At 48.0% G+C, this 70,925-nt stretch overlaps 5 protein-coding genes and 2 pseudogenes across 5 annotated transcripts; 2 read left to right on the top strand and 5 right to left on the bottom strand.

Annotated features, from left to right (window-relative positions):
* Positions 1-3,670, bottom strand: part of LOC136472917 (F-box/FBD/LRR-repeat protein At1g13570-like) — a 4,375-nt pseudogene extending 705 nt beyond the window's left edge.
* A 20,870-nt stretch (positions 3,671-24,540) lies between these two features.
* Positions 24,541-25,089, bottom strand: LOC136469566 (uncharacterized). The gene has a single exon (XM_066467708.1). It carries the CDS (start codon positions 25,087-25,089, stop codon positions 24,541-24,543), a length of 549 nt encoding a protein of 182 aa, XP_066323805.1.
* A 670-nt stretch (positions 25,090-25,759) lies between these two features.
* LOC136472916 (GDT1-like protein 4) lies at positions 25,760-30,090 on the bottom strand. Its single transcript, XM_066470617.1, has 9 exons — positions 29,848-30,090; positions 29,675-29,740; positions 29,457-29,564; positions 29,132-29,230; positions 28,948-29,020; positions 28,179-28,264; positions 27,758-27,841; positions 26,352-26,411; positions 25,760-26,257 (listed from the first exon to the last, which is right to left on the bottom strand). Exons 1-9 carry the CDS (start codon positions 29,971-29,973, stop codon positions 26,069-26,071), a joined length of 891 nt encoding a protein of 296 aa, XP_066326714.1. The 5' UTR covers positions 29,974-30,090; the 3' UTR covers positions 25,760-26,068.
* Positions 30,091-37,440: 7,350 nt separating this feature from the next.
* Positions 37,441-40,641, bottom strand: LOC136469565 (uncharacterized; annotated as a pseudogene).
* A 3,710-nt stretch (positions 40,642-44,351) lies between these two features.
* LOC136472915 (uncharacterized) lies at positions 44,352-47,703 on the bottom strand. The gene is made up of 2 exons (XM_066470616.1): positions 47,239-47,703; positions 44,352-45,956 (listed from the first exon to the last, which is right to left on the bottom strand). Exons 1-2 carry the CDS (start codon positions 47,541-47,543, stop codon positions 44,639-44,641), a joined length of 1,623 nt encoding a protein of 540 aa, XP_066326713.1. The 5' UTR covers positions 47,544-47,703; the 3' UTR covers positions 44,352-44,638.
* Positions 47,704-49,087: 1,384 nt separating this feature from the next.
* Positions 49,088-53,122, top strand: LOC136476949 (FHA domain-containing protein FHA2-like). The gene is given in 4 exon segments (XM_066474927.1): positions 49,088-49,108; positions 49,111-49,768; positions 50,664-50,821; positions 52,575-53,122. Coding segments are annotated over 4 exon segments (1,047 nt in total). The 3' UTR covers positions 52,785-53,122.
* A 10,043-nt stretch (positions 53,123-63,165) lies between these two features.
* On the top strand, positions 63,166-64,682 carry LOC136472914 (uncharacterized). The gene is made up of 3 exons (XM_066470615.1): positions 63,166-63,803; positions 63,911-64,051; positions 64,171-64,682. The coding sequence occupies exons 1-3, from the start codon at positions 63,591-63,593 to the stop codon at positions 64,330-64,332; spliced, it is 516 nt and encodes a 171-aa protein (XP_066326712.1). The 5' UTR covers positions 63,166-63,590; the 3' UTR covers positions 64,333-64,682.
* The last annotated feature ends 6,243 nt before the right edge of the window (positions 64,683-70,925 follow it).

Here is a 70,925-nt window from a genome sequence, read left to right as displayed (position 1 = left end):
CTATCGATCAAAGGCAACTCATAATTTTACCCAACTGAAATGAAGAAAGCAATCTGTGCAGCAGCCGCAGTAGCGGAGCCAGGATTTCACAGCTGGGTATTCCAAGTACAAAAAATTTCTGATGCATATGCAATAGTAATAAGGGACAAAACCAGTATAAAATTGATCCTGGTGCACAGCTCAAGTAGTATATATATAATTTTCTTAAAATATATGCTAGGTAAATTATTTTTTTACCCTGGTAACAAGGCACCAGGCAAAGTGAACCGGTGTCACCCCTAGTAATAATCAAAGTATAAATTCTTTATCTACGTTACAAGAAAAACAATGCAACATTTCTTTCAAAAAAAAGAACACAATGCAACAAAAAAAATAGAAAACGAAACCTTCAATTCTTACTCTGAAGAATCAAGAATGGATCTAGGGTCTTTTGTGTCCGTCGTGCTGTTGCTTCAAGCCGTAGATGAGAGAGGTGCCGAGGGGAAGGGTCGGACACCTGGACGCCGGAGCCGAGGGGGAGCCTACAAAGACCACTGACCGCCGCCGCCGGAGGAGTGCCGGGCGCAAGGCGCTGCCGCGTTCCCGACTGCCAGAGGGCCAATGGGCGAGGGGCCGACCGGGCGAGGGCTGAAGGGCCAAGGGGGAGAGCCGACCTGCCGTGCCGCCGCTCGCCGGTGCAGCCACCGCCCTTCCGATCGATGCAAGCGACGGACGGGAGTAGGAGACAGGGACGGGAGTAGGGTCGATGGCTTTCTGTCTTTGTGAGTTCGTGGGCTGATGCTACTAGTTGTTCTACTGGGCTTATGGGCTACATATTTGCAACATTCAACAAACTAACATGCTGTATCATTATATATGTATACATATATTTGTGTTTGTCACAAAAATCATGGGTATTCCATGGAATACAGGGGCATACCCCTGGCGCCGCCCATGGCAGCAGGGGTCCAGTTGGATAAACAGGAGTGCTAAATCTTTTTAGCGAATAGCGTCTGGATAATTGTTTCAAATATTCTCCTAATATGGCTTCTTAGAAGCTACCGAAATACAGCAAACGAATGAATCAGCGCACTAATAAACACTTGCATAACAATTGAAAAAACAATTCTGCCTAACTTTTTAGACACATCACCACGGAACTTAAAGAAGAGGAGAATGCATAACTGATAGCTCATCGAGGAACATAGATAAATGAAATAGAATGAGAATAAAAAACAAACTTAAAAATACAATTCTCACTTACATGAACCTCCAAGTCTTCAATAAAAGGTGTGGCCCTCAGAAATGATACCGAATAAAGAATGCTATCAACATTTCTTTCAGATATAGACAGGAACAACTGCAAGTGCTTAAGACGGGAAAACTTCAATGGGTTGTTCCACAACCATTGCTTCTGAAATATAAAACATAAAATGTCATTGAACTGAATTTTTCAAATAAGTTAAAACATACAACCTCAAGCGTCATATAAGGGGGGTTTACCTTTGATAGCTCTAGCCAACGTAAAGTTAGATTTTCCACGTTTGGAAGACCGTTGAGGAGTGATATGAGGGCATCCTGAAAATCTGCCTTGTAGAACATAATATTTGCACTTTGTATCTTCAGTGAGTGGCTGAGTCCAATTGGTATAAACCGTCCATAGTATTCAAAGGTAGTGAGATTCATAGCATGGAATTCTACCTTGGTAAATTTGCAACAGTCAATGTGCAAGTACAGTAGATGGGATAGCGGACCATTCACCACCAGTTCATCATTGAGGTTACATCTGTCTATGCACAGCTACTCAAGATTACAACAATGGGACAGCACATGTCCAAGGTCCTTTTTGGAGGCATGCACTAACTGTAAATAAAGTTTTTTTAGATTTGGGAAACCTCTATGGTGGGAAGGTGGTTTCAAAGATACAAAGCTAAGCTGCATATGTTGTAGGCGAGATATATTTCCACTGTCTAAAAGTTGGAAAGGAAACACATCGACCCAGCTGAGGTTCGCAGTAAAATTCTGCGGGCTTTAGATCCAAAGTAAGGTTCTTTGTCCCTGACGAGGCAGCAAAACTAACCCAATTATTGAGATGGTGAACTAGTAGGCTATCAACAAGATCCATCCTGACTTCAAGTGTTTCAACCACCATGCCATGGTGTTTCTGTAGAACAGCATTGACCTCGTGGATGAATCTTCCAGTGTGCTGGCGCAAATCATACCTAGAGCATTTGCACACTTGAACACCATCAAAAGTCAACCTGGGGCACACAGACCACGTGCATCTCAACTTACTTGACAAAACATTAGCCCTTGCGAACTCTTTTGGCAGGAGTTTGGACATAATTCTGTACACGACGTCCTACAGCAATGATATATACCACATCCATGGATTAGCCTGAAGTTTAGAAGTATCATCTATATGTATATACCAAGAACAAAGCCCCCGATCGAAGAGAAAAGAAGAAAGGGGATGAAGTTGGACATACCATCGGAAGGTCTTCAAACCGAACTCTTGGCACTCCAAACTCATGGATTGCATCTTCACCACGAGCATCATCGCATGTTCTTGTTTTTTGGCACATTAGATTGTTCATCCTTCTTCCAAGAATGTGTTGTTGACTCGAAGAAGGAAAAGCCTATATATCCTATATATCATATAGTATCAGAATTAACATGATGTGGATGGACAGAAAAAAAAAATTGAATAATATCAAACGGGACAAATGCATCTTTCTATGCAATCGTCCCTTGTATATATATTTTGCACATGGAAAATGTTGATATTTTACAAAGAACAATAAAACAGTATACCAATCATCACCTCAAGCAGCACTAACCACTAAACAAGGCAGCAGGAGGCATAATAACTGAGCAGAAACATAAATTATGGATCTTTTATACAAATTAGACTCAGCCACTTGTTGAAGCTACAAAGGTTTGCGAGCAAAAGCTGCAATACACAGGAGAGCTGCGCGCGTGAAAAAAGGGCCAAACTGCAAATGGCCGCAGTTGACCACAACGTCCATGGTTACGGCCAGGACGCACCGTCCGACTGAGTTGACTGATGAGTCTTGGCCAGAGCCCAGAATCAAGCTAACAGTTGACGCACAAAAGAAAAAAGGAGGTTCGATCTCAAATTGGGCGGCGGAAGCCCGGAGATCTTGCTCTTGCGCGACCGAATGAGAGCGCGGGAGAGAGAAAGACGAGTTTGGGAGTTAGGCTCACCTCACGGCTCACATCCACGCGCGGCAGAGGGCGGATCGACGGCGGGGGCGAGGCGTGCTCGGGCAGAACGCAGGCGGCGGCCGACGGACACGAGTTCACTTACCGGAAAAGGACGATGCGGGACCGCTATTGCTAATTTTCTACTCCGTATATATTATATGGAGCCTGATTCGACAGAATCCTCGACGGACGGGCATTGGCGTTCGCAATCCGAGGCGGCGCCGGCGACAGGCACTCCGGCTCGAGCTCGCCTCTGCAGCTGACTCGCGTCTCCAGCAGAGGCTTTGGGCTTTGGCGGTTTGTGGCCTCGGCCCAAACTCAGACGACACAAGGGAGTCCGGGGCTGAGGGAGAAAAGGGGAAAAAAAAATCTATTTATCTTATTGAACTATACTACTAGTCGGATTTGTCTTCCCGAGCTTTTACACTAGACTATAAAAAATAAGTGTTGCTGTAGTATTTATGTCATTATGGTATTGGTGCTGATTAATTTTTTTAAGTTTGATTACGATTGTAGAAAATATTAATAATATTTATATCTTCAAATAATTTTATTATAAAAATAAATTCAATGATCCTATCTAATAATACTAATTTTGTATTATCTATACTTAATCTATACCTAATATTAAAAAGATAAAATTTTTGCCACCCTAAATTTTCGTTCAAGCAGTCCTAAAGGGGCTCGGCTTCGGTAATCACGCAACCGTCATTTTTTTTCTCCAGAGTTGAGCATGTTAACGAATTGTTTTCGTTGTTTCTCCAAATCGGACTCTTACCACCATTGTCGACAGAATATCGTCGGCAGTTCACCGATGGGTATCCCACGATGGTAGATTTGTCGGTGGGGGTGCGTGTAATCAGGAACCGGATGGTGACACAAGGCGCAGAGACAGCGATTTAGACAGGTTCGGACTGTCTGATCGACGTAATACCCTACGTCCTGTATCTTTGGTGTATTGTATTGAGATGTAGTAGATAGATCTTGTCTGCTAGGGGACCCCTGCCTCTCCTTATATAGTCCGGAGGAGCATGGTTACAAGAAAAAGTAGCCTATTTGATACTATATAATGTCTTGCGGTGCACGCCGAGCAGCGCCGTGCACGCCTTGATCTTGTGGGTTGGGCAACCTCTGATGGTGCGGCCCATGTCTTGGGGCCATACCCCCACAGCTAGTCCCCGAGCCTCGAGATGAGAACAAGCACATTCACCGCAAGGTGAAGTGTGTCCACTTAGTCCCCGATCCTACTGAAAGATGAAGAATGAATCTTGTAGCAGGGTCAAAGAAAAAGAAGTCTGAAAGCTTGCCGACATCGTTCGACATGCACGTATCAGGACCCTAGATGTGCCACCCAAGATCAGCACCTTGATCCGAACAGCAAGGAGCAGCTTGATAGCACACCGATAAGACGTAGCAAGATTCAAGCACCGAGGAGTCCCCGGCGTAGCGGGCGATGTCCGAGCACCGAGGAGCGAGGAGTCCCCAGCGTCGCTGGCGATGACCAAGCACCAAGGAGCGAGGAGTCCCCGGCGTCGCTGCCGATGACCAAGCACCGAGGAACGAGGAGTTCCTAGCGTCGCTGCTGATGATCGAGTTCTGAGGAGCGAGGAGTCACCAGCGTCGCTGGCGATGTTCGAGCACCGAGGAGTGAGGAGTCCCCGGCGTCGTTGGCGATGACCGAGCACTGAGGAGCGAGGAGTCCCCGACGTCGCCGGCAATGTTCGAGCATCGAGGAGCGAGGAGTCCCCGACGTCGCTGGCGATGTCCGAGCACCGAGGAGCGAGGAGTCCGCGGCGTCACTGGCGATGACCGAGCACCGAGGAGCGAGGAGTCCCCGGCGTTGCTGGCGATGTTCGAGCATCGAGGAGTGAGGAGTCACCGGCGTCGCTGGCGATGACCGAGCACCGAGGAGCGAGGAGTCCATGGCGTCGCTGGCGATGTCCGAGCACCGAGGAGCGAGGGGTCCCCGGCGTCGCTGGCGATGTCCGAGCACCGAGGAGCGAGGTGTCCCCGGCGTCGTTGGCGATGACCGAGCACCGAGGAGCGAGGGGTCCCCGGCGCCATTGGCGATGACCGAGCACCGAGGAGCGAGGGGTCCCCGGTGTCGTTGGTGATGTCCGAGCACCAAGGAGCGAGGCGTCCCCGGCGTCGTTGGCGATGACCGAGCACCGAGGAGCGAGGAGTCTCCGGCGTCGCTGGCGATGTCCGAGCACCGAGGAGCGAGGAGCCCCCGGGGGTCGCTGGCGATGACTGAGCACCAAGGAGCGAGGAGTCCCCGGCGTCGCTGACGATGTCCGAGCATTGAGGAGTGAGGAGTCCCCGGCGTCACTGGCGATGACCGAGCACCGAGGAGTCCCCGACGTAGGTGGCGATGACCGAGCACCGAGGAGCGAGGAGTCCCCGGCATCGCTGGCGATGACCGAGCACCGAGGAGCGAGGAATCCTCGGCGTCGCTGGCGATGACTGAGCACCGAGAAGCGAGGAATCCCCAGCGTCGCTGGCGATGACTGAGCACTGAGGAGCGAGGAGTCCCCGACGTCGCTGGCGATGTCCGAGCACCGAGGAGCGAGGAGTCCCCGGCGTAGGCGGCGATGTTCGAGCACCGAGGAGTCCCCCGCGCAGCTGGCGACGTTCGTGTGGTGAAGTATGCCCACTTAGTCCTCGAACACGAAGAATCCGAACGCTGAGGAGTAACCGGCGTAGCTGGCGATGAAGCACGAACGGCGAATAATCTAATCACTGGTCGGCGGCGAAGTGAGCATTGAGTAGAAGCGACCGGCGAATAGTCCGATCAACTGGTCGACGATGGAGTCCATGAACCAAGCGGTCTGACCAGTTGATCGATGGAGAAGTCTGAGCACCAGGTGATCCGATCAGCTGGACGATGATCCTACAATACAAATATATAGAACGGATAGTACATGACGCACAAATAAATAAACTCCGGAGAAAAATCAGCAATGGTGATGAAACGACGTATGCAGTTCGACGATCAGTTGGCGTGAAAATATATTTATGTTTAATAGAAACCGCCCAAACAATTAGTGTGTAGCTGAGTCTCCAGCCCTAGCTAGCCCATAGTCCATAATGTCGAGCGCGGAGCCCGTGCACGTGTAGGAGGAACAGGCGTCGCTAAGGAGCTGCTGCCGACCACCCATAATGCAGAGGGCAGACGCTCATGCACGTGTAGGGAGGAGTCGGCGACATGGTCGTCTCTGGAGGCGTCCGGGCATCAATAGGACTGATCGAGGGTTCAGAAAATTGTTTGGAGAGCAAATATGGAGAAATCAGTTCGGAGAAACATCATGGCGATATACGGAGATTAGAGAATATTAAGAAAAATATTAAAGCGTGACTTAGCTTTAGACGGAGCGTCTTGTCGGCGACATATGGCGTTATCTGGTTGGCGTTGACAGCGAGCACCTAGCGGGCGGTGAGTTGTTGGTGAAGACGATCTCGGAGGTAGTTTCGAGATCGGATCTGCTATCGCGGGGGCTAGTGTAGCCAGCGATGAATCATCGTCGTGGACCGGTATGGATCTCCACGAGATTGATAACAAGAATGCGCTGTTGATTTAAGATCCATCTGGCTCGCCATGGATCAAGCGCACAGCCCTACCTGGCTGACAGAATATCGTCGGCAGTCCACCGAAGGGTATCCCGTGATGGTAGATTTGTCGGTGGGGGTGCTCGTAATCAGGAACCGGATGGTGACACAAGGCGCAGAGACATCGATTTAGACAGGTTCGGGCCATCTGATCGACGTAATACTCTACGTCCCGTGTCTTTAGTGTATTGTATTGAGATGTAGTAGATAGATCTTGTCTGCTAGGGGACCCCTGCCTCTCCTTATATAGTCTGGAGGAGCCGGGTTAAAAAAAAAGTAGTCTATTTGGTACTATATAATGTCATACGGTGTACGCCGAGCAGCGCCGTGCACGCTTTGATCTTGTGGACTGGACCACCTCTGATGATGCGCCCCATGTCTTTAGGGCCGTACCCCCACAACCATGAAAATCCAATCCAAGTATAAATCAAACCAAAGGAAAAACATCCCATCAAACAATCAAATTTATCACACAATCAATTGATCCAAGCGAATCAAGAAAAAAACACAAAAATCATGAAACCGTGCACAAGCCTGCTGCGCCGCGCCCGATCAGCTGACATGGCTGTGCTCTAACCATGGCCACGAGCCCGCCATGGGTGGCCATGCCCTCACGTCGTAGCTGTCCGTCGTCCTTGGCCGTGCTCGATGTCTGTGCTCCCCTATCGTCGCCGTCCACACCGCGCCTTTGCTGTGCCGCCGCAGGGCCCGCGAGCTGACGCTAACACTCCTCGGCCTGTGAGTCGCCGCCGCCACCGGTCCATGCCCGGCGAGCCGCAAGCCACAGTCGCAGGGCTGACGAGCAGCTGCCGCCGGATCTCAACTAGCCAGCCACCGCACGCCCGCGAGCAGCAGCCGCCGGTCTTCACCCAGCCATCTGCTGCAGCCAATCCTCGCCCCGCACGTCGCCGCTGTCTCTCTTCATGCCATGCACCGCTGCCGTCGGGCACGCTTGTCTGAGGAAGAGGAAAGAAGCTTTTTTGGACTCGAGGAAAGGAGCATTTGCGGTGCTAGCAAGGGATAACGATGAACGAGTGGATAAAAAATTCTGGATTGGAGCTTAAAAAAATCTGGATTGTATGAATTTGCGCAAAACATTAACCAAATGTTCTTTTTTGTGACTGATGATTTCAACCAACCATGTGAGCTATATATTCTATAGATATTTCTAACCCAATGCCTTTATATAGGTATTAAACTCTCAAATTACCGAAGCAAATGGTACGTTGATATGCTTCCGGCTTTATTGTGGGTAGTGTTTAAGTACTTTTTGGGAATCATCTCTTCACTTGAAACAACCACTGTATTCTTAAGCATTATTATTATATTATAATTATTATTATATATACGTCTAGATCTTTTAGTAGATGGGAAGATTCTTATTTCCTTTGACTGATAATTGTTGAATGAGATTTTATAGAAAACAATAATCATATCAATCTCATCTACGTATCAAATACCTATAAGTGTCATACAAGATAACATCTCAATGACAAGAGACATATATTTTTTTTTCTCCCCGTTGCAATGCACGGGCATATTTTGTAGTAAATATTTGGTCAAAAATAAAAATATTTAATCACTCGAGAACGAGAACGACACCTATTTTAGGACAGAGGGAGTAGAAGACATCTTACCCCCTTGACTCTCGTTCAAATTAACTTCATATCCTGGTTTGGAATTGGTTTAATATGATTTTGTCCTTTCTTTTACTTAAGGAATCATATAAATATTTATTTGATAAGATTTTTAAACCACAGAAAATATCTATACGATTTTAGAATTCTGGAAAAAGTCGAGAGATATGCTGAGATACACCAAATCCAAATATACTATTTACGGCTCATAAAAATATATTTAGATGCTTCAAAAAATATTTAATTCTAGAAAAAATAAAAAAAATCTAAAAAAACTAGAAAATTCCAAATATATTATTATCGGCGTATTAATGTGTTTTAAATATTTTGCATGAAAAATATATGAGATGCAACTAGCATGAATGCAACATACATTAATACAAAATCCAAGACATTAGTGATGCAACATACATGTTTATACATAAACTAGGATGTTTTCAAAATTTTCTAGAAGTTTTCAGATATTTTTTCTATTTTCTTAGAGCTAAATCTATTTGGACTGTGTGTGCGCGCCTTGGTGGGCGTAGCCTCCTCTTTTCAGTTTCTGACCCATCGTTTCTAGGAGCGCGGTCCTAGGCATTTGGTCACGGCCGAGGGACTGGGCGAGACGGAGCCGTCATCCAGGGCGTCGGGAGCGCCGAGGATTCAGACGAGTCAAAGTCGCGGATCTAGGGATCAGGCGAGTCAGAGTTGCCAAACAAGGCGTCGGACGCACCGAGGGATCGGGCGAGTCAGAGTCGTGGATCTGAGCATCGGACACGCTGAGGGATTGGCCGAGTTAGAGTCAGAGTCACGAATCCGGGCATCGGATGTGCCGAGGGATTGGGCGAGTCAGAGTCGCGGATCCAGGTGTCGGACGCGTCGAGGGATCAAGCGAGTCTGAGTCACGGATCCAGGCACCGGGCGCAGCCGGGGCATTGGGTGTCCTGAGCTCTTGAGCCCCGTTGGGCTCAGCAGGGGTCAGTTGAGTTTTGTGCGTTACCCCGTCCATGGTTTCCGCAACCGGAGGGGTTGAGCTAATGTCGCTTGCCTTGATGGCTCGAGTGACGAGCTCGGTGAGCTCGCCAATGGATACGTTCGAGGGGAATTCGGGTCCATAGTTCGTCACGGGGTTGGCATAGCCCTCATGTGGCATTCCACTGCTCCTTAACCCACGTCCAAGCAGATGCCCGGGTCATTCTAAAGACCAACCCAGGTGGCCCGCTGGCCTCCCCTCGATGGAGATTTTGTGGGCATGGCTCGAGGTTAGGATCGAACGAGAAGGTTGAGATGACCCTGTCTGCTTCAGAGCAAACTGGGCGAGGGTCGCTGGGGCTCACCTATGTTTTCTCCCCCAGCTCTATTTGATGCAAGGCGGACTCGAGCCCTTCGTGGGCTGGCCTTTGAACCCCGATCGGTCATCGCTCATGTTGAATAAGGCAACTACCGCTTCGTGACGCAACACATAGTGTTGTGATGCATCAATTGCATATGCGATGCTTCGGATGTATGGATGAATGAATGTGTGAATGTGTGTATGCGAATGGATGAATGAATGATCATGCATCAGAAGAAATAAAGTAAGAGGGATCGGTAGAGTTACCTTTGTTTGACTCGAGTGATAGGTTTTGAGGAGTCTTTATCGGATATGTCCGAACGGGATCCGAGTTCATCATTCATGACACAGTCAGCATGGCCCGCATGGGGCGTCCCTCTGCTCCTTACCTATCTCTCGGCATTTGCCTGAGCCATCCAATCAACTTAGGAAGCCTGTTGGTCTCTCCTGGGCGGACATCCCATTGTTGGGCCCTTCCAAGTCTTGCCTGGGAAGGCGGAGGGCCGCCTGCGCACAGTTGCGCCTTGTTTCCTACGCCTAGTGTGCAGTAGTGGTGGGCCATACCCAGGCCACATCTTGTCTAACCAGGCATCGTCTCGTCGGGCAGGGTGCGTCCCATCAGTCAGGGCGAGTCCCGTCGTATCCTGATCGCATTGAATGGGGGAAGGGAGAGGGTTTCTCATCCCAATCCTTCGCCTTTCCTCAACTGTTGCGCCTCTTCTTAAATAGGGGAAGGGAGAGGGCTTTCATCCCGCTCCTTCACCTATTCCCCAACTGCTGCCTCTCCTCCTTCCTTCTCACCAAGAACGTTTGTCTACCACAGTGATTCCTAGGAGAAAAAAGGGAGAGTGAGGGAGAGGAGAAACTCACATATTCGTTCATGAATCTAGAGCGCAATGTCAAGCTTGAGGTCATCTTGTGTGAGCAAGTTTGTGCTGGCCACCTTCACCGAGAAGGGGGTGCTGCCATCGAAGGAGGCGACGCACTGGAGGGCTCCTGCGGGGGAGGATTTCCCATGGCCTCAAGCCGGTGAGGTCGTCTCCTTCCTCGCCTTCCATGAGCGTGGGCTAGGGTACCTTAACAAGTGGGGCCTAGAGCTACAACACCTCAACTCGACTAGAGTGTTGCATATCACCGGCTTCATCACCGTGTGCAAGGCCTTCCTCGGGATGAAGCCGCACATGGACTTCTTCTAGGAGATCTTCTCTGGGTGAGCTTTGTCAGAGAGGAAGCCACTTAGGATCGCGTCGGTGGGGGGCTTCGCGCTGCAGAAGAAACCAAGCACGTCGGACGCCTACCCCATGTACTACCCCTGTGACTCCAACCAGGGGTGGCAAGGGGAGTGGTTCTACATTAGGAACAAAACGAAGGCGCCATTCCCACTGTTCATCGGTAGAAGGCTAGAGAGGTGGGACAGCTGGTTGTGGGGCCCTTCCAACTGGTAGAACAAACTAGAGGTCATCGAGGCGGAGCTCCAAAAGCTGGTGTGGTAGGGACTCGACGAGGTGCGGGTGTTCCACACTTTCTTCTACCGTCGGGTCGCCCTGCTGGCAGAGAGGACACGGCTGATGTGGATGTACATCGGCCCGACGGACCCCGACCGTGCGTCGTCGAAGGAGTTGGTGAAGGACAAAGTCTAGAGCCGATTAGACTGGGTGTTGCAGCTGAGGGCCCAAGAGACCCTCAAAGGAAAGCCCGGAGCTCTTCATGACTCAAAGTTGTCCAACCTAGTATGTTCTCCTCTCCTTACTTCATGTCCCTTTCGATCCTGCTCTCCTATAACCTTGACTTTGAGTCGTCCGTTTCATAGAGACTTGAACGCTACAAGTCCCAGATGCATCTTCTGAAGGGGCCAGAGGGCGTGGCTCGATAGGTGGCCCTAAAGGAGGCAGCAGATTGCTAGAAGAAGAAGAGAGATGAGAAGGCTCGAAGGAGGCACCAGAAGGAGTAGGATATCGCTCGGCGTGTGTGGGCCAGGGAGAATAGGAGCGACGTCGAGGCAGAGCTCGAGTCGGAGGATCCCACGAAGATGGGTGACGACATGATCTCCTCCGAGGATGAGGGGGACCAGGAGGTCATTGCAACCTTGGTGGAAAGCCATGAGCCTATAGCCATGTCTACCAGTGGCGGGCGGGATGGGGAGAGGCGCGGTGATGTTCCTATGCTAAGGAAGCGCGCCACTAGCTCGGACGCCATCGACGAGCAGGAGGCGAAGCGAACATGGTCGCCGTGCTCTTCGGAGGTATCATCGGCCTTGTCCCCACCTGCTTCGGGCTCGGTGGGGCAGGCCAGGTGGTTGGAAGAGCGAGCTCGCACCCGCGCATCTTTAGGGTAGGCACCGGCGTGCGACCCATAGCAGGAGGATGCCCTGCCAGCTACTCCGGTCAGCATGCCTCGAGCCGGCGGTCGTGGCGATTCACGGGCCGATCGGGAGCCAGCCAGATCGACTCTCCCCTAGTTGAAGTAAGGGGCGTGGCTCGTGGCCTGTGAGCGGCCCTCATCCAGCAGGCCCATTATCGGTGGGTCGAGGCTTTAGAGCCCTGCCGCTTACATCCCAGTATGCTTTCTTTGTTTCTTTTCGATCTTGTAGTTAAGTTTTTTGAAGTGCGACTGACCTGTACTTTTTCAATAGTGGCTAGATGATGCTAGGGTTGAGCATCGCCCTGCCTCCCATGTAGGAGGAGTGGAGGCCTACCTTGCAGTGTTTTGTGATGAGTGGCAGCGAGAGCAGGGTGGAGGCAGTGTGTCCTTCCCCTCCGGGGGTGGTGCCTTCCTCGTCGGTCGCAAGTATGGCGGTGGCAGCAGTAGAGGTGATGGTGGCAATCCTGGTGCTGATGGTGGAGGTTGGGTCAGAGGTGACCCTTGTGGCCCTCCCCCAATAGTCATGGCAGAAGAGAGGAGGGAGACCGGGCTCCCTGCCTCGTCGGTTGGGGGGCGCACGCTTGCCTTCTCGGTCAGAGTAGGAGGTGTCAGGGGGAGACGCGGCCAGGCCGAAGGTGGAACATCCATTGGCGGCCCACAAAATTGAGATAGTGGAGGTCTCCTCCGATGGTGAAGCAGGCGACAGGGTGGAGCCGATGGTGCCGTCGTAGGAGCTGGCGGTGGTTCGATCATCAGCTAGGCCTTCCAGTGGGCTGGGGGCTACCGACCTGGTGTGGCCCTACCCTGAGGACCTATGGAAGGTTCGGTTCATCCTTCGAGGTGAGTAGGACGATCAGCTCTGGGATGTGCTTATGGGAGAGGACTTGCCATGGAGTCCGATGTCGCCCAAACCAAGGTGAAGCTCGAGGAGGCCCTAGAGTGGGTCAAGTTCGTCCAACAGACGGTTACTGTTGACATGCCCCACATCACAGAGGTAGGTTTTCTATGTTCATCCTTGGCTCCTTGGTCTTCCACTGGTTATCTCAGCATGTTTGTCTCTTGTTTTGTAGGGCTTGGAGGAGATGTCGAGCCACAAGTCTCGCTTCCTCCGACAGGAGCATGCCTAGGAGGCTAAGATGTCATGGTAGGTCATGAAACTTGAGTGTGAGCTAGAGTCCACCCACCGTGAGTCTCAAGGCTAGGCTACCGAAGCGATAGAGGCACAGGTGGTAGAGCTGCTCGTGGTAGAGCGGGCGACTGTAGCTGAGCAAGGGCTTGAGGTGGTGAAGGTCCTCCAAGCGGAGACTGAGGTGTCTCTCTAGAAGTCCTTGGTGGAGACCGAGGTGGCATTCTAGGGTTCCCTAGAGGCCCTAGAGTCAGAACGGAAGGCTCGGTGAGAGGTCGATCAGGAAGTGCTCGCACTTCGAGGCTAGGTGCTTGGGACATAGGAGGCGAACGCTTAGCTACGCGTGCAGGTGACTCGGTAGGAGGAAGTGCTCTCCATCCTCGAGAACACCCGCCTCAGTACATACCTTTTCTGTTTTTGGTTGATGTCTTGGTTTTTCCTTTAACTTGCTTCTAAGCTCGCCATCCTTCTTCTAGAACTGGGCAAAAAGGTTGGGTCACTGGAGCAGGAACTGGAGATGGCCAGGGCGATGATTGGCCATAATGCGGAGGCACTGGCCAAGTCCCTTGAAGAGCGTTGTGCTCTCTAGGGGAAGCTCGACCAGCTTTGCAATGTCGCCTAGGTCGTCATCTTGGAGGTCTTCAGGTCAGCGTTGAGCACCAGCGTGCCCGCCATCCGACTAGTGGAGGTCCTGGATGAAGTTTGGGCCCTCATCACCGACAAGATGTTCTACGGGACATCGAGGGTGCTGACTTCGGTGGCGACGCACCACCCAGACCTAGACTTCGGCGCCATCTACAGTGGATACGTCGATGGCTAGAGCCCAAATGCCATCCATGCACTCAGGGAGAGCTTGCTACCACACACACAGTTGGTGGCAGAGCAAGTCTCCGCGCAATGGGTGATGGAGGCTCACCGTGCGAACATAGCCAAAGGCGCATGTGCAGAAGACATCATCCAGCCTATGGATGGAACGAAGCCTAGGTCGGAACCAAATGTCATCCCGCCTCTGATCGAGCCGAACGCCGTCTAGACTAGGGACGAGCAGCCCCTACCTTCACCGATCGCACCAATAGCTGATGCCGTCGGGCAGCCATAATAGCATGTAAAAGTAGAAACAAGTAATTTGTGTAGGGGATAAGTTCATGGGGGAGTCCCCTGTGTGAACATGTTTTGTGTGTTAATGAATACAACAATTTTGTTTTGTGATGAATCACTTCGTTCAGGGAAGTTTATCCCATTCGTTCCTTATTTTTACCCCAGCATAGCTTTGTTTTATATTCTTTCTTTTTTGCACCTACCCATCCGTCCCATAGGCTGCAACCTTTAGAGCCCAGGCGTAGCCCACGAGGCTCAGCTGCTCGTAACCGTAGGTAGTGGCGGGGTGCGATAGGTTGGAATGTTAAAAGCAAAGTTACGTATGGTAATTAAAGGAATGGACTATCCTTTCATTCGGGTAGAAAAGTTTTTACTATAAGATAGTAAAAAGAGAGGTGGTATCGCACCCTCGTGGAGCCCTGAGTGACCTGGGCTAAAAGTGTTCGGGCCAGGGTGCTTTGTAGGAGCAAACATTGATTGAAAGAAAGCGGTAAGACCGAATTTTTAGTGGAAGAAACGACATAATTGTTCGATGTTCCAAGTGTTGGTGAGAACATTGCCGTTGTCGTCCTTTAGTCAGTAGGCACCCAGTCAGATTACTTCAGTCACTGTGTAGGGTCCTTCCCATGGTGGAGAGAGTTTGTGCTTCTCCTTGGTCAATTGGGTCCTTCGAAGCACAAGGTCTCCGACCTCGAGGATTCTCCCTCTGATTTTCCTCTCATGGTACCTGCAGAGAGTCTGCTGGTAGCGAGTGGAGCGGATGACGGTCATCTTGTGGGCCTCCTTGAGTAGGTCAACTATGTCTTGTTGAGCCTCTGTGGCTTAGTCATGGTCGAAGGCCTTCACTCTTGGGGTACCATGATCGAGGTCGGAGGGCAGCACTGCTTTAGCTCCGTAGGCCAGGAAGAAGGGTGTGAACCCTGTGGATTAGTTCGAGGTCATTCCCAGGCTCTAGAGGATCATGGGGACCTCTGCAACCCATCGCCCAGCATACTTGTTCAGTCGGTTGAAGATGCATGGCTTGAGCCCTTGGAGGACCATGCCATTGGCTCGCTCAACCTGATCGTTAGTACGTGGATGTCCGACTGAGGCCCAGTCGATCCGGATGCCGTATCCATCACTGAAGTCTAGGAACTTTTTTTCAGTGAAGTTAGTTCCATGGTCAGTGATGATATAGTTAGGAATGTTGAACCAGTAGATGATGTCGAGGAAGAATTTGACCGCCTCTTTCGAGCGGATGTTGGTGATGGGCTTGGCCTCGATCCACTTGGTGAACTTGTCGACCGCTACGAGTAGGTGAGTGAAACCTCCTGGGCCCTTTCTAAGGGGACCTACCATGTCAAGTCCCCAGACCACGAATGGCCAGGTGATGGGGATAGTTTGGAGCTCTTGTGCTGGCAAATGAGTTTGAAGTAGAACAGACATCCTTCACACCTACGGACAACCTCCTTTGCACCTTGTAGTGCAGTGGGCCAATAAAAACCTTGGTGAAAGGCTTTTTTGACTAGCAACCTTGGGGCTACATGATGTCCACAGATTCTAGCATGGACCTCGAGGAGGAGCTGCTTGCCTTGGTCGGTAGGGACGCACTTCATAAGTACTCCCGATGGACTCTGTTTGTAGAGTTCATTTTCGATCACAATGAATGTCTTGGCGCATCAGGCGATCTATTGTACTTCAGTCCTTTTGGGTGGGAGAACTTCCTCAAGGAGGTCAGCGAGCAGCGGCGCTCGCCAGTCGGTTTGATCGAGCGCCATCATGGCGACGTTAGTGGGTGACATCGTCACGGAGGCACCGGGGTTGGAGCCCTCGAGCATCAGGTCGATGTTTGGGCGTGTCTAGACTGGATCTTCTAGGACATGGGTGGACGTCTCATGAAGTTCATTGATGAAGACCCATCCGAAGTTGGAGCCCGCCTGGTAGCCAATTTTGCGAGAAAATTGGTGGCATCGTCGTCCTTTCAGGGGACATGATGTAGTTTGATCCCCTAGAATTTGTCCTTGAGCTTGCGCACCTCCTAGTAGTATGCTACCATGAGGGGGCTTTTGCAAGAGGACTCCTTCATGACTTGGTCGATGACCAACTCCGAGTCACCGCGGACATAGAGCCACGTAGCGCTGAGCTTGATGGTGATGCACAGTCTGTTGATGAGGGCCTCGTATTTCATGGCATTATTTGAGGCCAAAAAGTGGAGGCGGATTGCATAGTGGAGCCTACTCTTGTCTGAGGAGATCAGAATCACTCTAGCCCCTGAGCCAGGTGCCATTACGGACCCATCAAAGTACATCATCCAGTACTCGTGGGTGATGTTCGGGGTCGGTAGCTGGACCTTCATACATTCAGCGACAAAATCCATGAGAGCTTAAGACTTAATAGTAGTATGGGGGATATAACTAATGTCATGGCCCATGAGTTTGAGTGGCCACTTGGATATCTGTCCCGTGGCGTCATGGTTGCGGATGATGTCTCCGAGCGGGTATGAAGTGACGACCGTGACTTCATGGTTGGTGAAGTAGTGCAGGAGCTTTTGAGTCGCCATTAGCATGGTGTATAGGAGTTTTTGCACCTAAGGGTACTAGACCTTAGGGTCGGTGAGTACCTCCCCGACAAAGTATACGGGTCGTTGGACCTTAAGGTGTTGTCCTGGCTCCTCCCTTTTGACAACTAGGGCAGCGCTCACCACGTGGTTGCTTGCCGCGATGTAGAGGAGGGGTTCTCCCCATTTGGGAGCGACGAGGATTGGGGATGATGTCAGCGACATTTTGAGGCTCTCCAAAGCCTACTATGCTTTCTTAGTCCAGATGAATGTGTCTATCATTTTGAGTAGCTTGTAGAGAGGCATCCCTCGCTCATCGAGTCGAGAGATGAACCGGCTTAGGGCAGCCATACAGCTGGTGAGCCTTTGTATGCCCTTGATGTTGCGTATGGGGCCCATGTTGGAGATGGCCATGATTTTTTTGGGGTTGGCCTCGATGCCACGTTCGGACATGATGTATCCAAGCAGCTTCCCCTTCGAAACCCCGAAAACACACTTTTTGGGATTCAATTTGATGTTGAACCTTCGGAGGTTCATGAACGTCATGCCAAGTTTACGATCAGGTCGCAAGCTTGAGCCATTTTGACCACTATGTCATCAACAAAGACGTCGATTGTTGGTTTTGGCTGCTCGGCTTGATCAGACTAATTGAGTGGGTTGATTTGATTGGTGAAGTATTACTGCATGCACCTTTGGTAGTGGCGCTAGTGTTCTTCAGACCAAAAGGCATGGTCACATAATAATATGAATCATACGGGGTGATGAATGAGGTTGCGAGTTGATCGGACTCTTTCATCGTGATCTGATGATAGCCTAAGTAGACATCTAGAAAGGAGAGGATCTCACATCCCAAGGTGGAGTTGACTATCTGGTCTATGCGTGGCAAAGAAAAGTGATCCTTTGGACATGCTTTGTTGAGGCTAGTATAATCAACGCACATTCTCCATTTCCTAGTCTTCTTTTTCACAAGAACAGGATTGGCAAGCCAGTTAGAGTGATATACCTCTTTGATGAATCTGGCTGCCAGGAGTTTGGTGACCTCCTCGCCTATGGCCCTATGCCTCTCGTCATCAAAGCGACATAGGTGTTGCTTAGAGGGCTTCGATCCTGGGATGAGGCATAGTGCATGCTCGGTGACCTCCTGTGGTATGCCTGGCATGTTGGAAGGTTTCCATGCAAAGACATTATGGTTGGCACATAGAAAGTCAGCGAGCTCGCATTCCTATTTGGCCGAGAGCTAGGTCCCAATCCACACCGTCTTGGTAGGGTTAGTGGGGTCGATCCCCACCACCTTAGTTTCCTCGAGTGGGTGGAAGCTAGTCAAGGAGGTTGGCTTGTTGTAGTCCGGGACTACTGGGGATGACAACTCCCCGAGCCATGGGAGCTTGAAAGAGTTGATGACGGTAGTGGCAAGCTCATAATGCTCATGGTTGCATGTGAAGGCATGCGAAAAGGCGCTACCCATAGTGATGACACCGTTCGGTCCTAGCATCTTCAACTTCAGGTAGGTGTAGTTGAGGACTGCCATGAACTTGGCGTAGCATGGGCGCCCTAAGATGGCATGGTAGGACCCCAGGAAGTCCACCACCTCGAAGGTAAGCACCTCCGAGCGGAAGTTGGCCCGGTCGCCAAACGTGACGGACAGGTCGATCTGCCCGAGCGGGTACGCCTGTGCTCCCGGGATCACATCGTGGAAGGGAGAGTTCACCAGATGGAGCTTCGACCAGGGGATGCGCATGACATCGAGGGTGTCGACGTAGAGGATGTTGAGGCCGCTGCCTCTGTCCATCAGCACTTTGGTGAGGTGCTTCTTGTGGACGATGGGGTCAACGATGAGCGGGTAGCGTCCTGGTCTAGCGACATGGGATGGATGGTCCCTCTAATCAAAAGTGATCGGAGATTCTAACCAGCGAAGGAAGGTGGTGATGGTTGTCTCGACGACGCATGCTTCTCTGTAGCGTACTTTGTGCTAGCGCTTGGAGTAGACAACATCAGATCCCCCAAAGATCATGATGCATTCCTCAAGATCGAGAAAGTCATCCCCATCCTTACCCACCGTGCCTCCTTTCTTGGCTACTGCCTCCTTGCCCTTTCCTTCTTTCAACCCGTTGGCCTATCGTAGGAAGCGCCTGAGGAGCTCATAGTCCTTGTAGAGGTGTTTGATGGGGTAGGCGTGGTTGGTACAGGGGCTATCCATGAGCTTGTCGAAGTGATCAGGTAGGCCCTACTGGGGCTGCTTGCCCATGCGATCAGCTACGGTGACCAACGTGGAGTTAGCCTATTGGCGGTGATCCTTCTTGTTCTTCTTACCCCTCTGCATGGAGGGGCCCTCATGTCGGTCCTCACGCTTGGCCTTGCCCTTGTCCTAGCCTCCGTTGAAGATGGCTATGACCGCCTCCTCATCGGAGGCATGGTTTGTGGTGACGTCGAGTAGGTCATGGGTGGTTTAGGGCTTCAGGCAACCAAGCTTGTGGAATAGGGACTCATAGGTTGTCCCAGAGAGGAATGCGCTGATGATGTCCACATCGACGACATCAGGAAGGGAGTTGCACTGCTTCGAGAACCTACGGATGTAATCCCACAGGGACTCGTTGGGCTCCTGCTGGTAGCTCTTTAGGTCCTAGGAGTTCTCAGGGCGGACATACGTCCCCTAGAAGTTCCCAACGAAGACCCTCTTGAGGTCCGCCTAGTCGCGGATGCTGTCGTGCAGAAGGAATTCGAGCCACGCTCGAATATGTTCCCCCACACAGATGGGGAGGTACTGAATGATGAAGTGGTCATCATCCACTCCTCTAGATCGGCAGGCGAGCCAGAAGTCTTCGAGCCATATACCGGGGTTCGTCTCCCTAGTATACTTAGCGATGTTGGTAGGCGGTCGGAAGCGCTGTGGGAACAACGCTCTCTAGATGCGTCGGCCAAAGGCCCGTGGTCCTAGGCCATTTGGGCTAGGACTCTGGTCGTCCGGTCGATGATGATGCCTAGGGTGCGTCTCACCAGTCCCCTCGATGGTCCGACCGGATCCTGTGCTGCCTACTCTCACCACCACCTAATGGATGTCATCGTCATACCAGGCCTAACACCGATTGTTGATGACGCTGCGAGCCTCTCGATTTGGCCTAAGGCGTTTATGCACAGGCGGTCGGTGTGGAGCAGGCGTCGGGTCAAGTTGTGGCACAGCTATGGCTTCCTGTTCCGCACTCGGCGACTGTAGCGGCGAGCGGATAGAGCGATGCATCTGGTGCGTCCCCGCCCCTAGGTGAGGAGAGAGGCCATGAGTCGATGTCATGACGTGGAGCTCTCCGCCTATTGAACGGTGGCAGTCTCCAGCAGCGCCTCGAGGTTCTGGTGGACCGCCTACTCCTGTGGGTCGATAGGCTCGGGAAGGCCACGCAGAAGCATCGCCGCCGCGGTGATGTTTTGACCAGCCTGAGCAAACTGTCAGGGATCGTTCCCCCCATCGATGATGTTGCGCTGAACCTAACGGGTGTGACCCTGAGCACCGCTCACCAGGTTATGCGCATGGGGCGCATTGTGGTGTGCTGAGCACGCCAGCACAGGTGGCGGCTGGTTCTGTCACCTTTATCATAGCTCCTCGCCATGCTCCTAGGCACATGAGGGGGCATCTGCGTGAGGGTTTGGAGGGGTGTGGGTCTAAAGAGACTCCACCACCACCGGTGGCTATCCTAGAGCATCTGTCATAGCGTACTCGTGGGATAGAGGGTGGCTAGGTGCCACAACATCACTGATGCTAGAGTCGTTGCTCTCAACATCTTCATCCATGAGGTCGTGGAAAGAGGCAGGAGCATAGCTTGTCATCCCCACGAATTTGGATGTGAGAGGGGACGGTGCCAGCATCCTTCAGAGCCCCTGGGCAAATGCGTCCATGGGGGACATGAGGCCATAGGGAAACTAGTCGCATGGCGGTCATGGTAGGGACAACAGGGTCCCTCTGGAGAATCGGCGAAAGATAGTAAATAGTGAGTAAATAACAGACCATACGTCACTCGCCGAGTGTCCTGGAGCCGACGGAGGGTGCCCCTCCGGCAGGCACCGGAACAAGTGCCTCCTCATAGAGGTAAAGCACACCAAGCCAGTCGACAATGAAGTCTAGGCTTCTGAAGAGGAAGGCCTAGGATGACTCGAAGATGGGTGGAACCCACATCCCAACAGGTGGGAGTGTGGGAAACTCCAGCGAGCCAAAGCGAGTCGTATCGCTTGAGCCCGCCATGGCAAAAATGGCAAAAAGGTGGGCTATCCGATGACCAAAGTCATGAACATACGGCGTCCTCCCCACAGACGGCGCCAGCTGTTGGTGTAGAAAGTGACCAACACGTAAATATTGGTAGTTTTGCCGTACGTTGTGATCGGATGTGGCCTAGCACTCAATGACACAGGTTTTATACTGGTTCAGGCAACGTGCCTTACGTCTAGTCTAAGTCGGTCGAAGACTTTATTCTTGAGCCTAGGTGCTCAAAGTTTGCTGTGGGGTTACAAACGGAAGGGAGTAAGATAGGGGTGCAAGTGGTCCGATCGGACTCTGGACCGAAGGGCCGAGAGTGACGGGAGCTTCTATGTGTGCTAAGTATTTGAGCATGTGCTCTATTTGAATCCTTAGTCATTCGAATCGTCTCAGAGGATGTCATTGGGAGAGAGCGCATCCCCTTTTATAGATAAAGGGAACCACCTTACAAGTGAGAGAGGGAGAGTTTACATATGCTACTAAGTCTTGTTGCCCACGCCGTTAGGTACAATGATGATTGTAGGCGCCCACAACACTGTTGATGTCAGACGCATGTGGGAGGTTTTACCGTATTCACCATGTATGGCAAATGATGGCACCCACAACACTGTTGATGCCCAGAGGCATGTGGGGAGTTTTACCGTGTTCGCCTGGTATGGGAGTTGAGGGCGGCCACAACACTGTAGGGTAAATGTCAGCGCCTACAACACTGCTTGGGCGCTGACATGCTTGGAAGGTGGCAGGGCACCCTTCTGCACATGCCCTGTCGGTACTATGCTGCAGGTGTACAGGATACAGTCCTTGGTATTATGGTTAACTTGAGCGCCCTTGCTTACTTGCTTCGCTCGTTTTCTGGGTCCTCAACGAGCAGGCGTCCTCGGTCGGTTGGTCCTAGTCAGCTCTGATTGTGCCAGTCAGAGAAGAGCTATAAGCAGAGGTTCGGTGCATTTCCGGTTAGAGAGGCGGGCCAGAGTCGGAAGCGGTGGTTGGAGAGGCGGGCCAAAGTCAAAAGCCAGCATCATTCCTCCTTGGCCAGGCCTTTCGGTCGGAGAGGTGGGCCGGGGTCAGAAGCGAGTGCCATTCCTCCTTGGCCAGGCCTTTCGGTCGTGGCGGCCTATAGTCGGAAGCGAGCGTTGTCCTTTCCTTGGCTAGGCCTTCTAGTTGGAGATTGGATTGCCCTTCTGGCCTATCGTTAGGTTGTTGGGCTGGCCTAGTAGTTGCGCGTTGTTTGCAACGTTGTTTGCTGGGCCAAGCTTTTGTTGGGAAGCAGATCCATGGGGGACCCTAGGTTTATGAACCTGACACTATTTCTCCTGGTACACCTTCATCTTGGGATTAGTTTGATCAGGAGCAGAATTGGTGGCCTTCCCATTTTTGTGGGGCGCGGCACTGCCGCCCTTCACCACGGCACTACCGCTATGTGGCACTGCCGCTCAGGGACGCTGCACTGCCATGGTATGTGCAGGCTGATTTGTACCAATTTTGCCCTTCTTTTCAAACTGCACACACTCATAGTCATTCACTATTCTTCTTCCATTTGTTTTGGCTCCTTTTGTGTGTCCAAGCCCATGCTTGATTGAAGGATTTCTTCCTTGCTTGAATTGTGGCCCTTTTGATTCATCATTTTTCTTGTCATTGGATTGAGTTTTACCTATCCACCCTTTTCCAATGACTTCATTGAGTTTAGCAATTTCCTTTCTCATAGTCTCCATGTTTGCAAAGTTAGTAGAATAGGCATTCAAATCAAGATTAAAATATTTTTCACAACCTTGACTAGTGGAGGGAGTAGAGGTTTTCTTTGCCTTAGGGAGATGTGAGTTGCTAACCCAAAGAATGCCATATTGCATCTCAAGTTCTATGTGCGTTTCATCCAAGTCACAATACTTTTTCTTAAGTGCTTTATTTGCTTTCTTTGTAATAGCATGGTCCTCTTGCTCTTTGGCCAAAGCCTTACGCAAGGATTCCACCTTACTTCTCTCTAATGCAAGAACTTCTTTGCTAGCAATGTAGAGATACTCTTGTTGGATAAGAGTATCTTCTCTAGATTCTAGCTTGGCTTGGACACTCTCTAAACCCTCCATTAGCTTAGGATGAATAATTTAGTCTTTCTATCCAAATTTTTAGTTATCATATTTATTTCTTCATTACTTGATTCATCATCACTAGAGCTATCACTAATATCACTACTAGAGATATCACTAGGTGGAGAAGATTTGACCTTCGATTTGAATTTTACCTTCTCATCCTTTGCCATGAGACAAATGTGAGGGGAGTAGTAGTCATCATCGGACATGTCGTTGAAGAGCCTTGGTGTAGGGGATGACTTGTGAATAGCAATGGTTGCAACCTTCTCATCCTCTTCACTTGTGCTCTCTTTAGTTGAGTTCCATTCATGCCAATGTGAGGCTCTCCCATGTACTTCTTGCACTTTTTATGGTCAGTCTTCTCCTCTTTCATGTCCTTCTTGTATTTGTTGTCCTTGATCTCATATGGACACTTGGCAATAAAGTGATCGGTGCTTCCACAATTGTAGCATGTCCTCTTTTTTTCTTGTTTAGAAAGCTTCTCTTCACTACCTTATAGCCTTGCTTCTTTAGCCCCTTGTGACACCTCTTCATAAAGAGAGCAGCATCATCAACTTTCTCATATTGATCATCATCATTTTCACTTTCACTTGAAGATGATGTGGTCTCTACTCCTTCTTGAACTTGCTTGCTTTGCTTTGGGCTTGCTAGTTGAAGCTTGTTGGTTGATCTTGGACTTGCTTATAGAGCATTGCTTGCTTGATTTATTGGCCTTGAGAGCTACATCTTTGATCTTAATGTCCTTTAACTTTGCTTGCAATTGTCCAAGTTTCTTCCTCTCATTTACTTCTTCTCTTTGCATGTCAAAGGTCAAGATCCTCCCAAGTACATCATTTGGTGTGAAGTACTTAAACTTCTTCTTATCTCTAATTAGAGTGACTACGGTCTCATTTTTAGGTGAATAAGCTTCCAATATAATCTTGACAACTTTGTGATCATCTAGCTCATCACAACCATAGTCTCTAATCTTGCCCACCATCGTTATCAACCTATCAAACATCTCTTATGGCCCCTCTCCATCCAAGATTACAAACCGGTTGAGTTTTGACATCAACAAGTTAATTCTTGCCTTTCTCACTTTGTCAACCCCTTCATGTGCTAGGTGCAAAGTGTCACATATTTGCTTGGCAACATCAACTCCAATCACTCTATTATACTCATTACCATCCAAGGCACTAAGCAACACACTTGTGGCTTAACTATTGAGGTGAATGATTCTCATCTCTTCTAGTGTTGGGTTCTTGGGACCAACCAATGGATCAAATCCATTGCAAACAATCTCCCAAATGCCGGGGTGAAGACCTATAAGATAAGCTCTCATCAAGTGCTTTCACTTGGTAAAGTTAGTCACATTGAAATGAGGTAATTTGTCCGCGGGCACATTAATGAAAGACCTCCGATCGTGGTTAATCATAGGAATAGAAGAATAGTTAAAGGATACGACGGCATATTTATTGTTGTCGGCCTTGTCCTTTCTTTTCTTCTCCTTCTTGTTCCCCTTCGACACTTGGTATGACTCATCATCATCTGCATCTTTAGAACTACTTGATATGCTTGATGATGCACTTGTTGGCTTCTTTTCTTCTTTCTTCTTCTTCCTAGCTTCTCTTCTTTTTCTTCTTGCTTCTCTCTTAAATCCTCTTTCTTCTTTCCTTTTCTTCTTCTCCTCTACCCGTTTCTCCTTCTTTTTCTCTCTTGCTTCTCTTTTTAGCTTTTTTGTCTTCTTCCTTCTTCTCTCATTATCATCGAGAGCTCTTTCGGCATCGGTAGCCTCAAGATGTGGTAGTGTGGTGTTGCTCGCTGTCGACGAGCTCAACTCGCTGTTGTTCGTGTCAACATCCACCCGCTTCACGCTACTAGTTCCTCCTTCGGCCTCCATACCTTACGCGGTGAAGCGTATATGAGGTAACCCGCTCAGTTGGCCTAGAGGGGGGTGAATAGGCATGTCAAAACAAACACTCAAACTTTTATCAAATTCACCATGTGGCACTGCCGCTCTGGAGGGCGACACTGTCGGACCGCGGCACTACCGGACCAGAACAGCGACACTACCGCACCTGCAGACAACTTCGAGTCACAACGAAAACTTATATCGGAGAAATTTCTCAACTTGCACAGGGTGAAGGTGGTGGAGGAAACGAGTGAAGAACAGGCGCCTGCACCTGGTCCGGGTCTTGGTCCTGGTCCTGGTCCGAGTCAGGGTCCGGCTCCGGCACAGGCTCCGGCCCCGTCTCCGGACGCCCATTCGCAGGGGCCCGAGAAGACGCTGATCGGGGACGTGCTGCTCAGGGAGTGCAAGCACGTGCTCGGCTTGTTCCCCACCATGTGCCGGAAAAAGCCGCACAACCACCAGTACGTCGGAAAGATCATCGGTCGGTGGCGGTTCAACTACTAGATAGCTAGCAGATTGCCATCGTCGTCGTCGTCGTCGGCGGCGGCGCGTGCTTGGTGTACGACTGAACCCTTCCGTTGGCGAAGGTGCATACGTACGCATGCAGGAAAGGAAGTGATATAAACACGATGTGTATATACACGTTATGTTTTGAATTCCTGACAAATTAAAAGCAATCAGTAATTCAGGATACCTCTTCCGTTTGTTTTTGAATTCATGACTTGTATAGTATACATTGGCACTGATCGTATCGTATACCCACTACACATATCCATGTATGCTTTACTGGTACAGCAAAAAATCCATTGCCGTAGGACAAGGGTCACTGAATCAGATGAGGATGCCGGCCAAGGTTGGTTGACAAGGGCCAGGGAGATTAGGGACTGGCTGAACCTGAACAAGAAACAAATAGAGAGCTTGCAGGAGGGACTACACCTACAAGGATGAGAGGCAGGGCAGGGTGGTACTACAATGGTGGGTAGAAATATGACGAAAGAGAGAACCCAAGGAAGAGGAGGCCTCCGATGGTTGCGACCGTGCCCTGAGATATCTTGGAGGCCAGCATGCTGCCACCCACCACCGCGATCGACGTGCAGATGGTGTGCCCCAAGGCTGCTCCTGTAGCAACTCCGACAGCATTTTTGTGGGTCGCCAGCTGCATTGAGGACCATGCTTCGAGTTCAGTTACGAAGTTGGATGAAAAGGAGACAGCTGGAAAATCCAATTTGAAGAGGGAAATTGAACCGTACCGCTATTGTAGCTATCTGACTTCGGTCACCCCACTCCGCCAAGAAGGTCAACACAAATGACTGAAATCAAAAGTCAATACGTCATATAGAAAGCGAGCAATACACTTGGCACTGCTTTTTTTCTCGAACGTGCAGGAGAACTGCGCATCAATATATTAAGAAGAAAAAAGGAGGGGGAAAAGAGCCCCAAAAAACTGTTACAAAAACACAGAAACAAAAAACTGTTACAGAGAAAAGGGTCTGCAACCCACCCTAAGAACCCAAACTACGTTGTGTCTCTAGAGAACTATAAGGCAGGACCAAAAAAACCACCGGACCCAAAAAGAGCTAGGAGGTAGGAGCCAGGGCAAGGAGATAAGAAACTCCTCGAGCCCCTGCTGCTGACCACTGCTGAGCTTCTTCCTTAAAAGCTGAGAGGACCCTAGCTAGGTTAGGAGTTCCCCCATAAAAAACACAATGATTTCGATGCTTCCAAATTAACCAAGCTCCCAAAATAATAATGGAATTGAACCCCTTCTTCACTTGACCAGAAAGCCTGCTGCAAGCACCCTCCCACCAGTCCACAAAAATCAAATCAACCATTTGTGGAGCCACATCTTGCAGTCCAAAAGATTGCAGAATGTTGTACCATGTTTGCCGGGCGAAGACACAAGAGATCAGAAGATGGTCTATTGTTTCACCAGCCTGATCACAGAGTGGACACTGCGTTGGGTGATCAAGACCTCGACGTGCTAGTCTGTCAGCTGTCCAACATCTATTGTGAGCTACTGTCCACATGAAGAACTTGCACTTCCCTGGGGCCCAGCTCTTCCAGATCAACTCCCAAGGACTGAAATGAGTGGCTCCAATGAACAAGGCCTCATAAGCCGATTTATTAGAATACATACCGGAAGCTGAAAGTTTCCAGATATGTGTATCTTCCACCTCAGGATGCAGTACCACATTTGACAAAAGCCCCCAAAGGTGAAGGTATTCAATCAGAACAGGCACACTTAAAGCACCTGTTATATCAGAAACCCATTTCCCCCCCGTGATAGCATCGTAAACTGATCTTTTCCTTGCTCTGGTTGCTATAGCGCTAAACAAATGTGGCATGGCCTGTTCTAAGCTCTGACCAAGCAACCATCTATCTGTCCAAAAACGAGTATTTTTTCCATTGCCTACTACTGTCTCAACAGCCATAGCAAAGAAGGCTTGGACTTGAGAATGAGCTACAGCATCAGTACCGATATGTATGGTTACCGTTACCTTAACTAGTGTTAACAGAAACATGCAATGTCAGAAAGGATTCTAAATTATCTGAAAGCGGGAAAGGATTGCACAAGATTTCACCATCCACCACAAAATCAGAAGTAAATGCATGTTTCAGAGAAAGTGTAAAATGGGGAAGGGAAAGGGAAACCTACCTCCAGGAAAATAGGAGTGCAGAATCTCAAGAAAACACGTCTAAATGTTGACTTCCCTTGGCCTGCTTCCAGCTTTTCCTCTACCTGTATATGTCAAGGAACAAACGGTATTATATAATATAGTGATAGTCTGAAAAAAAGAGTGTTACAACAGTCACTGACAACCAATGAGCACAGTCGTCTGAACAATGAGTAGCAGTATTAACTCTTGACATCTGAAGCTAAATATCACATTTCAAGCACAAGTATATCATACTTATGTTGTAAGTTGTAACAGGTCTAATCAAGAATAGTCCATGGTCAGGAAGGCCCAATCAGTTATGGACTCAAAATGTGTTTATGCTATATCTAGCAAAGATGGATGATGCTTAGCATGGAAATGAGAAGAAAGTAACAATTCGAGGTAAGAAATTCCACATACTTCTTCTATTTCCTTCTTCTGTGATGTCTTGGAATCTGACCTCCAAGCAATGTACAGGAGCCGTAGCCCAAAAAATGCATAGAGGACTGAAGCACAAAACAACAAAAGAGGATATATCAGAATGCACTGCTGCATCCTACAGAACCGATATAACATCAAGATTGCTACAATATCTTATAAGAATCGTAAGATTAAGAATATTCGTGCTCAAATGGTACATATACATCCATAAGACCTTGGAAGACCATTAGTTGCACTAGCAAGAAACAAATGTTCTTTCTTGCTCCAGTAACCAAAATTTGAATATCTTACGATCACTATCATTGGAAAAGGGAGTAATCTAGCAAATGGTTGCACCCACTAGTAATGTTTATTGGAAGGGAAGAACTTAGAACTTGATTGTTATGCATTTTTGCCCCAATTTAGATGCACTTGGATGCAAGTAAAATTAGGAAAACACTACTGTGAGAAAACATAAATTTACTTCCATCACCATCACTATGACGATCTGTAAAAACATCTATGTCTCCACATTTTTATACAAACACTGACTGGATGCAGATATGTCACATCTAGTGTACCGCTTCAGGTACTTGCAGGTCAAATATTCATCAGTATGTGGCGGTTAATATATTTATCAGTGTTTTTGGGACATGGACCATACTAGTCATCTGTTACTTCGATTTGATCCGCCAACCACTAGAATCTCTAAACCTTGGACCACCTTTATCAATGGTACACAATAAGGTGACATTCAGATAAGCCATACCTGTCGCCGCGCTGTTAGTGTGTTTCCTCGATATCAAATTCGGAACGATTCTGCCTAGTCCAGTAGACAGTACCTAAGAATGCAACACCACAGAGGCACAGAAGGATCAGTCTCAATCAGACTAGCAAGTACTAGCAACTTTTTCCCCCCGACAGAGCTGCAAAAGCTTCAGTGAAACACCTACCGTCATAACGACAAGTGCAGACAGTGCGCCCGAGAGCACCGTCGACTTGGGGTGCCGCATCGCCATCAGCGCCGCGATGATAAACGTCTCGTCGCCAATCTTCACCCGGAGAAGACCCACAGACATTCAGAGACAGGTTACGAAGGAATAATTAACTTTTTACCATCTTACGGGGTGTGTGGTATATAAAATACCAGGTCAGCGACACAGTTTATGATGTCATCCGTAATAATGGTAAAAAATTATTTGCCCCGGTTACGAAGGCATGAAGAGCGTATATACGCGCGGCAGAAGGGAAACCCATGAACACCGGCGCCCGCGGTACCTCGCTAACGATGATCATGGACAGGCTGGCGAAGAAGGCGTCGAAGAGCCCCAAGCCCGTGTCCTGCGCCCCAGCCGCCCGCGCCCCCGCCGTGTGGTGGAGGAACATCTGGGAGGCAGAGCACACGGGAGGCGCGTTCAGTGATAGAGCAACCCAATCTCTCTCAGACAGTCAGAGTCGAGACACACAGCGTGCCCCCAGGGGCCCGGCGCGCTCACCTTGGTGCGGCGGTCGAGGCGGTCGGCGCCGACGCCAGTGCCATTCCCGGAAGCGCCATCAGCAGCCTGACAGGAGAAATGCAGGGACCCGGAGCGTGAGGCCGTCGGAGACGAGCCTTGCGGGACGGACGAGGAAACGGGCGAAGCACGGGGACGTGGTTGGAAATGCTCACCTGGTCGGCGGCGGAGACGGAGACTGGAACGGAGACCGCGAGGAGGAGAACAACGGCGGCGGCGAAGGCAAAGCCAGCGTGCCTAGGCATCGCAGCGGGACGGAAGGCGACGCGAGATCTGCGCATGCAGCAAGCAGTCTGGGCGGGGGGCTGTCGGCGCGGCGTGGCGGGGCGGGGCGGGACGCTGCCGGGATCTCGGAGGAGAGGAAGGGGGCAGCCAGCCGGGCGACCCGCGTGCGCCGGTGCGCGTCGGGATGGCCGAGGAGTTAAAAAGAAGGCCAAATTTGGCAGGGGACATCGAAAAAACGTGGCTTTTGCCGCTAACCAAAAAAAAAGAATGGCTTTACTGTAAAATATTATAAAAGTACAGTGCTATAGTTTTTATAATATGATTTCTCATCCAAACATGTAAGTAAATATAATATCTGGACATAAATACCCCTGCTCTTCAATTCAAGATTCCAGCAACATAACAAGTTATATTTCATCACTATAACATGTGTATTACAGCAACATTTTAACAGATCCATGAACATGACGGGTTCAAAAGAAAGTAGCAGGTTTAAGCCCACAAAATAATATATTCTAGCAACATTTCAGTCACACTTTTAGTCAAGTACGGCCACAAAATATAGGCTAAGTAACAGATTTCAACCAACTAAAGTGCACAACCTATGCTTATTTAGACCTAACAACTTGCAGCTTTTTCGTCTTTCCCTTGTCAACACTAAATGGAGATGTGATTGGACATCCAACAGGCTCTATGGCGTCTTCAAGTTCTAGCAACCTCTTACGACTATAGATGGGTATAGAAACATGTTAGCTAAATAGAAACAGCAACAGGAACCCATAATAAAAATCTACAAGAGTTATACCCTCTTATCATATGACTTGGGGTAGAAACAGAGGTGGTGAGTCTAGTTGGTGTAGATGATTCTAGTTCCAGCAACATCCTTGTCATACTACATGCAAATACAATCATATGATATTACACTATTACAGATTTGACAAAGGGACAAATATCTTAAATGTGCAAATTGCAATTGTACCTTCTTGTAATAGGGCTTGGTGTATGAGAACAAGTGATGGGTCTTGTGGGTGTAGCACTGTAAGTTGTTTAAATATATAAGATATGTGTAAGTTAGGTGAAAATTAAAAATCCATAAAGAAGTTCAAAAGGCTTACAATGGGTCAACACATGATGGTAGTTCCTGTGGTGGCTCAGCAGCACTAGATGGCACTATTGTGACACTTTTCTTGCCTCTCTTTCTCTTTGGCTTTGGAGCAGTAGGTGGTGGTGCATCAGAATCATAGACATATTCATTGCATGTTTTTGCCATGTGTCCAAGTTGTTTGCACCTTTTGCATCTTGTGGTTCTCTTTCCAGATCCACCTTCTGCAGCTGATTTAAGCCTCTTCTTCCTTGGTCTCCCAGCTGCTGGTTTCAGAATTAGAGGCCACAACTTAAATCCAAGGTTCACTTGAGGCCACTATTTCCTATTTGCCATTGGCTTAACACACTTTTGGTATGCCTTCTTAAACTTTGCGACAGAGTAGTATTCATGAACATAGCCGTCAATATTACAACCTCGAATTGAGGTGATAACACACAAGGCACGAGTACATGGCAGACCAGTAACTTGCCAACGTTTATAGGTGCACTTCCTCTCTTAAAGATCAACAGTATGCCTCCAATGAACTAGATCCCTTGTAACACCTTCGACTTCACCTAACATTTCATTATCTCTGCCACCATCTTTGCATGCATACCTCCACATATATTTCAACCCCCTACTTCTTGCATTGAGGTCCTTCATGACATTAGGCAAAATCTTATCTTTAAACTTCTTGGCAATTTTTCTTCTCAATAATATTATATCCATGCATAATTGCCTAATCCAGCTGTTGAATGTTTCAGCTATGTTATTTGTTACATAGTCACACTTGCTTGCTTTAGAAAATAGATGCCTTGTCTATAGGTGCTTATGGTTTTCATGTATCCACTTCATAGCTTCAAGACATGCTTCATACATCAAATTGTAGTGCTCTTCAAACCTATACTTTTGAAAAGCTCTACATACTGGCCACAAGTGCTTCTCGAAGACCTCACCTCTGAACCGTTTTTGGAAGTTTGCAACTAAGTGTCTCATGCACTCCCTATGCTCAACTCCATTTTTGAAGACTTGAGTAACAACAGAATCAATTACTTTGCCTGCATCTGTTGAGATCACTAGGCCTAGAGGTGATCCAATTGCTTGATGAAGTCTCCTAAAAACCAAGACCAATTTTTAGTTGTTTATGATCCAAACACACCATAGCACACTGGAACACATCCAATTATGCCCATCAATAGAAGTAGTAGATGCAAGTTGTCCCTTCCATTCCCTAGTCTGAAGGGTTGAGATGGTGACTAGAGGGAGGGGGGTGAATAGTCTTTTCTAAAACTTAATCACATCGGCTAACCGATACAAATGCGGAATTAAAACTATCGGTCTAGCCAAGACTATACCCCACAATATATGTTCACTAGCACCTTGCAAAGATAACAATTATGCAACAAAGGTGCTGGGCTAGTTAGAGCTCTCCTAAACAATTCTAGGAGCAAGGTTACACAAACCTATGCCACTAGTATTTTAAGCAACAAGAGAGCTCCTACACATGCTAGTAAGCAAAAGCACAAAGCTAACAAAGCTCACTAGCAATGCTCAATAACAAGGCAACCAATGCCTAATTAGAGAGTGCAAAAACTTAGCTACACAAACTAAGCAATGTGACTAATAAGGTTACTAAAACCAAATTAGTCACGCAAGGGAGCTACTTCTATGCTACACAAGCAAGAAGGTAATTAGCAAGCTACACAAGCTATCTAATTATAAGAGCAACTACACAAGCTTAATATGTATAAAAGTAATTTCAAGCTTGTGTAATGGGGATGCAAACCAACGGGAAGAACAAGGTTGACACGATGATTTTTCTCCCGAGGTTCACGTGTTTGCCAACACGCTAGTCCCCGTTGTGTCGACCGCTCACTTGGTGGTTTGGCGGCTAATTAGCATCACCCGCTAAGCCCGTACGTCGGGCGCCGCAAGAACCTACCCCTTGAGTGAGGGTAGCTCAATGACACGCTTTCCTAGAGTTGCTCTTCGTGGCTCCCGCAGGGCGAGCACAATGCCCCTCACAAGCACTTCTCCGGAGCGCCGCACAAGCTTCTTGCGCGCTTCGATGGAGACCACCACCAAGCCGTCTAGGAGGTGGCAACCTCCAATAGTAACAAGCACCACCGGCTTGCAACTCGGTCACCTAGTGCCACTCGATGCAACCTCACGACGCAATCATACTAGAATCGCTCACTCACACAATCGAATGATCACTATCAAGTATATGTGTGATGGAGGGCTCCCAAGCACTCACAAGCATAGACACTAAGTCCCTTGAGGTGCTCCACGCCAGCCATGGTCGAAGGCCACTTCTATTTATAGCCCCAAGGGCTAAACTAGCCGTTACCCCTTCACTGGGCAACGGTCGGGCCGACCGGACGCTTCGGTCATGTTGACCGGATGCTGGACCTCAGCGTCCGGTCACCCGCAGACGACCACGTGTCCCGACTCCAATGGTCACTTGACCTGACCGGACGCAGCAGCTTTCAACTGACCGGATGCTGAACCCCCAGCGTCTGGTCGTTTCTAGTAAGGTACCGACCTCGACCGGACGCGTTCGGTCACACTTGATCGGACGCAGCCAGCGTCCGGTCACACTCCAGCTTCTGCGTCATCGTACGTTAGCCTGACCGGACGTAGCCTACCAGCGTCCGGTGCATTCAGATCCAGCGTCCGGTCAGTTGATCGACGTCAGCATCTTCGCGACCAACTCGTTTTCACTTCTAACTTCTTCACCCTTGCTCCAATGAGCCAACCACAAGAATTTGCATCCGGCGTAATAGAAAATAGGCATTCCATTTTCCCAAAAGCGCCTTGTAAACACCTGCAAACACCACCTCCTTTGTAAATGTGCCAACACCACCAAGTGTACACCACCATGTGTCTGTGTGTTAGCTTTTCACAATCAATTCCCAAAGGATGTTAGCCACTTAACTTGCCATGCCACTCGATCCTAGCGATGATGCAAAGTTAGATCACTCGAGTGGCACTAGATGACCGATATGCAAATAAGTTTGCCCCTCTTGATAGTACGGCCATCTATCCTAAACCCGGTCATAAACTTCTCTACACACCTATGACCGGTGAAATGAAATGCCCTAGGTTATACCTTTGCCTTGCGCATTCCATTCCATCTCCTCCAATGTCGATGCAACACATGCACCAACACGATCAACAATGATATGATCCACTTCATATCATCACGTGATCATATTGGTTCATCGATCTTGACTTCACTTGCTCTTCACCGTTGCCATCGTCCATCGGCGCCAAGTCTTGCTCAAGCTTCACCGCCACACGGTCCATCACTCCAAAGCCTTCGACTTGCCCTTCACGCTTGCAACCGGTCCATCAAGCCAAGTCTTGTCTTGATCTTCTCCACCTTGATCACATGACTCAATGTCATGTCTCATGTGCAATAAGCTCCTTCATCATCACATGTGTGAGCTTTACAACATCTCCAAGCCATTTTCACCTTCATGGCATATGTTGCTCACACACATGTACCTGTGGACTAATCACCTGTGTATCTCACATAAACACAATTAGTCCACCTAAGTTGTCACTCAATTACCAAAACCAAACAAGGACCTTTCATAGTCAAATGAGTAGAGTCTACGCCAAGGAAAGGCCTGCAACCATTTAGAAAACCATCTACATAGGCTTTTAGGGCAACAAACATTCATGTAAATCTCATCTTCTTTCCCACTTTGCTCATATTCAATGTCAACCAAACTCTCTGGATTGGTCTTCTCCACCTTAGCCTTGAAACTAAAAGTATGCTCAAAGTTGTCATCCCACTTCCCTTTGAGTTGTTCCACAGCCATATTCCTACCATCCCACACTACATAATATGACAACTTCAGGTGATACTGTTCTTCTAGTCTTTTCTTCGATTCTTTAGCTCCAATTGTGAGATCCTTTGCAAGCCAACTAAGAACCCTATCCTTGACCCAATGATTGGTTGCCATGCAGTTATGCTCAACTTTTCCAGTGCTTTGACAAGTATGCACATGAGGTATCTTTTTTATCTACATCAAATGGAAAAAATTGAAGTTGTATAAATCTGAAATTGTACAAAACTGTATACAAACAATAATGCAAGTTGCAAAATCATACCTTCTAGGTCATCCCATCCCGCAACTGTGAAGCATGTATCCTCCACTTGCACCGTTCAGCTTTGCAGTAGCCTCTGTATCTTGTTGACTCAGAATAGACAACTGCAATTTCATATTCACCCTTTATTGCATATTGCCTAATAGCCTTATTAAAAGTATCACCATCCCCAAAGGTTACACCAACTTCTATTGTTGGGTTCTCTAAGTTAGTTGCATGGACAATGGTCTCACAATCCTGTGCATCCTCCACTATTAATTTATCCTCTAAACCAATACACTCATCATCCTCTACATCGCCATCTGATTCAGAATCCGATAAATTAGAAAGCAATGATTTGTAGGGGTCCTCATCATTTAGACCAACATACTCTACATCATCATCGACCCAATTCACTTCAGGATTGTTCTGGACCGGAGGCTCTACTAGGGATGATGCAATTTCAAGAATAGGTTGCGCAATTAACTGGTTGGCAGGAGCATCAGTGCTACCCTGTAACACACAAGACATGTTCTGTTGTCACCCAATATCAAGCTCCAAACAAAAATCATCCTTTATCATAACCCGCACTTGCACTGAGAGCATTCTTATCTCCCAATACATGTTAATTGCATGCAACAGTTGTTATCAGAATCAATTTCTTCATAGCTACGACTCATATTATCCCAATAGGTGACACGTAACTTATGTTTAGAGTCTAGCTGAATTTCTGTACCAATTTCAAGTAGCAAATCATTCCAATTTGTGGTATCTCTGTCTAAAATCTTAGCAATGTTACAAGCACGCGCTTGCCATCTTCAGTCAATTTAACAAAAGCACCTACACGTGCGGCAAACCTGTAGGACGAATTGGGATCCATCCTACATATATAAATATGAACATAAACATAATCTAAATGAACACGCCATATGATTTCAATTGAGGCTAGGGTAATAGAAGATAATATGAATGAACCTTAGGGTAGGGATAATGGCAGAAATTAGTTACCTGTCAGGAAGCCATGAGAGATCAGCATGCTCCTGGGGGAAAATGTCCCATCGCCAATTTTGCCTAAAAAGAACGGAAGCCAGAGGGGCCAGCCCAGTCCAGCCCAAGGTGGACGTGGACCTGCGGCTGACCCGCATGGGCGTGGCCGGTGGCCCCCTGCCCGTTTCCTTCCCGGATCCCGTGCCATTTGCGTCGCGCTCGCGGTCCAGCCTGCCGCCGACGGCCCGGCGCACCGACTGCCCACTGCCCCACTCATCCTCCAGTCCTTTCTCTCTCTTTTTTTCGGGGAATATTAAAGATGAACAGGGTTACAAGCATCAGCCAACAAGCGGCCAACAAAGTCTTGCGCTCTCTTGATCCACACCTTGGAACAGAGATGTTTACAAGCATGTTGGCCTAATTCATGAGCAACCCTATTACACAATCTATTGTAGTGGATAAACTCAACCCCTCTAAGCTCATCGCCGAGCAACTTTGCTTCTTTCAGTTGTACTGCAAGTTTGGATCGATTGTCTTCATTAGAGTTTAGAGCTTTGCAAATTGGCAGGCAGTCAGTCTCCACAACAACAGGAAGATCAATCCATTCTCTGTAGATAAAAATTTGAGCCTCGGTTTAGGAACACGAGAGCTTTTTTTTTTCTTTTTGAATTTGATCAAATTTTGAAAGACAACATCGGTACACAGAAAAAAAGTGCAGCCACGCAAAACCCCAATTTGATCGGAAAAATGTGCCAGTACCTCTACTCTGGTTGAATTCTACCTCCAATATAGTAGTACTACCATGTTTCTTTCAGTGCCTCCAGCACTAGAATTGAGTTGGGATACGCCAACCCCTGCAAGTTCTTTATTTCTGAGCCACTTTGACGTTTCCGTTAGGTTAGATCTCACGTAACGATGTTGACGCGTGCACACACGCACACGTGACCAGGCGACGAATCCGGTGATGGTCGCTCCCAAGCTACCGCAACATCGACAGGGACTTGCTTCGATTTGGGCATTTGGGTACGTGTTTGCTGCTTCTTGGAGTGTGAACTGAATCCCCTCAATTATGCTCCATCTATCCCATGGAATGGAAATGGCATTGGTTTACCGCACACAACATATCACAGCAACTGACTACTAAGAATACTCTGCTAACAAAGACACAGCAAACCTGGTCCAGTCCTTACCGTGTCTGAAGGAATCACATTCACATGACTTCCAACCACAGAGCCTGTCATGAAAAAGTACAGTACAGTACAGCGACAAAATGTCCACAATCCATGGATCTAACCAAATCTGTAATCTGAATTTCTGGCAATAACCTCTGAAGTTATACAGCAGTGACCTTGTCTTCCAGCAAGCATTCATTATCTGTCAATTGTTAGAAACACTGGATGATGGATCAATTCAGATGCCATAGATGCCAGATGCCACTTAAAATGAACTGCACTCATCATATGATCATCTCACCTCAAACTCATTACTCATGGGACTTCACAACACATAAACAGCGTGAACAATAACTGCTGGCATCAACCTCAGTATCACCGCAAACTTGACATGACAATTTTCCTCTTTAAGGAAGAAAATGACTAACTAAATATATTCATCGTCAGTGAAGAGAATACTAATCATAAAACATACTCCTGACAACAAAAGGGGGTCGGCCACGCAGGGCTTCAAAGAAGAATGTACTTGCATCACAACTCAAAGAAAATACCGGGCTACAACTTATACATCTGTAGTTCTGTACTCTCTAAGGCCAGGGGTCATCTAGATCAGGCTTCTTGACAAACAGCTGATTGTATTGAGGCCGTGACATCTGCAGCAAAATCCATCCAACAATAGGTGTAAGACACGAATTCCAAAATACCAGATAAAACAATCTGCAAAACCATACTGCGTCCCTCCATATTGAGGTAACTAAATCACATAAGGACATGATTTCCTACTGGGCCATGCCAATGTAATAGCTAGGCCTCAAAATCAAACAATCTGGGTGACCAAACCATGGAAACAAACATGAAGATTATATCTACATTCCAAATGCTGTCTTGTACTCAAAAATCATAATTCATATGCCAGAAAGTCCTACCATGGACAAAAATACTAGCATTCTACCTATTCTGAAGAAATGCATCCTACCGGCCATTCAATCAACACTGAAATTTCCTGAGTTGTGTGAAGGAGTATTTGCATTCAGTAAGCTATTATAAGTTCTTTTTTTGTGATGTAAGCTATTATAGGTTCTATGATGTTGGCTGATATCTTAATAATCACTTCAAGGTAATAGCTAGGTCTCCGAATCAAATTATGTGGATGACCGCATCACATAAATGCATATGAAGTCAAAACTAGTGGTTTCTGCAAAACCCTCAAACAATTCATAGACTCAGGTGGACCCGCGTGTCATTACACTCAGTCTCAGTCATAATCAGGGTGCAAACGTTTTCAGTGGCAAGTTTCCAATTGTATCGTATATTAGACATAGTAGAAAGACCTAATGTTGATGAAAACACCACCACTGTAGCCAATTATTATCTACACTAGAGGAAATCCTAATCTCTCTAGATGATGAGCATCTTCATTCATTCATGGGAAAATTGGTTCCATAGCACCGAAAGATTACGTTATCCGGAAAATACCATCTAAAGTTTGCCCATTCATGAAATAGCACCGAAAGAATGAACTATTATCTGAAAACACCACTCCGTCACGTTTTGAGATAACGTTGTGAACTTCTATCCACCTCCACCCACCTGAGACCTCCATGGCTCCACTCACCTGTGTAAGAAAAAAAAACGCAGCTGCCATGTCCATGCTTCACGGCATAGTAGGTAGTAGCATGTCCAATTCTCCATCTCCATCCTCCTCACGACCTCACACATGACGCGTGAGACCTCCATGGCTCCACGTCTGCCATGTCCATGCTCCTCTCGCTCAACCTCCCGCGACACCAGCGACAACCCCAAGCGGCCAAGCCGAAGGTCATCATTTATGACCTGGTGAATGGTGACGTGCTTCTGCTGAATGGCGATACCAAGGGCTGCTCGGCCTTGGGCTTTGGACAGCAGCTTGCAGCCGGTTTTGTACTTGCCGCCGTTCAACACGCACAGGTACCATATCGAACCAGCGGTTGCAGGTCCTGTCCGTCACCACGTTTATGGAAAAAAGGGGTGGAGCTACACGGTGACGAGTTGCCGCACTTACATCCTTGTTGTCTTGCCTAGAATTCCCAACTGCAGCTCCTCATCCGGCCATGGTGGAAGGTAGCTGCTATCCACGGCACCCATGGCCCTCTTGCGAATTGTGAGGACAATGGCTGGGCTGGGTGCCGCCGAGTAGAAGCTAGCGCGTGTGCCACCCATGCCCATGGCTTGTCGTGTCCCCTCTGCTGCGGCCTGCGGGTGAGCATGCCTCCCTCCGCAGCCGGGGAGCAGGAGCAGCGCCTAGTGGGTCTTTGGCACAGCTCGACGTACGGATGGTCCCAGCATGACAAGCTCGACGTACGGGTGCAGCGAGACGAAGCAATGCGCCATAGCCAAGTCCTCGATCGGCCACCACCTCTCTACCAGCCATCTCCATCTGAGTGGAGTCGAGCGAGGAGTGGAGAGGGCTTGGCCGGCGCTTGAAATGAGCGACTGCAACATGCCAACATGATTGGTGAGAGGGTGGGAAGAGGATGACGAGTGGACCATCCTCTCTGAGTGAAACGGAGTGAGTGTGAGGGAGACACCGTTAGCAATAAGTTAACAGAATGCTAGATTCCGGAACGGATTATTGCTTTCAATGGTATTTTACGTGACAGCGAACTTTCGATGGTATTTTGCGAATGTCGCGACCTTTTGATGCTATACAACCAATTTTCCCTTCATTCATTGCATAGCTTCTATGATTTCTGCTGAGTCTCGACAATCAAGGCCACATGTTACAAAACTGAACAAACGCGCCATGCGTACTCCATCCTATCCCAATCCCCGCGAAGCCGAAACGCTCAGGGGAGAGAAACGCGAGGTTGGTGTGGGTGCTTACAAGGTCCTTGAAGAGGAAGAAGCCGATGAGAAAGAAGAGGACGAAGAAGATCTCGAACTCGGCAAGGCGGACGAAGCGGAACACCCTGTCGACGGCCCTAGTGAGGAGCCCCGGGTCGTCCCCCCTCCTCCCGGCCCCGACCCGCTGCTGCCGCATCTCTCCCGATCGATCGGTCGATCAGCCGCGGATTCCTCCTCTGCTACCACCGAATCCGAGACGGATCGGCTTGACCGGATCTGCAGCCGTCCGGCGAGAGGGAGTGGGGGGCGGAGGTACCGGATCTCCGGCCGTTCAACGGCGTGGGCTGTGCCTGAGGGAAGGCCCCGATCGCCAATCGGTCGATCCCTTGTTGGATGCGCGTTGCCGCGGCAATGGAGAGGTGGAGCAGGGCTGCTGGGGGGCGGCACGACGAGAGAACGGAACCGGGGGCTTCGGCGTCTGGAACCAGCAAACAGCAATCGAGGAGGAGTGAGTGAAGGCCAGGAGGTGGTGTGGCCCTGAGCAAATTGAGCCCGGCCATGGGTCCAGCCCGAGCCCAACGGGTTTTGGCCCGTCTACAAAGCTTAGTGGACAGGGTCCAGACATAGACCCCGCTGTCGAGAAAAAACAATTCTTAGCCCGAAGTCAACCTAAAATATTTATTTTAGCTATTTTACATTGTATAAATCAGCCTAGGTACAACCTAAGACTCGTCCAAATGGACGGCTATTGGTGGAACTTTTTGACCGAAATAGCCAGACATTTTTTCGGCCCGGACCACAAAATGCTCATATTAGGTGCGCGTGTGCCCGGACGGAGGTTTACGCTGTCGTCGAGATATGCGTCAATATTCGTGTTGTTTGAGCCACGTGGAGGTGAGAGAATAAGGATGTGTTTTACAAGGAGAAACGTTAGTGCCGAACTTCACAAAAGAGAAAAGTGTTTTAGAGAAGCACTTAGAACTGATTCTCTTATATTTTTTTATTAGTTTAGAGAAACCCCTAAAATTTAGTTTTTTCTCACTTAAGAATCTAGCGAGCTAGCTAAATGATTCCACAAAGTGATTCTAATTTATTTTAGAAATATTTCTTAAGAGAATTTTGATCTAAAATGGTTTTAAGAAACTAAAAACCTGGCAAATGCACCAGACTGTAAAAAAGTTCATCTTCATTTGGAACGAAGGAAAACTATAATAAAAATGACTGTTTCAATTCTAGAGGAAAGGAAAAGAGGGGACATGTTTAAAGCGAAGGAATCGAAAGAGAAGCTTTTATGAGGAAAGGCAATAGAGTTGTACCTTTTGAGGCAAGGAAAATTGTGCTCCAAGCGAAGAGAAAATTTTCCTTTTCCTTTTACCTATTCATAGGTCGAGGATTAGGCGCGCTCGAAGAGGTCAAGTGCTCGCCACTTAAGGTCTGTTTGTTTTGAGCCCAGCCAAAGCTACCTAGTCTCGGCATGAATCTCAGGTGTCTATGTTTGGAGGTCTGGGATTCAGATTGTTGCTTAGGAGGCCTCTATCCAAAAATACACTCAATGCTAGTCGTGTTTCCTATTCATGGGCCATGGGTCCATGGGTGAAGCTGGATTCAGACAGAGCTCGTGTGATCATTCTTTGTTTGTTTGTTATACGGCTTATGGTATGGTTATTTTTTTGTCTAAGTTTATAACATAAAAAAAGGCATTGTTAAATGGGAATTTCCTTTCTTTTTTCACACCATCAGAAACAGTTCAGAATTTAGGGAGGATGAGAGACTCAGAGTGAAGGTGCATATTGCGTACCAGGGGACAATGTGTGGTAAGGTCATGGATACATTAGACCTCACCTCATCCATAGAGTCTACATGTAAGTGTGCTATAGAGATAAACATTTTTTGGTGTTTTATGGGGCAACAAATGGTATCTTTAATCTTTTATTCTTGTTAATTTTAACATGATTTGCTCATGGTATATGAAGCTACATACAATACTTCAGAACTTTGATATTGAATCGGTAGTGGTTAAATGAATAAACGAAATATGTTGTATGACATTCTGTAAGAACATAAGTTAGCTTTGCGTGTTTGCATTTAGAATAACTTTGATACTAAATCCGCAATAGTGAAGTGAAGAAATGCATGCTCTCTTTGTCACAAGTTATGATTAGAAGTTTGAGGTGTGGTCTAGAAAACAATAGCCTGGTTTATTATTACATTTGTAGGCTTGTGTTCTTTGTTTAATGTGGTTAACGAGGAGTTTTATTATTTAATTTGCAGAATCTCTATTGAAGCTAGCCTCGCCAAGGCTGATGGATCCCGTACAACACAAAGGTCGGGGAGTCCTCCCTCCTTTCCTCATTGGATAGAACTTTTTCAATACGAATGAACAATGTTGGAACATCAATAATTATTTTCATCAGTAAGTTAAACACAGTTCATGCTTGATCCTATGTTCATATAGTTTAGAATCTCCTACTAATTGCCTTTGTTAATAATCCTAGGTTTATGGTTTTGAACATGCAATCTTTTAAACAATTGCTCTATGTTCAACATTTCAGTTATTCAATCATCTTTTCATTCAATTCATTTATTCATACCTATGAGCACTAGATACACAGGAACCATGGCAGCACAAAAACATGTTGCATATCTATGACACATGAAAATACTTTTTAGATTAAATGAACTCCCGATATAGGAAAAATGTTGGTTAGAATTATCAACCATAACATAGCACCAACAATCTAACATCTATCATCAGAGATAGTGAAGATGATGTAGGTAGAAGCTCGGACCTTGTCCACTCTTGATTTCATTTTTAAGACCCTTAGGAATGGGAGGAGGTGTAATCTCAAGCATAGGAGAAGATTTTCCTTCCTCAACCTAACAAATACATAACCTTCTAAGTTTGGTTTAGAAACAACAGATTATTCTCATTTTGTACAGTAGTGGCTGCGGGATTTAATTTTTTTGTTTACATTTGTCATTTAGACATCGTTGAGATAGGTACAGAATCATATATCTCTTTTGTTTCAATAAAGACAACTATATTATATATGTTTGCAATAGTGGTTGTAGAATACTATATAGTGACATGTCTTTGACAATAAAACCAAATGATGGTTATCCCCATCGCACTCATTGCCATTTAGTACTTGTAGTAATTCACAAGATGATAAATAGCTTATTAATTCTACACTTCTTGGTGTTCTGTATGGTTTCCTAATCGGTGATAATGTACATGATGGAGTATGCAGCCATCATAATCTGGTATAGAAAATCCTAGACATCTTAGAGATCATGGAGGCTCAAATGTATTGGGCAAAATAAAAATATATTATGTAATCAATACTTAAAATTTTTTATTATCTTGTGTTTTGCTATTCAGAATTCATGTTTTATGTTAACTTATGTTATCCTACAATGCCGTGGAACAATGGGCTCACAAGGTTTTGAAGATAAGATGAGTGGGTAGCCAGGTTTGGGAGAAGAGATTACCATAATGATTCGTTAATATAAAATTCATCACTAATTCATTCAAATTCTTGTCAATGTCATATTTCAATAAATAAAAATATGTCTCATCATACAAAGACGCTACAATTCCAACATTTCTAGATGATTGATTTTCTTTATCCGGGTATAATTTCATGGTGCATTGTATGCCTCTTACAATCTATTGGCTATAATTACTCTGCAACGATGTAGAAAAAGAAAGAAATAATGATCACGGGTCTCTCTTAATTGTATAGTTTTAATATTATATTTTCTAGTATTATGAATGCTCTTTTATTTTTTGGTTCACGGCTATTGAGCTACAAATGTATGTTATGAGAAGAACTATAATTTGACCTTGTTTGGGATGCATGGATTTCGTGAAAAGTTCAGCATTTTTCTATTAGTCTAGAAAACAAATCTATCCTTAAGGGATGCATGAATTTCGCACTCTGGTAGGGGTGGTTGGTTGGTGGGGGGCGCTATGCATCATACAAGGCCGAGAGTGTTTTCTCCAACGGAACTACAGAAGGAATGGAATCGAAATGTTCTTCTTGACTAGTTCCAGAATATCCTTCAGGTTTGCAGTGAGCTAAACATGCTTCACGAAGTTGGGCAGGTCGCAGAAAACCAGAGAAAGGGAAATCACACGATTGCAGAACTGTAACATTATTTGGCTCAACAAAGCGCACAACCTTGTAGAGAGCTTCAAGAGCAATCCAGCAAGGGCAATGCATTCCTGTAAATTATCCCTTGAGCTGACACTTGAGAGTTAAGAAGACCAAGTCCCACACTTCTCACCTCATTAGCTACGGGTGTCAGGAGGGAAAAAAACGATGTATTTTGTAATGGCAACCTGTCTAACCCTTCAGTAGAGGATTACAGGGTAAATAACAGCATTTCCTAACATATGGTACCCTAGAAAAGAATGACTAGAGCACAGTTCATGACTAGAATGCATTTACAAATGCAACTAAAAAGGATAAAGGAAAAGAAAAAGAAATGCAGCATGGAACTGAGTAAACCAAAACATGTTATCTCTGTATGATTCCTGGGCAGGCGAATGCATCAAGTTATCCACTTCGAGGTAACTTGAGCACGCTGCCTGGGTTTCATGGGAGTTTGGGACAAGTTCCTCTTCTTCATGTTCGACGAGACAGTCGGGCTGAAATAATCTTGGCTCTTCTGTGAAATGGCTGCAGCCTGCAGATGTGGTTTCCTTAAAGGAATGAAGGTCTGTGACTTTGAAGGAAACCCTCTAGAAGATTCAACACTTTTAGGCGAGTCCCATTTGCTATGGTTCACAAAACTCTGTGATCTACCAACCATCTCGGTTTTCTTTTCCTTTGGACTTGGAATGTTCCGGCTTTCCCTTGTTTCAGCGGAGTACATTGTCTCCTCTCCGCTGCTAAAACCATTCTTCTCATCTCCTAATTCGGATATCGCAAGTGGGGAGGAACTGGACTGCACCTCACTCCAGCAATTTTCTTGGTAAGCAACATTGTGAAGAGTGCCACAGTTCATTTGCACATTAGATGGTTGTGTTCTGTGTGGAGCTTGCCTGTTCGCCTCATTCTTGTTCTCATCGGGCATCATTTGCTTTAAGGGAAGGGGTAGGCGAATAGATCTTGAATGCTCCACAAGTGAAGTAACTTGCTCTTTCTGAGGTTTGCAAATTTTTGAGGTCAGCTCATGTTGCCCATGGAAAGAATGTGAGCCAATCGAATCCTTTTCGCCATGTGAAATCTTGGCAGATGCTGAACTGCATGCTCCATGCTGCCATGTTGGTCTTGGTGGCATCTGTGATGATGACAAGACATCACCACCTTCTACCTCTGTGGACTTAATATAACGAAGATGACCAAGGGAAGAACGCCCACTTCGTTCTCCAGAGGTTGTCAATCGTGCAGGAGTCATCATCGGCTTGCTAACATCTTCTAATCTACCATTCCAGTGTTGTTTTAACCATTCACATACCGCAGGGATAGGGATCCCAAACTGTGTGGGCACATCCTTTTTTGATGTACAAAGGGCAGTTGATGATGCAGCAGCATACCCATTAGGTGTAGAAGGTGCAATCTTCATGGGATCACAGACCATAAAAGCTAGATTGCCATGCATATCAAACCCAGCAGATCCAGGATGCCACAAGACTTCATCAATTGAGAACTTTATAATGTTGTCTGTAGCTATTACAACCTTCCCCTCTCCTACAGCCAAATCATTTCTGTTGTGGCCCAGTAGCAAAACTGTACTGCCAAGGTCCAAGCTGGGGTTCAAGCAAGTTTTCAAAAAATGAGGTTGGTGCCCATGTGAACTCAGGTCATCATCCACGACGTCAAGGCCAACTATTGTAAGGTCAAGAATAGAACTGGTAATAAAGAACCTGAAATGAAGAAATACAATGTGGAGAGTAAGTAACATGGCAAAGGCATGGAAAACAAAGCCCCACGTGAGCTCAGAACACTTATACTTATTTAGCATTATAGTATCTTTTTTCTGCACTATTTTCTTTTAAATATTTTATATCCTTTCATCATTTCATACAACTGAACTTTTGAATGTTCGAGTGCTGGCCAATAAAGTGCAAGTCCAGAGGAAAATTTAGGTTGATCCCATGTTGAACTAAGAATGCATTAAAACATGTACTGTGCTCATCAATTAAGTGAATAAATAGATCCAAGGACCACTTTTCAGGAGATATTACTTGCCACAGGTTCTTTATGTACCCAGTAGTCAATCTGCAACCCAGACTTGAAAAGGAATTTATGCGAGATTGTACATAAACAGAAAGACATTTCAACGCTAGACAACCTAAATTTGAAAAGAATTTATGCCAGTTTATACAAACCAGCTTTAGCCCCCCGTCCCTTACAGAATGGCAGCAAAGCTTTCTGACTTGCATGTCGTGCAGTCAAGCTGAGAGCATGCGACAGTGAGCATACATCTCTCGTGTTACACTGGTCCATATATCTACTGATAGTAGATCTTTAATCTCACAAAATCCTATCAATAATAAGGTAGCAGAATGCCAGAATGCATTTATATTGGCACGATCTGTTCCTCACCAACCAAACAAAACGGAAATCCTATCCCCACCGGCATGTACTGTTTTTTTTTAGAATTAATACTCGCATGTACTGTTGCCACAACAACTAAGCGCAACAACGACAGAAAGATTATCTAAGTCCACATGACCACAAGCCAAAAATAATCTTCCGAACCATATGGTCTTATGGAAGTCAACCCCAGCGCAATGCCCCCAAATCTCAAGCTTCCACGCAAACAAAACCTCTTTTCTCAAATGCAGGAAGGACGACAGGATCGCAAACAAAAGCGGAACGGATCACAAAAAAAAGGTTTATTTACAGCTAGTATTGCTGCAAATACTATTGCACCGGGGAATTACAACTACCAGCTTTCAATTAACTGTAAAAATAGATCCTTTTACACCGAGGCAAGGACTCAAGGTCCAACTGTCCAAGTACGAGTGCAGCACAAATAAAATTGCCGAAACGCACATTCTAACCCAAAATCCATTCTAGAGATTCCCGGGGGGCGATGAGCTCATCCCAAAAATCGAATCGCCAGACACCAAATTGCAATTTCAAGCAAAGGCACGAGGAAGCTAAACAGGGGATACCAAGAAATGCGCTGGGTTCTAATACCTCTGCGGCACCAGGCGAGCTAGGAGACGGCCGTGGCTGAGCCGGACCTCGGCAATGCCCGCCGCGGCGGCCGATGGGATGGTGCCGTGCGTGGTGAGCAGGAGGCCGCGGTGGATGAGGAACCCACTCCCACCTTTGCCTCCAGCTCCTCCTCCTCCTCCGCCTCCGCCGCCGCCGCCGCCGCTGGGGAAGGATACGGCGGCTACGGCGGCGCCCTTTGCGGCGAGGAGGCTGGACTTGATCCGCTCCAGCTTGGCCCCGCGGGAGCAGAAGCACCACCCCGAGCCTTTGCCCAGGATCCCCATCCGGCGCCTCTTGCCTACCCCCCGCTACGGCTGCTGCTGCTACTCCGGCGAGCGGCGGCGGGCCACGGACGGCGACGCCGCGCGGCTCGTATGGACTCGTTTCGCTTTCGTGCTGAGCCTGAGAGAAGGGGACGGGAGTCGTGGCGTGGCCGGGCCTCACACAGCGAACGTGACATAGTGTGTGCTCATGTCATTTGTCAATGTCCTGTGTGATTAGTCACAAAAAAAAATGTCCTGTGTGATTATGATTATTGCTGCCACCTTGACCCCCTGGTTTCTTCCTGTGACCCCCTGTTTTCTTCCTGGGATGGGATACTCTCCACGATGCTCATGTGACCTTGCATTTGAACTTAAACCCCCTGTAATATTCAAAAAAAAAAAAAACTTAAACCCCTTGCTTTGAATTTTTCAAAATTATTTTATGTAGTACAACTAACTTCATGGTTTTTTTATATTTGTTCTTTTAGAATTAAAACGTCTAAATGCTCCAAAGAAGGCCGAGAGAGAAATATCCATGTTTATGATCGTAATATTTCTTCCCTTCTAAAGAAATTTGAATGTGTGATTCTCTCTATGAGGTTATTTTCAAACAAAGTAGTATATGTATTTAAGCGAGATCATAATAGCAGCTAAGTTGAAAAAATAAATATTTTCCTCAGGAATGTAGTACCAAAGTAGATGTTTACACAAATATCTACACCTATCCTTATGAAACCCGTACTTGAACCCCAAGCCATGCGAACACCTTCAGACATTAGTCATCAGATATTGCGATTGATAAAGTTATCACAAGCGCCTCATCATTGATCGTCCCATCATGTACCACTAAATAAAAAGTGTTGATTCTTCATAAAATAGATTTAGAAAAATAAGAGCTCTCGACTCTCGTACCAAGTCTATAACTTGAACTCGAGAGCCCATGTACCACTTGAGTTATGTTAAGAAAAAAAAAGAAAAAGAAAAACTTAGCATGTTGCAATCATGTCTATTTTTAAGTTATGTTGCATTTCCTTCTGTAACAAATTATTATTAATATAAAAGTGTCTATAATAAGTAAAGTGTTTAGAAGCAAAAGAAAAAAGGAAAGGAAAGAAAGAAAAACCGACAAACAATGAACCAGTCTCATGGGCCGCTCTCTCCCGGCGAACCAGCGTAGTGATGCGCGTGCAGCTGCAGAAAAAAAAAAGACAAATCAGTCGGCCCAGTAGCCATGGAAGAATTGCTCTCCTGAGGTGTGCTCTTCTGCTTGCTGTTTTTCTTCTCCCGTTCACGTCGCCGTCGACGGGGCCAGGCGACCGGACACACCCTTGAAGAGACCGGCGCTGCCCTACTAGCAGCTTCCCGGGTTTCGTCGGATCTTTAGCCGGCGACGAGCACCCACCGCACCAGGTATGCCCTCTCTTCCCTTCCTTGCGTGCAAAACTGAGTACCCGAACCCTAACTTAAGCTATCTGTCTATCTGTATTCGGATCTGATCTAATCTCAAGCGTAAGTGTATCCTACTAACTTCGTTTTTGTGGCAACAATTATCGGGTGTGCCGCTGATGCCCGACGTCAAGGCCGCCCCTTGGGCGCCGGTGCAATGCCCGGCGGGTCTTCAGGCGCAGATGGTGAAGTGGATGCAGGATTTGCGAAGCTCCAGGGAGAGGATTTCGAGTACTACATGCAGACATACTCCATCATGCTGGGACGCAACAGCAAGAAATCGACAGTGGATGTGGATCTCTCGAGCCTCGGTGGGGGTATGAACATCTCCCGCCACCACGCTCGGATATTCTACGACTTCCAGCGCCGCAGGTTCGCGCTCGATGTCATTGGCAAGAACGGGTGCCTTGTCGAGGGTGTCCTGCACCTTCCAGGAAATCACCCTGTGAAGCTTGATTCTCAGGATCTGCTGCAGATTGGGGACAAGAAGTTCTACTTCCTACTCCCAACGAGGTCCATCTTCGCCTCAGCTGCTGCTGCTCGGCATGCTCCTATTATTCCACCGCAGCTTCCTCCACCATCGTATGCACATGCACGGCCAGGCCGCCCTCGTTTGTCAGAGTTTCATGATCGCTCCTTTGAAGGTGATTATGGTCGAGAGGTTGATGAGATTGGGAATGGTATCAATGAAACTGTGATGAGGGGAAAGCTGATAAAGAGAAACAAGAAGTCTTCTGTAGACTTGGATATCTATGGTGGGCATAGAATCAATGTGGAACCAATAGGAACACTAGGTGAAGGTACCATCTATACTACATATGTGTATTTCTATTGGATATGATTTATGTTTCCTCATCCTCCTGTTGAATAGTGAAAGGAGCATATAGTATAAATGCCTAAATGGTGATTGTTCGTAGACAGTCATTCAATCTACAGCCTGTTCGGTTGGCTGGTTCGTATCGTTGCTGGTTCGTGAAGAAGTACTGCTGGCTGGTTTGTGTGAGAGAAAAATGCTGTTCCGGCTGGAAATTTACGATCGTTTACGACAAGCCACAGCCAAACGAAAAGGCTGCTAGTCGTGCATTGACTTCAGAACACATAGTAATAAGGATATGCCAACATTCCATATTAGTGGATAGGATAGAATATACACAGCCTAACAAAACTTGATGGTTAAGGGAACTTTGGTAACTCTTACTTACAATGAAGGATGCTTATGAATACTTTCTTTACAGAAATATAGCACTTTGTTAATGCTGATGAAAATCCTATGCTAAAAAAACTTTTTTTTGTTACAAGAGTACCTTATAATATTTTATATATGTATTCACACAACTGGAAGTCTCTTTTATGTTCAAATGTAGTTGCATCTCTTTTATATATGTCTTCCTAATATGAAATTCTAGCAATCTGAATGCCTTACCTTGGCTGGATAGTAATAGTATAGTGGGACACACAGTAAATTACTAATAATATTTTTATTGTTTACGGGATTAAAAATAAGTAAATGATGCAATGAAAGTTTGTCAATCCTGCTGTCCCTTGTTGCTGTTGCTAATTATAGATCTTCTATTGGAAACACTTGTACTGTATTCTTAATTTTTAGAGTTATTTCCATTGGGAGGAATTTTTTTTATCCACAGTGCTGAAATAGCTCATTCATGGTACCTCAATGGTCTTCCGTTTGTTTTGCAGACAGTAGAACAGAAATAAGATCAAGGGGTGACAGGGATATTGACAACCAACAAGCCCTTCAAGCAGAAGAGAAGGATGTTGTGTCATCTGTTGCCACAGTGTTATCTGACCTCTGCGGCCCTGGAGAATGGATGCCCATGGCAAAACTCCATACAGAGGTTTGTTATGCAAATCAATAAAAATATATACCTCTGCCATTTCGATGCTGAAGTCATTTTTTTATCTCTTGCCCTTATTAGTCCCAATTGTCTCCTGCTACTTAACCAACCGAATCATCAAGGCAAACATACTAGTGTTATCATGTGTTTATAAACTGGTGGATGAACCATAGGGCTACATCATTAAGGAAATGGAATTTGGATTGACTACATATATGACTACGCGAAACTTGTGGGCACAAGCCAATTGGAAATGTTAGTCAAAATGCTAGCATTCCTACCCTGTAAGATCACCATGTAATAGCCTATGCTTCCATCTGAAATAGATAATCCTGATCATCAGCAGTACAATTCTAATGCACACATTATTTGGACTTTAGCCTAGGTTATGTTGCCTTTTTCCTATATCTTGTGTTAGCAGTCATTGTCATGCCAAAGCTTTCCTCAAGGCGTATACAGCTGACCTGAGGAAAACTCTGAAGTACATTAGAATCATTTTATCTGTGCCTGTAGGCTACAAAACTGCTAGTATATTTACTCATTACTTGGTCTGCTAGCACCTAGACCCATACAACTAACATTATTAAGAAACACAATTTACTTACACAGTATGTTGCCTAATAGACTGTTGTGGGCGTGGTCCCAACATCCGCAGCAGTTGCACAGAAATTACTGAAAAAGCAATGTAGCACTGAGCTGTTGTAGTGGCAAGATCCTTTTCACAATAAGCTGTAATTTATGAATGCAGATTTTTAGTTGGGTTATTTTCTTTTAGATATTCTGTGCACTAGTTATTGATTTTCTTAGGTTTCAATATTATTTATTTTGGTTCAAGACAAGTTATCCCTGTCAAGGTATTGTAATGTATCCAGTAGCAAGCAAGTAAAGATAGATTGTTCTATTCCATCCCCAATGCTTATTTCCCCATCTGAGTGTACTCCTTCTGTTCTTCAGTGTAATTCATATTTTAGAATAAGAAAGTTATCAAAAGTAGAGTTTGACTATTGATTTCGCCTAGATCATGTTACCAATTGCTCCAAAATCAACATTGTTTTTTAATTTTTGAATATGAATCTATGCAACCTTTGTACATTGAACATGCATATAATGTAACTAATCATTGGTCAAAATTTATGAAGTTTGACTTTTTTTTTTGAAACAAAATAACGCCTACATTGATCCGCATGGGGAGTAATATTCTAACCAATTTCTAAATATACCCTGGTCTCCTTAAAGTGATGTCATGTGCTATTAGTTGCTCAGCATCTTGTCTGTCCGTTCTCACACATGGGATTGATATGTGGTACAAGTCCAAAAATCCAGGGCTAAAATCAGGCAGAGTAAGGTTATCTATTATTTAGAACCTATGCCTTTCAGTTGTGCAGTTTGTACCTTGTACGAGCACGGCAGCACCGAGAAACTGAAGCTTTGGTCCTCTTTTACATGAGATGGTGGTTTCTTAGTTATGATTTATGGTTACTAATTTACTTTGTTATTTAAGAACCCTTCAGTATCTGTTTCAAGAATTTATGTAGTTGCTTTTAATTTGCTCCCTTGAGCCGCTCATATAGGCCATCATTGATGTTCCACTTGCCATTGATGGAACTTTTCTTTATCGCTTTATCTACTTAATACCTTTAGGTTTTGCTTTCAAATATAGCATGTGACATGCATTTTCCTAAATTCCTTTGTTTCGTCTAACTGTTGTACTTGTTGCCACATCCAAATTATAACTGTGTTTGATTACTTGCAGCTTCTTGATCAGTTTGGCAACGTGTGGCACCCCAGCAGGGTCCGAAAGTACTTAACACAAGACGACTGGTCACCAACGGAGACGAAGGGCAGGCCTTGGTTTGGCCTTCTGGCGCTGCTCAGAAAGTACCCAGAGCATTTTGTCATCAACACAAGGTCAAAAGGCAGAATGACCTCGGAGTTCGTTTCGTTGGTCTCCTTGCTCTCCTAGAGGGAACTAGACTGAGAGGGCATGCTGAGGAAGTAATAGGCACACTGGCTCCCTCCATTTCCAGTCCGTGTTCAGAAGGGTCGGAGGTGTACTGGCTCTCATTTGCCCCTTGTTTCGGCAGCTGTTTTGGACCCTGCTGTACTGTATGTCGTGTGTTTGAGCAGCTGTACTGGACCGTGAGTCTGACCATCTGTGTAATGTCGGCAGCAGTATATGGAAGCATGAGTTTTAAGTCTTAACCTATGCTAGCAACTTAACAACAGCTCGATTACCGTATCCAGTATGTATATCCAATGTCATGTTTGAAATACTTGTAAACTAACTGTTGTCTGGTGTCCTCTTCTCAGCAGCTTTCCGACTTTTGTAAACTAACTATCCTAGCATCCCCGGTTGAAACTACATGAGTTTCTCGCCGGAGCGAGTAGAAATGTAGTAGAAAAATGTTTGTTACAGGCTTGAGCTAGGTGCACCTCAGGGCTTTGTTTGGATACACTTATATTCACTTCAGTTCATGTGTTTGAGTGGATTGAGTAGAAATTAGTTAATTTTTCACTCTAATTCATTCCAACACATCGTGGATTGACGTGGATATGAGTGTAGTCAAACAAGAATTGAATGAGTGCATGATCCACAGCAGAAGGTAGACGCAACAACAACAACAAAGCCGTTGTCGTGAAATTAATCAGGCAGGCTCGCTCGCTCCTAACTTACCTCGTAAATGAATCAAGTTATATATGCCTTATGTTCATGAGTCCACGTTTACATATTTTTCTATATAGCATTGTTGGGTGACTCTGTTGTTGTCTTTTTTCTAAGTTTACATGAGATAGCAAGTTGACTTTGCTCTGGAGGGTCCCTCATCATGAAGACCTAGCTCCTCTTTCTTCTCTCCTTTACATAAGAAAGAATGATGACATGTATTCTATGAGTAGTTAAGTACTCCCTCCGTTCTTCTAAACTGAAAGATGTTTTAGTTTTTCTAGATATATTATTTTTACTATGTATCTAAATCATAATGTATATCTAAGTACATAGAAAAGATATATACTCACTCTGTTTCAAATTACAAGATATTTTGACTTTTCTAGAAGTATTTAGATATACACTATGTCTTGATGTATAGATAAAAAAATAATGTATCTAAAAAAACCAAAACGCCTTACAATTCAGAATGGAGAGAATATCTAGAAAAGTGAAAATGTCTTATAATTTAGAATGGATATGATAGGTATTATTGGAGCGCAAATGATCGAAATCAAGACACACATGTTCTCCATACCGCACAGAAAAACGGTAATGCTATGCGTCTTACGTCCGACGCGAGCTCGGACGCTCCCGTAGGCCCACCGCCCACGCTCATGCGTCCCCCCAAAAATGCCCTGCCACCCACGCGTCTATCCTCTTCCTCCCCACGCCACTCATCCGGTTTACCTCCCTCTCTCTTTCTCCGCGGCGGCCTCTCTCTCTTTGCGACAGTGCTCGCAGATGCCTCATCGGTGGTGGTGCTTGCCCCTCGCAACTCCCTCCCCACACCGCGCTGCCTCATCGCCATCCGCGGCGGCGTTTGCAGCTGCCTCCCGCACGCCTCACAACCTCGTGGTCACCTGCGGTCGTCCCTCCTCGGAGCGAGCTCGCCGGCGTCGGGGACGCGGTCCTCCCTGCTCAGCGTCGCCCATGCCCCTACTTAGCCACCTCCCCCACTCGCACGCTCGCCTACTGCCACTCTTCCTCTGCTGCTTCGCCACAGCCGCCGCCTAGGCCCCTCGCCCACCACTACCATCCTGGGCGACCTGACTCTTCTGTTCAAGATGGATGTGACAACGGTAAAGTCCAGATGTTTCATGTATTTATTTCGTTTGTTTCAATTATTTGTTTCTCTTGTTGTGCGGTGGATTTTGTTTATTTTTATGGGATTTCTATTCTGATATTTGCTTGCCCTTCTCTATAGGATTTGTGATGTTTCAATTTTTGATTTTGCATGTTGCAATGGTTGATTTTGAGATGTTAAAGTGGGAATCGGTGTTGCCATGTGTCGGGTACCTCAGAACGGGGTACCCCAAGCAAACATCGAAAGGGTCGCTAAAGTCCCATCTAAAAAATAAAATAAAAACTAGAAGGTAAGTCGTGGGTCCCTCATTCGCCACGACCGAGCCCACTGGGTCCTCCACCTCCTCGCCTCGAGCCTCGAGCAGGAGGTCTCAGCATCTCAGCATCCTCACGCAAACTCCGCCTCGTGCGAGGCTCCCCAGGGAAGGCCTCGACAGGAAACGTCGTCTCCGCCTCGCCCGAGGCTCTCCACAGAAGGCCTCGGCAGGAGGTGCATTCTCCGTATCGCGCGAGGCCTCTCGCGCGAGGCCTCGGTAAGGAGCCTGATCTCCGTCTCGCGCGAGGCCTCATTCTCCGTGTCGCTCGAGGCCGGCTCGTCCGCAGCCCGTCGCCCCCCGCCTCGGTCAACCCTCCCGACAGCACGTCACGTCTCATTAATACTTCAACCACTCCCGCAATCTCAGTCGGACGGTGGTTCAACGCCACAGAATGGCCGACGCGACCCGAGGTCGCATCAGCGCCATACCGGCCGGGACAGGGCATGGCGGGGATTACCGGCCACTGTGTCCTAACACTGTGTCCACAATCCGCGCCATACCGGCTAGGACAGGGTACGGCGGGGATTACCAGCCACTGTGTCCTAACGCTGTACCCACGATCAGCCGCCCGCTCAAGGCCTCGGCACTGTACACCAGGGCCTCGGCGATCTTGGGGGTCATGCCTGCCGAGACCTCCCCACCGCAGTGCAAGCCTCGGCACCAATTAAGTCTCGGTCTCGCGCACAGTCCGTCCACAGTGGCTTGCACGTTCGCCGCCGCGTCCACTCCGAGGCATTCCCGGGGCTCCCACGACGCACAGGATCTGATGGGACAGCCACGCCGCCCCAGTACTCCAAGGACGGACCACTCCTACGACCACGCTGCCCCAGTACTCCAAGGACGGACCACTCCTACGACCACGCCACCACAGGAACAGGCCACAGGGCTCGGACGTGCCACCCCTATTGGCACGACGCCACATAGTAATACATGTACGGTCCTTGTCCTCCCTTCAACTATAAAAGGAGAGGACTTGGGCCGCTTAGGGGAGACGGGGGAACACACGCGCACATATTCCAGCCGCTTGAGAGCAACGTCTCAGACGGCCCACACGACACCCTGCTAAGACCTGGAACTAGTTCCTTCTCTCCCTTAGCTTGTAACCCCCTACTACGAGCACTTCGGTGCAAGGAATACAAGTTCGATCTCTCAGACTGGACGTAGGGCACCGATTGCCTGAACCAGTATAAATCTTGTGTCTCTTTGCACCACCATCCGGAATCGGGAGCACGCAGAACAAATTCACTAGTCGGTTGAGGACCCCCCGGTCTGAAACACCGACAGTTGGCGCGCCAGGTAGGGGCCTCTGCGTGTCAGTTTCGTCATCCCAGCAGGTTCCGGATGGCAGACCCCGTACGACCATTGCGTCTCGGCATCGTAGTTTGGTTTGAGAGCCTAGAGTTCATGTCTCTAGGGCATGAGTACGACATGGTACTCCTCACACCTCGAGCCCCACCGTTCGATGATGAAGTTACGCACCGGCAACCCATGCGCAGGCGGCGCCCGAGCGGCCGCTCTCACCACGCTCGCCAGGCACGACGCGAGCAAGGCCACCCCGGCGCTACGCGAGCCCGGGGCGGCGCGCCACTCCCCGCCGATATCCTACGACCAGCTGTTGGCACAGAGTCCCTGGCTGGGGACCTATCTATCCTAAGCTTGGACAAAGGAAAATCGCCGGTGACACGCGGCGACGCCCAGTCATCAAGCTCCGCTCCACCACTCCCTAAAGAACCGACCCCGGCGGAGCAGAATCTGGTGACGGCACCATCCCCATACCCCTTTGGGTTGAGAAATGCTGCCGCCTCTTACGCCTACGCTTACACTGCCGCTCACGAGGATCCCTCGGAACGTCGCCAGCGCTTCGCTCTCGACCTGGGCACCCACGCTGACCCCTTGGATGAGGACGAGGCATGGCTCGGAGTGGATTTCTCCAGACTCCATGAACCTGGGGCTTTGCGCCAGTTCTTGGCCGCAAGCGACTACTGCCTCGGCTACTCCAACTCTGATGACGAAGGCACTTATGACCCCACTCGTGAGTGTTTTCACGTCGGGCTCGGGATGCCGAGGGCCGGCGAAGAGGATGAGGGGGCAGGTAGCTGCTCCCCGCTTCGTCCAGGAGCGGACGCCGCCACGCCCCCACGCAATGTCCTACCGGCCGCACAAAATGAGAACGTCGCTCTTGCATGACCTCAACGCCCAGACCTAGAGCAGCTCCGTGAGCTCCAGGCCAAGGTCAAACAAGACCAACTCCTTCTGCAGCAGCTTCGAGATTCTCTCGAACAAGAACAGCGAGGCCGCGGCGAAGGCGGGGGAGCCCGACAAAGGGCCCACGATGTGCATCACCGCATCCATGACAACGAAGGGAGTGAGCAACCCCCAGTCTTCAATCGCACCAGCCAGAACATCGCGGATACGGCAATGCTGGTCCGCGCAATGCCTGAGCCTTCTACCACGGAGGGGCGGTAGGTCCGCGGTGAGCTCCGCGATCTCCTAGAGACCGCTACGGTTCAGCAGGCCGAGAGTTCCGCCTCCCGACGGCACGGGGCGCCTCGAACCTTCCCACGGCACCGCCTCGGCAGGACAGGGAAGCCCCGGCTTGTCCTGAGCCCGACCGAGCGCCAATAGCCCATAGGGTCCCCGTGCTTCTGGACCGCCTCGGCAATCGACGCGAGGTGCAGGGAGATCACGAGGTGGTTAGCAGGCGACGATGCCACGACAACGAGGGGCCCGCTCGGGGCGACCACCCACACCGAGGCGGTTGCTACGACAGCGGGGAGGACCGCAGTCCTTCCCCTGAACCGCCAGGCCCTCGGGTCTTCAGCAGGGCCATCTGCGCTGCTCCTTTCCCCGCCCGATTCCGGTAGCCGGCCAATCTCGTGAAGTACAGCGGCGAGACCAACCCGGAGCTCTGGCTTGCCGATTACTGCCTAGCCTGCTAGCTAGGTGGCATGGACGATGACCTGCTCATCATCTGCAATCTCCCCTTACTCCTGTTGGACTCAGCGCGAGCCTGGCTCGAGCACCTTCCTCCCTCGCAAATCCACGACTAGCGTGACTTGGTTAGGATCTTCGTCGGGAACTTCTAGGGCACATACGTGCGCCCTAGGAACTCCTGGGATCTTAAGAGCTGTCGCTAGAAGCCGAATGAGTCTCTCCGAGACTTCATCCGACGCTTCTCCAAACAGTGCACCGAGTTGCCCAGCGTTGGCGATTCGAAGATCGTCCAAGCTTTCCTCTCTGGCACCACTTGTCGGGACTTGGTCTGAGAGTTAGGTCGAAACGTGTCGCGCTCTGCTGCCGCGCTTCTCGACATCGCCACCAGCTTCGCCTCGGGTGAAGAGGCTGTCGGAGCCATCTTCCCCGACACCGACACCAAGGGTAAGCGGAGGGACAAGGCCCCCGAGGCCTCAGCCTCCCACCTCCCTAAGAGAAAGAAAAAGGGGTGCTTGGGGAAGCAGGAGGTCCTGGAGGCTGACCTGGTCGCAGCCACGGAATGCCAGAACCCCCGAGGCTTCAAAGGCCCTAGGCCCTTTGATGACATGCTCAAGAAACCCTGCCCTTACCACCAAAGCCCGGTCAAGCACGCCCTCGAGGATTGCTCCATGCTGCGGTGCTACTACGCCAGGCTCGGGCTCCCCGACAACGACGCCAAGCAGAAGGGCGCCGGTGACCGGGACGAAGGCAAGGACGACGGGTTTCCCGAGGTACGCAACTCCTTCATGATCTTCAGTGGGCCCTCGGCATGCCTTACGGCGCGACAGCGCAAGAGGGAGCACCAAGAGGTCTTCTCGGTCAAGGTGGCCACCCCCCAGTACCTCGACTGGTCTTGAGAGGCGATCACCTTCGATCGAGATGACCACCCTGACCATATTCCGAATCCCAGGTAGTACCCACTGGTCGTCGACCCGATCGTCGGCAACACCCGACTCTCCAAGGTGTTGATGGACGGAGGCAGCGGCCTCAACATCCTCTACGCCAACACCCTGGAGCTCTTGGAGATCGACCGGTCAAGGCTCCAAGGCGACGTCGCACCCTTCCACGGCATCGTGCCAGGGAAGCGCACGTGACCCCGTGGGCACATCGACCTTCCTGTCTGCTTCGGCACCCCCTCCAACTACCGCAAGGAAGTCCTCACCTTCGAGGTAGTCGGGTTCGGGGGAGCCTACCACGCCATTCTGGGGTGGCCATGCTACGCCAAGTTCATGGTAGTGCCCAACTATACCTACCTCAAGCTCAAGATGCCAGGCCCTAGCGGTGTCATCACGATTGAGTCCACGTACGAACATGCATACGACTGCGACGTCGAATGCATTGAGTACGCCGAGGCTCTTGTGGAGGCCGAGACCCTCATCGCCCACCTCGACCAACTCAGTGGCGAGGTGCCTGACTCCAAGCGTCGCGTGGGGGCGTTCGAGCCCGCTGAAACTATTAAACTCATCCCGGTCGACCCCGCCTGCCCCAACGACCGAGCGCTAAGGGTTAGTGCCACCCTCGACATCAAATAGGAAGCCATGCTCGTCGACTTTCTCCGTGCAAACGCCGACATATTCGCATGGAGTCCCTCGGACATGCCGGGCATACCAAGGGAGGTCACTGAGCACGCCCTGGACATCCAGGCTGGATCTAAACCGGCGAGGCAACGCCTGCGCCGCTTCGACGAGGAAAAGCGTAGGGCCATCGGTGAGGAGATACAGAAACTCTTGGCGGCCGGGTTCATCAAGGAAGTGTCCCACCCAGAGTGGTTGGCTAACCCCGTGTTGGTCAAGAAGAAAAATGGGAAATGGAGGATGTGCGTAGACTATACCGATTTGAACAAAGCCTGTCCAAAGGTCGCCTTCCCATTACCTCAAATCGATCAAATCGTTGATTCCACCGCAGGGTGCGAGACCTTGTCTTTCCTCGATGCGTATTCTGGTTACCATCAGATCAAGATGAAAGAGTTCGACCAGCTCGCGACTTCTTTCATCACACCATTCAGCATGTACTGCTACGTGACGATGCCCTTCGGCCTCAGAAACACAGGTGCCACGTACCAACGATGCATGACCCAGGTCTTTGGCGACAACATTGGGCGGACCGTCGAGGCCTACGTAGACGACATTGTGGTCAAGACCAGAAAGGCCGAGGGTCTCATCAACGACTTAAGGATAACCTTCAAATGCCTTAGAGAGAAGGGCATCAAGCTCAATCCCAAGAAGTGTGTGTTCGGGGTCCCCCGAGGCATGCTCTTGGGATTCATAGTCTCGGAGCGCGGCATTGAAGCCAACCCAGAGAAGGTCTCGGCCATAACCAGCATGGGACCAATCAGAGACCTCAAGGGAGTGTAGAGGGTCATGGGATGCCTTGCGGCCCTGAGCCGCTTCATCTCACGCCTCGGCGAAAAAGGGTTGCCTCTGTACCGACTCTTGAGAAAGTCCGAGCATTTTTCTTGGACCCCCGAGGCCGAGGAAGCCCTCGACAGACTCAAGAGGCTGCTCACCAATCCTTCCGTCCTGATACCCCCGACCATGGACGAGGCCCTCTTACTCTACGTTGCCGCAACGACCCAAGTGGTCAGCGCCGCCGTAGTGGTAGAGAGGCAGGAAGAAGGGCATACTCTGCCCACCCAATGACCTGTTTATTTCATCAGCGAGGGGCTCGGGCCTCCACTCGGACTACCCGCTAACAGCTCATCGGAAGTGTCAACGCTCGTGCCCATCGAGGATAGCTTGGCACATTCCACCCCTCCTTCTGAGTGAAAGGAAGCGTGAGGATCATACCCAAAGTCAGGGGACCCCTGACAAACCTCTCGCTCCGTGCGAAGGCTAGAGGGCTTTTTCCTGCAGCCTCGTCGAGACCCCCGCAACCCGAACTTGCGCTTGGGGGCTCGGCAAATGCAACAAGAACCACTCGTTCAGATGCAAAAATGAAGAAAGCCCCTGGAGGAGTAACTCCACTCCTCCAGGGGCTCAGGGGCTACACCCGGCGGGTGCGCTCGTGCGCACCCACCGGAACCTCAAAAAACAAACCCCAATTCCTACAGGGCAGGTATAAAACAAGCCTCGGCAAGCCCTCAGGGGTAGTGCACACACTCCCCCCGAGGCTCGGGGGCTACTGTCGGGTACCTCAGAACGGGGTACCCCAAGCAAATATAGAAAGGGTCGCTAAAGTCCCATCTAAAAAATAAAATAAAAACTAGAAGGTAAGTCGTGGGTCCCTCATCCGCCACGACCGAGCCCACTGGGTCCTCCACCACCTCGCCTTGAGCCTCGAGCAGGAGGTCTCAGCATCCTCACGCAAACTCCGCCTCGTGCGAGGCTCCCCAGGGAAGGCCTCGGCAGGAAACGCCGTCTCCGCCTCGCCCGAGGCTCTCCACAGAAGGCCTCGGCAGGAGGTGCATTCTCCGTATCGCGCGAGGCCTCTCGCGCGAGGCCTCGGTAATGAGCCTGATCTCCGTCTCACGCGAGGCCTCATTCTCCGTGTCGCTCGAGGCCGACTCGTCCGCAGCCCGTCGCCCCCCGCCTCGGTCAACCCTCCCGACAGCACGTCACGTCTCATTAATACTTCAACCACTCCCGCAATCTCAGCCGGACGGTGGTTCACCGCCACAGAATGGCCGACGCGACCCGAGGTCGCATCAGCGCCATACCGGCCGGGACAGGGCACGGCGGGGATTACCAGCCACTGTGTCCTAACACTGTGTCCACGATCCGCGCCATACCGGCTGGGACAGGGTACGACGGGGATTACCGGCCACTGTGTCCTAACGCTGTACCCACGATCAGCCGCCCGCTCAAGGCCTCGGCACTGTACACCAGGGCCTCGGCGATCTTGGGGGTCGTGCCTGCCGAGACCTCCCCACCGCAGTGCAAGCCTCGGCACCAATTAAGTCTCGGTCTCGCGCACAGTCCGTCCACAGTGGTTTGCACGTTCGCCGCCGCGTCCACTCCGAGGCATTCCCGGGGCTCCCACGACGCACAGGATCTGATGGGACAGCCACGCCGCCCTAGTACTCCAAGGACGGACCACTCCTACGACCACGCCGCCCCAGTACTCCAAGGACGGACCACTCCTACGACCACGCCGCCACAGGAACAGGCCACAGGGCTCGGACGTGCCACCCCTATTGGCACGACGCCGCATAGTAATACATGTACGGTCCTTGTCCTCCCTTCAACTATAAAAGGAGAGGACTTGGGCCGCTTAGGGGAGATGGGGGAACACACGCGCACATATTCCAGCCGCTTGAGGGCAACGTCTCAGATGGCCCACACGACACCCTGCTGAGACCTGGAACTAGTTCCTTCTCTCTCTTAGCTTGTAACCCCCTACTACGAGCACTTCGGTGCAAGGAATACAAGTTCGATCTCTCAGACTGGACGTAGGGCACCGATTGCCTGAACCAGTATAAATCTTGTGTCTCTTTGCACCACCATCCGGAATCGGGAGCACGCAGAATAAATTCACTAGTCGGTTGAGGACCCCCGGTCCGAAACACCGACACCATGGGGGTATCGTTCCTCGCCGGCTGACTTCGTGAAGGCAACACTTTCATGTTGTAGATGAATGAATTTAATGTTGCAGTAGCTTTTGTTCCGATGTTGCAACAAGTAATATTTCTTTGTTGCATTAGTATTTTTTGTTGTTGCATGAGTTATTATCGGATGTTTCAATAGCTGAATTGTAAAGTCTCCCTTTTACAAAAAAAGGGATTCCGATCGAATGTTGCATGAAACATCACCGTTTGTTCTAGCAGGAATTCGTTTTTCTTAGAATCTGATGGGATCGTATGATGTTATTTTATCATATATTTCTCGTTGTTACAAACGATAACTTCTGATGTTGCATCTCGCATTGCTTCGTGTTGCAAAATCACTTTTGGTCAGATCACTTGTGACATGCGGATCCTCCAAGCCACCATGGCGTCCGCTGTTGAGCGCACAGGCCCCACCGTCGTCGAACCATGCGCCGCCCGCCGGATCCTTTTGCCGCGCTCTCCGATGGTTGCGCATCTTGAGCATGGGCACGAGTTGCGAGGCGAGTCCCTTCGCCTCCACGTCGCAAATCTCGTCGGCTCAGGCACCGGCATCGATGGGAGGAGAAGCAGTAGGGGAGAGGATAATGTTGTGTTTGTGAAACGAGAGCAGGAAAGAGGATAAGACACTGCTGAATCCACAGGAAGGAAGCATGCGCAGATAAGCATGGTGCAGGATTTTTATTTATCGTCATATTAACATTTCAGCAGGAATTTACATCGTCCGATGCTAAGCACCTGGATGGGAAGTCCAGGTAACTCCGGAAAAAAAGACATGTTCTCCATCTTTTGAGCTCTCTCTGTTCTCAGTAGTATTCCAACAATCTTGGCCGCCCATGTGTCCGACGCACCTACACCGGGCAACACCGAGCATCGAGGCAAGTTGAAGCGTCGAGATCAGCATACATTGCTCAGGCATCGCTCCACGGCTTGCAAGCATGGATGATTCTTTACCTCTCACGACACGGCATTGCGGGTGCTCAGTGGGGCATCTCTACGTACGTGGCGCACCGCGCACCTTTTGGTAGCTAGCTAATAATTTCACACGACGTCTAGCTAGATCGAGAAATTGGAGCAACTCAATAAAGGAGCTAGAGTGATTCCGGCAGCCGAGGACGAGTGGACGACAAGGCCGGCACGCGGGATCACATGGGCGACGCCGGCGAGACGCGGGCGCTGCGGCTGGCCGCCACCGCGAGGAAGTGGCTGGAGGACGTCAGCGTCGACCGCGAAGGCCACGTCCACCCCGCCGTAGCTAGCGGGGGAAAGGCGCTCACCGCGCTCGCGACTGCCGGCGCCCGCGTCTCGCTCGCCGAGCCCGGCCTCGTCGTCTGCTCGCTCCGCGTGCGCGCGCCGCTCACCGTGCGTTGCCTTGCCTTGCCTGCCGACGCGAACGCGCGTCTTGGATGCTCTCTGAGCCCGGATCTGACCTGGTGCTTTCTTGTTCACGCGCGCGCGCGCGCATGCAGGACGCGGAGGGGAGGTGGCACGCCGGGGCCATTGCGACGGCGGCGGACAACGTGTGCGCGGCGGCGGTGTTCACGGCGCTAGGCGAGGACGTGCTCACCGTACAGTACGGCCTGTCCTACTTCTCGCCCGCCCATCACGAAGTACGTGCCGCGTGCGTACACCACGGCATGGTCAACAGTAACACACACCACACCAAATCTTCCATTTTTATCAACGCCACCTGATTCTGCGTCACTGCTCCGGCCGGCCTCAACTGCAGGAGGAGGTGGAGATGGACGGGCGAGTGGTGGGCCGGAAGGGGAAGTTGGCGGCTGTGACGGTGGAGGTGCGGAAGAAAGAGTCTGGCGAGCTGGTGGCAACCTGCAGGCAGTGGATGGCACCTCTCGGGACAACAAAGAGGAACACAAGCAGCAAGCTCTGAATAAATGCGAACATCTCTCGCAACGCAAGTATCAGGGCATGTGATTCACATCAAGATCTTAGTATATTTCAGCACATGTTGGATCAAAATGTTGGTAGCAATACATCTTCACGGCATCAGTGTACGAGTATTGAGCACATTCGATCTACTACCCACCGAGTGAAGGGCCTTCTGAAAGGAACAATTCTTGAGCATGGCCACATGCCCCTGAGATAGCCCACCAAGTTGTGGTCCATGCCTCCATGGACCCTACAGTTTTTATTGTATTGAACGGCTTCATCACAAGGGTCAGATCCGAGAGCATTATACCTGCCTAGCTTCAGTTGGGGCCACAAGGTTGCTGCACTCCTATGTGCCACTGCCTTTTATCGCTGCCCTTGCAAGGCCTGTTAAGCTTGGGCCTTCCCAGCGAGGCCTGCTGAGCCGGGGCCTTCCCCTACTTGTTAAACGCAAACATCATATAAAAAGAAAATAATCCATGAGCTGCATGTTAAACACGAACATTGTATAAAATCAAATCATGAATAAGCTATTTCCCTATGTTTGAAATACTAGTAAACGTGGTTGTGCGTAATACTAGTAAACGTGGTTGTGCGTTGCAATGAAACTCAATACGTACAGAAATCGAACTCCATATCATTGCTAGAGGAGATTTGTTCTAACTCGTATGGCCATGTTCGCTTATCTTATAATCCATCTTTTTCAGCTTGTTTTTTAGCTGGAATAGTATTTTTCTCTCACAACAAATCAGCCGGAATAGTGTTTCGGCTTATTTTTTTCAGCGAAGCTAACAGAGCCTATGAGTGTAGGTCATGAGTCTGGGTCACATACAAGATACAAAGGACGTGACCCAGTACATATTAGAAATGGGATCTTGTATCCATAACCTTTAGACACAGGTTGTTATAACTCGTATGAGTATGGATCATAAGTGCGAATCAAGTAAAACAAGCGGGACAGAAAAAAAAACTCTCCACTATCTAGATAGTTAGGGGAGTTGGACAAAGAAATATGATAAAATTTTGGATCTTTAATATTAGGTAACAAACATACCCACACGTGGCAACCGGAGAAAAGCTCTCAAACATTCATGATAGACGACGACGAGAATAATAAATATCTATTTATGTTTTTACTTTTTTTAGTTTCAATTATATAATTTTTTATGATAACTATGACATTTATAATATAGGTTAATGTTGGTAACAATATATGCCTTGGTAGTTTTTTTTCTCATTGCAAAGCACATAAATATTTAGACGTAAATATATCATAATTTTAGTTTTCATATTATCCATGTATTATTATAATTCTAATCTCTTATTAAAGTCAATACGGAGTTAGTTGCCGATTAACGTGTCAAAGATTAGCCTGTCTGCTGGCGATGATTATGATGATAGACCTCTTTTGTCATATGCTAGGCCTCGTCAGGGATTATAGAGATACTTTTATATAGATCAGATAAAATAAAAAACTGTTCAAAATTTTAATTTACTGTTTAATTAGTCTGACCATCCTGTTTGATCCATAGAATCGATCTAGAGTAGAACCGAGGGACTTCTAGGTAACCAGTTAATCTAGATAAGCCCTAGTACATCTAGACCAAGAGGTGGAGACAGAGAGATAGAGAGAGAGGTGTTGGTGTTGAACCTGAGCCCTCGGAGGGAGTTGCGGATGAACTGGAGCCGGCCATCTCAGGTTCGGTGATGAAGGTCTGCGTACGGGCAGCGACGGGTGGAGTAGAGGTGGCACAGACGTCGATGCAGTGCAGACGGACGGTGTGACAGTGATGACGGCGAAGTCAGTGGAGCTTTCCGTCGCTGGCTGCACGCCCTCTCAGATCGGTCTAGGGTTTGTAGGTGGGGTTTGCGGCTCACGGTGAACCTCGTACCTCGAGCCGCCGGCCCCCACCACTTTATATAGCGCAGTGCGACGGGGGCCCACCAACCATGTAGGGTTGGGTGCCCCCGATCAGGGCGCGTGACCAAGGCCCAATAGGCCGTTGAGCTTATTGGCTGGGAGATCAATCTAACATTCTCCCCCTTGATCTCACTATTACTTTTATCTTTAAACTTTAAACTTCAATTCTTTATCCTTACTCATTTCTTCACAGATGATGCATAGAGTATGTTTCATCGTCACGGTCAATCGTCGATAGATTTAACAGCTACAATGCATCTCTGATTTGAAATAGTTACTTTAACTTTTGGGCCCTTTATAGTCCAGGAATTATAGGCTTTTCCTTAAACTCATGCCGGCTATATGTTCTCTGAACACGTTGGGTGGTAAGCCTTTTGTAAGCGGATCCGCGAGCATCTTTTCAGTACTTATATGCTCAAGACTTATCATTTGATCCTGGACTTTATCCTTCACAACATAATATTTTATGTTAATGTGTTTGGCAGCACCACTTGACCTATTGTTGTGAGCATACTATACTGCTGGATTATTATCGCAGTATAACTTCAGTGGTCTATTGATGTCGTCAACCACCTTCAAACCGGATATGAACTTCTTTAGCCAGTTCACCTGCCCCATTGCCTCATAACACGCTACAAACTCGACATACATTGTGGACGATGTAGTGACAGTTTGCTTTGTGCTTTTCCATGAAATAGCTCCCCCTGCAAGAGTGAACACATATCCAGACGTGGATTTTCTATTATCTCTCGTATAATCAGAATCTGAATATCCCACTATATGGAGTGAATCAGATCTTCTATACGTCATCATGAGGCCTTCCGTTCTTTGCAAATAACGCAAGACTTTCTTTACCAATTTCGAGTGTTCTATTCCAGGATTGCTTTGGAATCTGCCAAGTAACCCGGTAACAAATGCCAAGTCAGGGCGCGTGCATACTTGAGCATATTGTAAGCTTCTGACAGCTAAAGCATATGGAACCACTTTCATTTGATTGATCTCATATTAGTTCCTAGGGCATTGAAAATCCCCATATCTGTCGCCCTTGACTATAGGAGCAGGTGAGGGACTACATTTGTGCATACTGAATTTCTTTAAGACTTTTTCTATGTATGCTTTTTGTGACAGTCCTAATACCTCTTTACTTCTATCTCGGTGAATCTCGATCCCTAGAACGAACAAAGCTTCACCAAGATCTTTCATATCAAATTTTAAGGATAATAACTTCTTTGTTTCCAGTAGTAGATTGACATCACTACTAGCAAGTACGATATCATCTACATACAGGACGAAGAAGATAAACTTCCCATTCTTAAACTTTGCGTAGACACAATTATCCTCAACATTATCTTTAAACCCAAAATTCTTTATTGTCTGATCAAACTTCAAGTACCACTGTCTTGAAGCTTGTTTTAATCCATAAATGGATTTCTTTAGGCGGCATCCCAAACGTTCTTTTCCTTCCATGACAAAACCTTTCGGTTGTGCCATGTAAACATTTTCCTCTAAGTCTCCGTTGAGAAATGCCGTCTTTACATCCATATGATGTAATTCTAAATCGTAATGTGCCACTAATGCCATTATGATTCTGAAGGAATCCTTACATGAGACTAGAGAAAATGTCTCATTGTAATCAATCCTTTCCCTTTGTGTAAAGCCTTTTGCCACAAGTCGGGCTTTATATCTCTCTATATTTCCTTAAGAGTCAAATTTTGTTTTGTAGACCCATTTACAACCTACTGTTTTGGCTCCTTTAGGAATTATCTCCAAATCCCAAACTTTATTTGCATTCATTGATCTCATTTCATCTTCCATGGCCTCAAGCCACTTTGATGAATGATCACTTTCCATGGCTTCTTCAAATGAGATGGGATCATCCTCCATTTGAAATTCCTCAGTGTTGTACACTTCATAATTAGCAGGAATAGCTGATTTTCTAACTCTTTGAGACCTTCTAGGGGCCTCCTCATTTGGCACATTTTCTATTTGAGGCTATTGTTGCTCCCCCTCATGTGTGGCAATAGGTTCTATAGGATCCTGAGGGACAGGTTCCTCCTCATCATTCATTGTTGCCACAGGCGGGATAACAACAGGTGCTGGTACCACAGTGTCTTGTACTGTCGGTGCAGCAACAGTAGGTAGTGAGAAAAATGGCTCATGAATGATCGGAGTGGGTGCATACACCCGCTTCTTTTCAAGGTCAATTTCTCGAGCTACCATGCTCCCCCTAATCATTTCATCCTCTAGGAAGACATCGTGTCTCGTTTCCACAAACTTTGTATGTCTATTAGGACAGTAGAAACGAAAACCTTTTGACTTTTCTGGGTAGCCAATGAAATGGCAACTCATTGTTTTGGGATCTAGCTTCCCAATGTTTGGGTTAAAAACTTTAGCCTTAGCAGGGCTCCCCCACACACGCAAGTGGTTAAGTGAGGGTACTCTTCCTGTCCACAACTCATACGGTGTTTTGGGCACCGACTTACTTGGTACTCTATTGAGAATATGAATGGCGGTTTTTAACGCCTCCATCCACAGACTCATTGGTAAAGTGGAGTAACTTATCATACTACGCACCATATCCATCAGGGTACGGTTACGCCTTTTAGCTACTCCATTTTGCTGAGGTTCGCCCGATGTTGAATACTGGGCGACTATACCATTCTCCTGTAAGAACCTTGCAAAAGGTCCAGGAACTTATCCATATGGGGTATGCCGACCATAGTACTCTCCCCCATGATCAGACCTGACTATCTTAATCTTTAAATCATGCTAATTTTCAACTTCTGCTTTAAATATTTTGAATTTATTCAACGCTTCTGTTCTTTCTTTAATTGGATAAATGTAGCCAAAACGAGAGTAATCGTCTGTGAATGTTATGAATGAATCATAACCATCCACACTTTTCACAGGAAAAGGACCACATATGTCTGTGTGAATAATCTATAGAATTCCTGCGCTTTGTTTGACATCTTTCTTAATTTTCTTTACATACTTTCTTTTTATGCAATCTCTATATTGTTCTAAATCTGAGAGCTCTAATGGAGGAATAATATCATTCTTAACTAGTCTTTCTATTCTCCCCCTCGAAATATGGCCTAAACGACAGTGCCATAATTTCGACAACGCATCGTGAGCTCTCTTTCGTTTTCTGTTTGCATTGTTCGATGAGGATATATTCTCATTCATATCACATACGGAATTCACATTTTCACGAAGTGATAACAAATAAAGCTCGTCTTGTCGGAAGGCAAGACTAATACATCTATTATTAAACAATATCTGACATTTGCCATTTTCAAAATGACAATCATAACCATCATGGTCCAACTTTGATACACTAGTTAAGTTTCTTTGCAAAGAAGGTACATAAAGAATATCTCTAAGAAAAAGTATGAAGCCATCAGCAAGCTCTAGCGGAAGATCGCCAACGGCCTCAACATCTGCTTGTACTCCATTTGCGACTTTAATGAAACTTTCGCTTCTTTGCAAAGTTCTCATCGAACAGAATCCCTGTAATGAATTAGCAACATGAATAGTTGCACCTGAATCAATCCACCAAGTAGATTTTGAAAACTTTACATACACGGATTCATTTACGAACGTAATAATGTTTTCACCTTTATTTTTCATAATCATCTTTAGGAAATCGGGACAATTCTTCTTATAATGTCCCGTCTTCTTATAGTAGAGACATTGATCTTTATCCACTGGGAATTGCTTGTTCTGAGACTGTTGCATGGGACCCTTTCCAGATGACTTAGAGGAAGAGCTATTATTATAGTTCTTTTTCTTATCTTTTAGGTAGTTGACAGTACCACCCTGTGAAACTTTTATTCTTTCCTCCTCTTGCACACACATGGCTATGAGCTTTTCTAAATTCCATTTTTTAGGCTGTATGTTGTAATTAACAACAAAGGTGTCAAATTTTTTGGGCAAAGAAGCAAAAATCAAATGAATAAGAAACTCATCCTTGAGTGCCAAATCCATTGGTTTGAGCTTAGATGCCAGATTGCTCATTCTCAGTATGCGCTCTCTAATGCCACTGCCGCCACCAGAGTACCTTTCTGTGACCAGCTGCTTGATCAGCTAGGTTGCATATGTCTTTGAAGAGCCAGTGAACTGACTCTTTATTCTTTCTAGGTACTTTGTGATCGTGTCATAGTCTAGAATTGAGCCTCACTATTGCAGGCTCAATTGTATTCTTTATCACAGCCAAATATTTTTTATTGGCTGTGACCCACTTTCTATTTTCAAGGTCAAAAGACATCTTTATGTGAGCAAAGTCCCGCTCTCTATTCTGCCATGCAGCATCAGTCTCATCTGTCTCCCTCACCGGTGCCACAGGTTCTTTAGGACACGGTGTGGTGAAAACCCAGTCCACCTCAGCCAATATGAAGGCCAAGTCGATCTTTTTCTTCGATTCAATGTAGTTATCCCCTTTTAGAGTAGGGATCTCTTTGATACAACTCATCAAGTTGTATCCGCTTGAGCCCTCGGAGGGAGTCGCGGATGAACTGGAGCCGGTCATCTCAGGTTCGGTGATGAAGGTCTACGCACGGGCAGCGACGGGTGGAGTAGAGGTGGCACAGACGTCGATGCAGTGCAGACGGACGGTGTGGCAGTGACGACGGCGAAGTCAGTGGAGCTTCCCGTCGCTGGCTGCACGCCCTCTT

Source organism: Miscanthus floridulus, chromosome 8 (assembly GCF_019320115.1).
Source record: "Miscanthus floridulus cultivar M001 chromosome 8, ASM1932011v1, whole genome shotgun sequence".
NCBI lineage: Eukaryota > Viridiplantae > Streptophyta > Magnoliopsida > Poales > Poaceae > Miscanthus > Miscanthus floridulus.
The sequence above is the reverse complement of the archived record's forward strand: the minus strand, read 5'-3'. Positions and strand labels throughout refer to the sequence as shown.

What these genes read in the sequence shown, in the direction of transcription:
- LOC136469566 (XM_066467708.1), bottom strand. Translation starts at nt 25,089, where the DNA reads ATGGAGGCCGAAGGAGGAACTAGTAGCGTGAAGCGGGTGGATGTTGAC.
- LOC136472916 (XM_066470617.1), bottom strand. Translation starts at nt 29,973, where the DNA reads ATGCGCAGATCTCGCGTCGCCTTCCGTCCCGCTGCGATGCCTAGGCAC. An exon ending in GCCTCGACCGCCGCACCAAG is followed by an intron (nt 29,565 to 29,674) that starts GTGAGCGCGCCG and finishes TCTGCCTCCCAG; the next exon opens with ATGTTCCTCCACCACACGGC. An exon ending in GTCAGATAGCTACAATAGCG is followed by an intron (nt 26,258 to 26,351) that starts GTACGGTTCAAT and finishes TCCTCAATGCAG; the next exon opens with CTGGCGACCCACAAAAATGC.
- LOC136472915 (XM_066470616.1), bottom strand. Translation starts at nt 47,543, where the DNA reads ATGGGGATCCTGGGCAAAGGCTCGGGGTGGTGCTTCTGCTCCCGCGGG. An exon ending in GCTCGCCTGGTGCCGCAGAG is followed by an intron (nt 45,957 to 47,238) that starts GTATTAGAACCC and finishes TCTTCATTTCAG; the next exon opens with GTTCTTTATTACCAGTTCTA.
- LOC136472914 (XM_066470615.1), top strand. Translation starts at nt 63,591, where the DNA reads ATGGGCGACGCCGGCGAGACGCGGGCGCTGCGGCTGGCCGCCACCGCG. An exon ending in GCGTGCGCGCGCCGCTCACC is followed by an intron (nt 63,804 to 63,910) that starts GTGCGTTGCCTT and finishes GCGCGCATGCAG; the next exon opens with GACGCGGAGGGGAGGTGGCA. An exon ending in TCTCGCCCGCCCATCACGAA is followed by an intron (nt 64,052 to 64,170) that starts GTACGTGCCGCG and finishes CCTCAACTGCAG; the next exon opens with GAGGAGGTGGAGATGGACGG.